The sequence below is a fragment of the Trichosurus vulpecula genome, chromosome 2 (assembly GCF_011100635.1).
Source record: "Trichosurus vulpecula isolate mTriVul1 chromosome 2, mTriVul1.pri, whole genome shotgun sequence".
In the NCBI taxonomy this organism is placed as follows: domain Eukaryota; kingdom Metazoa; phylum Chordata; class Mammalia; order Diprotodontia; family Phalangeridae; genus Trichosurus; species Trichosurus vulpecula.
Window position 1 is genome coordinate 178,034,726 of NC_050574.1, and position 62,949 is coordinate 178,097,674.

Sequence of the window (62,949 nt, forward strand, 5' to 3'; positions counted from 1 at the left end):
ACATGAAGGAAGCCAGGAGGTGGAGGTGAGGAGGGATAACATGGGAAGACTTGCATGAAATAATGAAGAGCTAAATGAGCAGAACCAAGAGAACATTGTATACAGTAACAGCAATATTGTTTTAAGAACAACTTTGAGCTAGTAAGTCATTTTGACTATTATAAATACTCAAATAAACCATAAAGGACATATGTAGAAAGACACCATCTGCATCCAGAGAAAGAACTGATAGAAGTATGTATAGTATACTTTTGCATATGTACCTCTTTGTGTCTAATAGTGGCCATCTCTAGGATGGGGGTGGAGGGGGAGAAAAAAAGAAATTTATCTGATAACTTTGTTGTATATTTAAAAGGAAGAGCAAATCATACATAGCAGATTTTCAGTTTCTTGTGCAATCGCCTTTTTTGTTATGCTGTGTTATAGAAATACTTGTTTTATTCCATAAATTATAAATAAAATAATTTTTATTAAAAGAAGAAAAAATGAGGAGAGAAAGCAGTCCAGGCATGAGGGACAATCAGTGAAAATGTCCAGAGCCTAGAAAGGAGTATCTTGTGTTACAAAAAGAAGGTTAGTGTCATTGGATCTCAGAGTAAGAAGAGGTGTGAGAAGACTGGAAAGGTATGAGTGGGTGAAGGTTTGGTTCTGAAGAGCTTTGAAAACAGAATTTGCTCCTAGAAGTGATAGGGAGCCACTAGAATTTAGTGAGTAGGGGAGTGATATGGTTAGACTTGCACCTTAGGAAGATCATTTCAATAGCTGGGGGAGGATGGACTAGAGTGGGGAGAGACTCATGGGAGGCAGACCAACCTGAGCAGCCCAGCTCAACAGTCCAGGTTTGAGGAAATGAAAACCTGCACCAAGGCGATGGCAGTATCAGAGGATAGAAGGAGACATATTTAAGAGATGTTATGAAGATAAAATTGACAGGCCTTGAGAACAGATTGGATATGGGGATGAGTAAGTGAGGCATTGATAGTGACACCTACATCGAGAGCCAGTAGGACTAGGAGGATGGTAGTAACCTCTATTAATAGGGAAGATTAGAAAGGAGGAGTTAGAGGAAAGATAATGAGCCCAGTTTTAGATATATTCAGTTAAAGATTTCTACAGGACATTCAGTTTGTGATGTCCAAGTGGCATTTGGAGATGTGAAACAAGAGGTCAGCAGAGCGGCTAGGGCTAGGTAAGTAGATCTGAGAACCATAACCATAAAAATAATAATTGAATCTATGTGAGTCAAGGAGATCCCCAAGAGAAATAGCATAAAGGGGAGAAAAGAGGACCCAGGACAAAGCCCTGTAGGACATTCATGATTCGCAGAGACCTGGATGAAGAAAAGAAGGCTGAAGAGGTAGAGCCAAGATGGAGGAGTAAAGGCAGGGACTCACTTGAGCTCTTCTCCAAACCCCTTAAAATGGCTTTAAATAATGACTCTGAATAAATTCTAGAGCAGCAGAATGCACCAAAATGATGGAGTGGAACGATTATCCAGCCCAAGACAACTTAGAAGGTCAGCAGGAAAGATCTGTTGCACCAGGGTGAGAGAGGAGAACAGTCTAGCACAGGCCTTGCCAATGCAGACCTGGCCCCAATAAACTTGGAGCAGGACTTAGGAGTGACTGAATCAGTAGCAGCAGCTGCTGCTGCTGCTTCCAGAATTCTCAGCCTACAGATAGTAAGAGGGTTGAAGAACTGATCAGAAAAAGATTACAGGGGTCTCTTTGCTGGCACTGAAGCAGAATTCTGTTGCTTTGTCCATACTCGGATCAGGGTCACAGTCCTGGTTGGCAGTCCCAGGACGGGGAGGGGCACTAGCATAGCAGAGCTTGTGGCCACAGTGGAGGGGAGCCACTCCAGGGCAGAAAAGAGTGTTTGTGGTAACTCACAGACCAGATCACAGGCCAGGAGAGGAGTAAACACCTCTCCTTAGATGATACCATCTTGGAAGAACTGAAAATGTGCAGGTCCCTAGAAGTATCTCTGATAACAGCTGCACAAAACCCCTAAAGCTTGAGACAGTACACTCTTCACCCCAGAAGCAGAGCTCTACTTTAACAAAGAGTTAAAAGTCAAGTAATAGTCTGGGAAAATAAGCAAACAACAGAAAACAAATTCTGACCATAGAAAATTACTATGGTGAGAAGGAAGAGCAAAACACACACTAAGAAGATAACATAATCAAAGCTCCTACATCAAAGCCTCCAAGAAAAATATGAATTTGTCTCAGGCCATGGAAGGGCTCAAAAAGGATTTTGAAAATCAAATAAGAGAGACAGAGGAAAAATTGGAAAGAGAAATGAGAGTGATGCAAGAAAATCGTGAAAAACAAGTTAACAGCTTGGTAAAGGAGACACACACATACACACACAAAAAAAAAACTGGAGAAAAATAACATCTTAAAAAACAGACTAAAAAAAAAAAACAGACTAGGCCAAATGGTAAAAAAGGTACAAAAAGCCAATGAGGAGAATGCCTTAAAAAGTACAGGGTGTTCCTAAAGTCTGGACACATAGGCAAAATGCATATTTTCAAGAAAAGAAATGAACGAAATTTTCAACAACATTTTGTTTAACTGGAATATTAGCAAATAACATCTTCAATATGATTTCCATCATTTGTGATGCAACGGTTGATGTGCTTTGCAAGATTCGCGTGAACTCGATGCAATAACTCCACACTGCCATCAGTTTTAGCACATCCACTCTTTATGTGTTCGATCAAGTGTGTTGCATCTGTGATTTTGATTGGGTCCTTCTCCTTATTATACCCCATAAAAAGAAGTCAAGGGGGCTAAGGTCTGTTAATATTCCAAATATTTCAAAATATGCATTTTTGCCTATGTGTCCAGATTTTAGGGATACCCTGTAGAACTGGCCAAGTGGAAAAAAGAGGCACAAAAATTCCCTGAAGAAAAGCCTCCTTAAAAAGTAGAATTGGCCAAATGGAAAAGGAGGTACAAAAGCTCACTAAAGAAAATAATTCCTTAAAAATTAGAATTGAGCAAATGGAAGCTTTATGAGAAATCAAGAAACAATAAAACAAAGCACAAAGAATGAAAAATAGAAGACAATGTGAAATAGCTCATTGGGAAAAATAGCTGACCTGGAAAATAGATCCAGGTGAGATCATTTAAAAATTTTTGGACCCCCTGAAAGCCATGATGAAAAAGAGCCTGGACATCATCTTTCAAGAAATGATCAAGGAAAATTGCTCTGACATTCTAGAACAGAAGGGTAAAATAGAAATTGAAAGAGTCCGCTGACCCTCTCTTGAAAGATATCCTAAAATGAAAACTGCCAGGAATATTACAGCCAAATTCCAGAGCTCCCAGATTGAGGAGAAAATACTGCAAATAGCCAGAAATAAACAATTCAAGTATCATGGAGCCACAGTCAGATAACATAAGATTTAGCAGCTTCTACATTAAAGGACTGGGGGACTTAGAATATGATATTCTGGAGGGCAAAGGAGCTAGGATTACAATCAGGAATCACCTACCCAGAAAAACTGAGTATAGTCCGTCAGGGGAGAAAATAAGTATTCAATGAGGTAGAGGACTTTCAAGCATTCTTGATGAAAATACTAGAGCTGAAGGGAAAAATTGACTTTCAGATACAATACTGAAGAGAAGCATAAAAAGGTAAACAGGAAAGGGGAATCATAAAGGACTTAATAAGGTTACAGTGTTTACATTCCAATATGGGAAGATGATACTTGTAACTCATAAGAACTTTCTCATTTTTAGGGCAGTTAGAAGGAGTATGTATAGACAGAGCGTACAGGTATGAGTTGAATATGAAGGGATGATATCTAAAAAAAAATTAAAGGGTGAGAAAGGCATGTACTGGGAGAAAGGGAAAGGTAGAGGAAGAATGGGATAAATTACCTCACATAAAACAGGCAAGAGAAAGCTTTTATAGTAGAGGGGAAGATGGGGGAGCTGGGGATGAGTGAGTTAACCTTACTTTCATCAGAATTGGCTCAGAGAGGGAATAATATACACACTCAATTGGGTATAGAAATCTATCTTACTCTACAAGAATATAGGGGGGAAGGGGAATAAGAGAAGGAGAGAAGAGTGATAGGAAGGCAGATTGGGGGGCGGTAGTTAGAAGGAAAACACTTTTGAGGAGGGACAGAGTGAAAGGAGGGAGAGAATAGAATAAAAGGAGGAGAGGGGAAATAGGATGGAGGAAAATACAGTTAGCAATAGTAACTGTGAAAAAAATTTTGATGGAAGTTTCTCTGATAAAGGTCTCATTTCTCAAACGTATAAGAACTGAGTCAAATTTATAAAAATGAGAGCCATTCCCCAACTGATAAATGAGCAAAAGATATGAACAGTTTTCAGATGAAGTAATCAAAACTATCTATGGCTATATGAAAAAAAAAATTGCTCTGATTCGCTATTGATTGGAGAAAAGCAAATTAAAACAATTCTGAAGTACTACCTCATACCTATTAGGTTGGCTAATAGCACATAAAGAAAGATGACAAATGGTGGAGATGTGGGGGAAATGGGGCCTTAATGCACTGTTGGTGGAATTGTGAAGTGATTCAACCATTCTGGAGAACAATTTTGAACTATGGCCAAAGGGTTATAAACCATGCATACCCTTTGATCATAGAAATACCCCTACTAGGTCTGTATCCCAAAAGACATTTACAAAAAATAAAAGGAAAAAGTCATATATGCACAAAAATATAGCAGCTCTCTTCTAGTGTGAAGAATTGGAAATTGAGGTGATGCCCATCAATTAGGGCATGGCTGAACTAGTTGTGGTATGTGATTGTGATGGAATACTATTTTGCTGTGGAAAATGATGAGAGGATGCTCTCAGAAAAGCCTGGAGATTATTGTATGAGCCGATGCAAAGTGAAATGTACTGTGTACAAAGTAACAGCAGTATCGTAAGATGATCAGCTATGAATGGTTTCACTATTCTCAGAAATACAATGATCTAAGACAACTCTGAAGGACTTCTAATGAAAAATGCTATCCATTGCCAGAGAAAGAAATGATGGTATCTGAAAATAGATTGAAGCATACTTTTTTCCTTTATTTTTCTTGAGGGTTTTTCATCTATTTTTTCTTTCACAACATGACTATTATGGAAATGTTTTGCATGACTACACACGTACAACCTATATCCAAGTACTTGCCTTCTTAATGAAGTAGGGGTAGGGAGGGAGGAAGGGAGAGAATTTGGAACTCAAAGTTTTTTAAATGAATGTTAAAAATTGTTTTTACATGTAACTGGGGAAAAAATAAAATACTGACAGATTTTTTTTTAATTTTTAAATAAAGAAAAGAAGGCTGAGAAGGAGCAGTAAGATAGAAGGAAAAACAAGAGAGAACAGTGTCTTGAAAACATAGAGAGAAGAGAGTGATTGCAAGTGCCTAAGGCTGCAGAGAGGTAAAGAAAGATAGGAACTAGTGTGGCGGAGGCCATTGGATTCATCAACTAAGGATAATTTGTAACTTAGGAGACAGGAGTTTTGATTGAATGATGAGGTTGGAAGCCAGACTATATAAAGTCAAGGAATGAGAGGAAAGATGTTGAGGCACCTATTTCTCAAGGAGCTTAGCCACAAAAGGCAACAGAGATATGGAATGATAGCTAGCAAGAATGGATGGATCAAGTGAGAGCTTTTTGAAGATGGGGGAGACATGGGCATGTTTATAGGCAACAGGGAACAGCCAATAGACAGGAAGAGATTGAAGATAAATAGGAGAGCAGGGATGATAGAGGGGGCAATCTGCTGGAGGAGACAGGATGGAATGGGATCATTTGTACTTTGGCAAGAAGAAGGACCACCTCTTCATGTGAGAAGGGTGAAGAAGGAGAAGGTGACAGAAGGCATCTGGGTGATGTGAAGATGAGGAAGAGGAGCAAAGAGGCTGCTCTTGGTAAATGGCCTCCTTTTTTCAGTACAATATGAGGTAAGGTTCTTAGTAAAGAAGATGGAGGGAGGGAGAGCATGGGACATTTGAGGAGGGATGAAAAAGTTTGGAAGAGCCACTATGGAAAGTGAAATAGTGAGTTAAATACAGAGATAAAAATTGCATTGTAGCAATAAGGGCTGAGTTGAGGTTCTATAACATAAATTTGTAGTAGACCTAGTCAGCCCAGTTTCATGATTTTCTACAGCTTCAGCAGCAATTGTGTAGGATCAAAGACAGAAAATGCTGGAGGTAATCCAAGGCTGAGGCTTGGTATGGTACAGTCAATGATATGATAAAAGGGCAAAGGGATCAAGAGACCAGTATAGAGTTGGATAGTTTTGCAAAGGCATCAAAATGGGAAAAGGAGGAGATTGTAGCTAGTATAATGCCAGGGTGATACCCTGACAGAGAACTGAGGGGTCAAGTGTTTGGAGGTCACAGTGTAAATAAACAGTGTTTAGAGTTACAAGGCAGGGGAAATGAAATACCAGATCAGATGATCTGGCAATGATCAGATAAGGGAATTTCAGAGTTTGTGAACATGGAACATTTCATAAGCATTTGTGGGTGATGGAAAGATCAAGGGTATAACCATTTTTGTATGTGACTGAGGTGAAACAGAGAAATAGGTCATGTGAAATGAATAAGTGGAAGAATTACGAGGTTAGAGTGTTTGACAGGGTATCAGTATCTACGTTGAAGTTTCCTAGTATGAGGTTAGGAGTTGGGGAACTCATTGAGGAAAGAAGAGGACTACCCTGGAGATGGATTGATTCTCCATCTTCTGGTGGGCAGGAGCTGTCCTCTGTTGAATTGTTCACGGGATCGAGTTTGCAAAGAGTTTGGTATATAATAGCTACCAGAATTTTCATTGGGTGGTAAATACTGATTGGGCGAACCTTGGAAGGAGCTTTCATCTACCTCTGCCCTTTCTAGCATCCCTTTATTACCATCCCCCATTAGAATGTAAGGAGGGGCAGGATTGTCATTTACTCTTTACACTCTGGCACTTAGTCAACACAATAAATTCTTTATCTATCTATCCTTCTATCCTAGTTAGTTTTCTGTTTGAACACCTCTAGCTATCCGTTGTGAAAATCATTTTCTGTGTCCTATTTTTTTATTTTTTTAAATTTATGGAATAAAACAAGCATTTCCATAATATAGTATAATAAAATGATGATTGCTCATGAAGCTGCAAATCTCTTAGGCATAACTTTCTATTTCTTTTAAATATACAACAAAGTTATCATGTAAATAAAATTTATCGTGTAAACAAAAAAAAATCTGGATGCAGATAGTGTCTTTCTTTATTAAGACCATACTTTCAGGGATCCTATTATCTCTCACCGGACTTGAAGTTTGCATCCTATTAGACAGTCGTTAGCTGTGTGACTCAGGGTAAGTCACTTAATTTCTCTGTCTTAGTTTCCTAATCTGTAAAATGGGGTTAAACATAGTACCTCCTTCACAGGCTTCTTATAAGGATCAAATAAGTTAATATATGTAAAGTACTTTGTAAACCTAGCTATTATTCTTTTTAAACAGCATCAGTTAGGACCACTAGCAGGAAAGGTCCTTTTCACAGATACTGATTTCTCCATAGTGAGCTTCTTCCAGCAAAATAGCCCCACATATTTGCCATTCTTGGGTATTTTAATATATAAAAGTCTTTCAGTAACAGTGTATGAAATCATATTCAGCTGAAGTCTTTTCACAATTTTTTTCAGGCTCAGGGAAGACCCACTCAATGGCAAGGCAGAAATGATTTAGTCATGACTTGAGGACGTAAGTGAGACACAGGTATTGAGAGGAATTATCCAAGGTGGGTCAGTGAGGCATCAGTGTGCTTAGTTGGAATATGAAGGGCAGATGAATCATAAATTGACTCAGATGTGGAACAGGAAGTAAAATGTTTCTCTCTCCATTCTTAGCCCAATTATTCTCTTCCCTGGAACCTAGCCACCGCCTCTCTCTAGTTTAGAATCATTTTTGGGTAAGGCATAATGCTCAATTCAGTATGAGACTGACTATCCCCTTTTCTACATAAGTGTTCTACAAAAGGTGGTTTCTAGGAATCCAGTAATCCAATATTCCTGGTTTCCAGGAATCCAGTGCCTTCTCTGCTCTACCTTTCTGAGATGGAGGACCTGAGAAGGGAAAAGCAAAAGGAAAAAATGGGCAATTATGATCTTAAGGGAGAAAAAAAAGAAACCGTACCTATCCTCTCCTGATCTCTTTTTCCTTTAAGCTCTTAGAGTATTTAGAGGCTCTTATCATACATTTTGTATTTCTATCTCCTGATCTCTTTTTCCTTTAAGCTCTTAGAATATTTAGAAGTTCTTATTATACATTTTGTATTTCTATCTCCTGATCTCTTTTTCCTTTAAGCTCTTAGAGTATTTAGAGGCTCTTTTTGTACATTTTGTATTTCTGCCTGTTGTTTTGTGTGTCAGTCTTGTCTCTCCACTTAGACTGCAAACTCTTTAAAGGCAATGATTATGCCTGATAGTTCTTCTATAACCACACAGCACTGAGAACAGCCCTGGGTAAAAAGGTGCACCATAACACTTGATTGATTAACTGAAAACTTTCCAAGAACAGCCTACACATTCTGGTGAGCAATGCAAAGTATTACACATATAATTATTGTGACACAATGGAAAGAGCGCAGCACCAAAGACCCGGGTTCAAATTCTGGCTCTGTCAGTGTCCATCTATACGTGACCATAGCAAGTCACTTACCCCCTCCAGGTCTTAGTTTCTTTATCTATAAAATGAAAGATTTGGACTAGAAGACCCCTACAGTCTTTGCAGTGGTCAATTATAATCCCATGTTCACATCTACTCAACTACCCGAATATGATCCCAGAACCATCCTTGAAGTGATCCCTATCTTGAACCCTTTCTCCAACAGGCTTCCATTTAAAGACATAAACTCGCTTAGTTAGATTAGGGTAAAGAGAAGGTCTTCATTCCACTGGGTGGCATAGTGGAGAGAGAGCTGGACCTGGATTCAGGAAGATCTGAGTTCAGATTTGACCTCAGACACTCCTAGCTATGTAACCCGGAGGATATGATCCTTTATCTCAGTTTCTTCAGCTGTAAAATGGTGATAGAGACAAACAAATGTGATATTTGTAAAGTGCTTAGCATAGTGTCTGGCTCTTAGTAAGTACTTAATAAATGTTTATTCTCTTTCCCCTTCCCTTCCCTCTTTCAGATTGCAGTCACAACTCCATTTCCTTAAATAATTCCCTAAAAAATAATTTTTAAGATTCTCTAAAAGATTCATTAGAGATAGGTGGAGTTCAGAAACCATTGCCCAAAACTGTATAGATGACTTCCCCCAGGGAAGGAGTTTCCCGAGAGGAAATCCACTCCATAGTTTTACAAGGTGGAGACTTCACCAGGTGCCAGCTATGTTGCTTGAGTTATGGCATCACAAACACCTGTTCACAGGGAAATTTAGAGAACTCATCATCTCCCTTGTACTGCAGGGCACTGTGGAATACCCAAAAGGTAAGGTAGGAGGACTTGTAAGAACAGAGGAATGAGCTTGGGAGAAAGGTACCATTTGTTCTCCCTGGGACATGTCAACACACACACCCCTCTGGGACACCTGAGAATCAGGTATCCAGAAGATGGCACATGGTCACCACAATGGTGACTGAACTTGGATCCCTGGAAAAGTTCAGGGTAAATGTCACCCAAAGGGACCTGTGGTACACAAAGGAGGATAGGAGCTGATGGTAGAAACATGTATGTCCAGTTAGGCAGAAATCCTTTTCTAAAATTAATGAAAAAGAGAATGACTAGGCATATTCTCCCATTGTCAGTTTTTAAATGGTATTCTTAAAATCTGTTACTCTCTTTCCTTCCCACCCCCCCCTCCCACCAAAAGCATATCAACAATTCAGGTTTTTACTTTCTTTGATGACCACATCTAGATCTGAGTTCAATGACATCAGCTTCTCTGTTCCGTGGTTTCTGAAGATAGTGATAGTGAGTGGAGTGGTGGATTATAAGCAGAAGTCAGGGGGGATTTTCCTCTGCAGTTGTTACTTGCTGTAAAGCCTGTGCTTTCTTTCCAACAACCGCCAGAAAGTGAGTTTTACACTCATAGCAAATTGCCTATCTTCTGACCTAGGGGAAATAGCAGTTACTTCTTATTTCAGAAACTTCATTTTAAAAAGAAAGCATCTTCCAAGCTGATGGCTCTTGGTTGAAAGCTTGTGCACATGAAAGTGTGTGTGTGTGTCTGTGTGTGTGTGTGTGTGTGAGTGACATTCCTTTAACAAGCAAATCTTAGATTTCATGTCAAGATACCAACACATGAAAAGATGAGTGTGTATGCCAGTAGAGACTTCAATCCCACTATTCGCAAAGAAAGGGAGGAGGTACCTTTCTTGGTACCTATGGGTTTTCCCTCGTAGGAGAAACAGGTTGGGGAGAAGAAAGAGAATTTATTAAAACATAAATTACAGAATTCTGTCAAGTAGAGCTTCCTATTTCTTCAAGGTCTTGCTGGCCCTTGAATTAGCCAGTGAATGAAACTCAGCCTGAGCATTTCATAGACTGCCCCCCTGCCTCGATCCCCAACAGCAATTCCCCTTCTCAGATGCTCCTGATACTGTTTTCAATTAAAGCTGGAGAATGGTGAGGTGTTTTTTTCTTGCTATTATTTATGTGGGGAGGTGAAAATTAAAGATTAGATTAAAAACGAGCTCCTTTCCTTTCTTTCTCCACCACCCCCCCGCCGCCCCGTCCCCTGCGCGCGGGACTGCCCCCAGATGCCCTGGTGTCTGGGCTCCAGATTCTGCAACCGTAGCCCAAGGGGTCCGCATACTTGTGTTATTATTCTCCCGCCTCCCCAGAGACTGTAGAGACCCGGTTAGACCAGCACTCAAAGGTGAGAGTGGGAGGGGCCCAGGTGTTGATTCAAAAGGAGGAGGGCATGGGCTCACTGCCCTACAGGGAGTAGTACACTGAACCTGTCAGGATGTCAGCGGAGGGAGAAGCCTGCAGCTAACATTGGATTTGCCGCTGGGACCCGGTAACTGTCCCACACCAATCTGTGAGCTCCTGTGACCTAATCGCTGGACTCCTGAGCTCTTCGGCTTTGCGGCTCAATTCCTTGAATTCTCCACTGCTCCCTCAGCCCAGGACCCCACCGCCTCACCCCAGCCTCGGACCTACGCCAAGCCATCAGCACTTATGGGCAAGGTGCGTGTTGAGTTGCGCCTCACCTCAAACCCTTATCGCTCATTCTTGGACTGGTCGGGGAGGAGGGACATTAGGTTGATGTGGCAAATTGGCACCCACACAGCTGTCTGCACCACTTTATGGTGCCTGCCTTTGCCTGGAGAGAACTGACCACCACCCTGACAGACCCCAGGGTTTGGGAAAGGCAGGAAGAAATGTGAGTTAGGGGAATTCTACGGAGTAGGTAGAAGGATTGAAATCTGTTCATTAGAATCTCTTTGTCCTCAGGTTTTATTAGTTTCTGCAGAGATGGAGTGGCATATCTCCACATCAGTTTCCCCAATCCAACTATCTACAACAAATTTCTAAAAACTTCAGATTCAATGCGAAGAATTGACCCCAGATCAGCTGTGGCCGGGAAAGAGAAAAAGAATAAACTTACTCAGGGACCTTGGGGATGGGGAAAAGCTAAAAGAAAACTGAGGAAACATGGTCCTAGGTAGCTGCCTTCTGTTTTAGTTTCTCCAACTCAAATCATTCGGACCTACATCCCCTTTCTCCAGAAAGCAGACTTACCCAGTTGGGTTTGATAGTGGAGGGCAAGTGAAGTCTTGGCTTCAAGCTTGGTGTTTATTGTAGCCGATGGAACGTTTCTGAGGGATCTGAGACTTCTTGATCAAAGGAGATATTTGTAAAGTGCTTTCATACAGTGCCTGGCACACAGTAGGTACTTAATAAATGTTTGCTTCACTGAAAAGTTCTGCTCTAGAGTCAAGGAAGAATGGGACATTTTCCCTTCTGGTCTACTCTGACATTGGATCACCCTGCCCCTACCTAATCATCCATTTAAGAAGAATGTTAAGCTGGCTTGTCTGTGTGTATCTTGCCTTTCTTAAAGACTAGCAAAGAAATCCTAAGGCTCTCCCATAAGGGAAGGGAAGAAAAGGGATTTTGTCCTTGGGGTTAATAGAAGGAAGATACGTTGTCCATGCATACTCCACTTATCTCGCCCTCTCTTTAAGGTTGTGGAGATGGGAAGTAGGGGAACAAGAAGAGACATTTGTGGGCCTATCATGATACATTCTCTTTTCTCACCTCCCTGACTTGAGATGACCTCAACCCACTTTCTCAAAAGACCAATCTTCAGCTGACAGTCTTTATTTCCATTTCAGAAAAAATCAGAAGTTTACTCTATTGAGGTCAATGGTATAAAAGACATCGAAACAATAGATGAAGAAGATGGCAAAGAAAAGTATGGGGGCTTGAAGAACCACTTGGGATATAAGAAGGACCACCAGAAAGAAGAACTAAAGAAAGAACTTGATCTGGTCAGTGATCTCAAGGAACATCCTATTGTTTTCATGGCTCATTTATTTTGCCAAGGGATCACATATTTTAGAGCTGAAATTGGCCTGAACAATCATCTAGTCCAACAATACCATTTCGCAGTTGAGGAAACTGAGGCACAAAGACTATTACAGTAGAGTCAGGATTAAATCTCTATCATCCAGATTCTATAACTCAATATTATTTTCATTAATCATACCATCCTGTCCATAGGACCCAAGGTCCCCTGAAGTCTGTCCCTTTAAGATACCTCTTACAGAAGAAAAATCCAATGTGTGAAGTTTAAAAAGAAAATGCACCCAAGAAATTTATTCCATGTTAAAATTAGGCTGATACAATCTTTGCCTGGAGGCCAGCTATACTAGATGGTACCTGTATTCTGCATAAAGGCACTGAGGTGTAGAGCTCAGAGTTAGTAATCCTAATCAGAAAGATCATTGGCACATAGTTGAGGCTTTCTCTTCTACTTGACTGCTTAAAGTGACATGGAACAAAATCATTTAAAATTTTTATAGTGGCATTAATGGGACAAGAGACTAATAGAGAAGCCTTGGATCTCTGTTTATCACACTTTAAAATGGGAACAGTTCCCAAGGGCTGGAGGAAGGATTATGTCTTTTCCTTCTGGGGAAAGGTGGACTGAAATCAGAGTAGGGAATTCCCACTGTAGAAATACATTACACTCTTTGCAGGCAATATCTACTGCTAACATATACTGTTAGCTGCCTGAGACACTGGGTGGTTAGGTAATATGCCCAAGATCAATTACACAGATTAATATTATATATGAGAAGCAAGAATTGAACCTAGGTCTTCCTGACTCCAAAGGCAGCTATCTATATACTCTCCTGTCATCTTGCCTCTCGATTACATGTCTGTATATACTCACTGTGTGTGTATATATGTGTGTGTATGTATATACCTCTATAGGGGTATGTGTGCATTTAAATGTGTACATATATACATATATGTAAATCCCACTTCTGACACCATGAGGCAGCTGGTGGCTCAATGGTGGATAGAACACTGGCCCTGGAATCAGGAAGCACTGAGTTCAAATCCAGCCTCAGGCATTTCCTAGCTATGTGATTCTGGGCAAGTCACTTAATCTCTGATTGCCTGACAAAGGATCCACTGGAGAAGAAAATGGCAAACCACTACACTATCTTTGCCAAGAAAACCCCACGGAAAGATATGGTCCACAAAGAGTAGGATATGACTGAACAACAAAATATACCGAGTATCAGGAAGAGTTGTCTAACAATGGAACTGCTCAACCATTTCAACAGTTCTGCCATGCAAAGTAGGAAGTTCCCTGTTACTGAAAGTGATCAAGTAAATAAGGTTCAAGACAGGTTTTGTGGAAGGGTTTACTGTATTTGCAAGGGTGGCTATTTATTTCAACATTAAAATCATGTTGATTTTATACTGATACATGTGGAGCATCTAAAATTAAGGTTGAAGAAATGCCTTTTTTCTCCATGAAATGATTACTTTTAATGGAGATATAATTCTAAATTTTATCTTGATTATTATGATAGTAACCTTCATTCTCTAGGTATTTCACACCTTTCTGAAAAGATAAATGTCTCTGAAGTAGTACAGTGGAAAGAGTAAGACACTGGCAGTCTGGAGATCTGAGTTCTGGTCATAGCTATGCCATAGGCCAGGAAGGTGTGTGATGTTAAGCAGTTATTCAGCTGTGTGAGCTTCAGTTTCCTCACCTGGAAAATGAAGAAGTTGCACTAAATGATCTCCAAAGTCCTTTCCAGTCCTAAAGGCTTGTAATCCAAGGATCCCTAGCATCATTGGCCAAAGTGTTCTCTTTCCTTTCCTGATACCAATAGGACCATGGGAAAGGTGGTGTTCTAAGGAATTCCTTCCCCTCTAACCAATCCATTTGTCCTATGGACCACTCTGGGGCCTTTTACCTTTTCACTTCTGCCCTGGGGGCTCTGGCTGAAGAGAACATGACTGGGCTTGAGGGTGGAGAGAGGGAAGGTCTCTTTACTGCCTAGTTAAGATGGTTTGCATTGTACTATTATTACACAACATCTAGGAGCAAGAGTCCAGGACCTTGTACCAGACTAGACTAGTTCATTATCAAAGCCACTTTTTAAAACAGTGGATAAGAACAACAGTAGGAGAAATTATTCTAAACAAAGCAGAACTGAAGTTGGGAGAGGAGGGCTATAATTCAAATTTAATTCTTTTCATTGGACATGGAGTATTTTCCTATCCAGGGCAAAGTAAAACCCTGAAAACTGAAGGCAAGGGCTGTTGTGGATAGAAGTTCTAATGCTAACCAACCTGAAGTTATGATACTTAGGCTCTGAAGAATAGGACCTCAGACCTACAGGACATTTAATCACTTAACCTCACATTTAGCTTGAATTTTCATGAGGATTTGCATCCATAGGGAACCTTGGAGTTTGTTTGCTTTAAGAGGAAGGTTATGAGGGGGTAGAATAAGTGATTATGAGCATCATTGCTAGTTTCACATAGGAGGAACATTTATGCCAAATAGTACACACAGTAGGAAAGCAAAAACCCTAACAGAAATAGGCTGATGAGACCAAGGTACAAACTGTGTGAGAAGATGAGGCATCACTTTTTCTTTGTTCAAAAACTAGTAGCTTTCTCTCAGGGCAATTCACAATGTCATGAAAAACACTTTATAATGTTTTTTCACAGCTACCTGTGAGTCCTAAGATGTCTATTTGGGGAACTAAGGAGATATTTAGCCTAGAGAAGAAGCTTAGTGAAAGATAGGATAGTTGTAAAAGGTAGAAGCTGAAGAGATGTGTATTTCTTTCAACATAAGTAAGAGCTTCCTGTCAATCAATGTTGCTCATAAATGGATTGAGGTGTGTTATGAGGTCATGAGCTCCCTGTCTCTAGAAGAACTTAAGCAGAAGCTGAACAACCACTTTCTAGGGATGCTGTAGACAAAATGCTTGTATTAAAGTAGAAGATTAATTCCGATGTCTTCCAAAACCCCTTCCAAATCTGAGATTCTCTAACCTGAAACCAGTTCTGTCCCCACCTTCCAATAGCTTTTCAGAAATATAACCACTTAATTTAATGACATCTCCTTTATTTGGCTCTCTTTCTTTTTTCTCTTGAATGTTAGGATGACCACAAACTCAACACTAAGGAATTAGAAGACAAGTATGGAACAAACATCATACGAGTAAGTCGCTGAGAAGATGAATGACCAATATCAGGGATTTGCTTTCTGTCAGGAATTGGGGAAAAGTGGGAAACAATTTTTACTGTCAGTAATTCATTGTAGCAAGGGAGAGGAAATGGCTACCATGCACACAAATAAATAAAACACAAGGCAGTATATATTAAGTGTAAGAATGGTACAACCAGAATTGTTTAGATTGGCCATGACAGAAACATATTTCTTAGAGGTCACATAATACTAGGATAACAGAGCAATATTTCATGGAGGAGGTGAAATGTGAGTGAGCCATTGAAGAATGGAGAAGATTTCATAATTGACGAATGATGTACTATCTTGGAAAGATATAGAAAAAAGGGCTGGATATAATGTCTACTATTGAAGCTCCAGAATAAAATTTTTTTCTGGGTAAGAACTGTTTTGATTTTAATTCTGGTTAGCATTGAAAGATCAAAGATCTAGAGTTACAAAGAATCTCAGAGACCTTCTAGTCCAACCCACTAATTTTATAGAAGAAAAAAACTGAGGACCATGGAGATTGTAACTTGTCCAAGGACACATAGATAATGTCAGAGGCAAGATTTGAACCCAGGTTCTCTGCCTCCAGAGCTACCATTGCCTTGTTTTTTGACTTTACCTCTACAAATCCTCATTCTGTGCCCAAGAAAAGATATTTCTTCCTTTTTTATATAGACATACTAGATAGCTCTTTAGGGAATTTGAATTGGTCTTTTCTTTGTTCAGACAACAACAACAAAAACCCAAATGTAAAAGTTAAAGGATGGCTAGGAGCTAGGTAAAGCCAGGATGTTCACTCCACACACAAGGACCCCTTCCAACCACCCTTTCCTCCCACCCAAAAAACCTGGAATTCCACATCTGCATGGCTAGGAATGTCCAGTCACTCTTTAACAACTACTTTTTCTTGGCTCTGTTCTCAAAGGGTCTCACTAGCACAAAAGCAGCAGAGATCTTGGCTCAAGATGGCCCCAATGCTCTTTCTCCACCCAAAGAAACTTCTGAAATAATAAAATTCCTCAAACAAATGGTGGGTGGATTCTCCATCCTCCTGTGGGCCGGAGCTGTCCTCTGTTGGATTGCTTATGGGATCCAGTTTTCAAAGGACAAGTCTGCTTCCATGGACAATGTAAGTACCTACCAGGCTTCTTACAATGGTTTTGTCATTGGCATCTCTATCATAAGAGGAATACCAGAGAATAAGGGATCTCATAACCAGTGTTGGACTGAGCATGAAGGGAAAAAAGGAATTCAATCCTATTTCTGCCACAGAATCACTCTTGAATGCTGGACCTCTCCAGGCTACAATTTGTACATCTAGAAAGGGGGTAGGGAGCTACAGATGGCTGCCATTACTGTACCACAGAGATAAAACAGAAAAGCATTGTGAATTCCTAAAGTACAAAAGTTCTGTAGCATTCTTGGACTCTAACCTATTTTCTCTCTTCTTAGTTTAGTAAGTAAAGCATTTAGGAAAGCCTTTAGGAAATTCATTGTGCCTGGCCACCAAAATGTATGAAATGACTCCCTGATGATCTATATAACAAAGACTCAGGCATCTGACTTGCTAGCAGGTAGAGATTCTCACCCTAAATTGTACCTGCTTCATTATGAGTATCTGCTTCTCTGACTTAGGTCTCCTTTCCCTTTCATGCAGGTATTTTTAGGTGTTGTGCTTGCCTTGGTGGTCATCTTCACTGGGATTTTTGCTTATTACCAAGAGGCAAAAAGCACCAACATCATTGCCAGCTTCAGTAAAATGATTCCTCGGGTAAGCAAACACTTCTTGTTGCTACTTCTAAGTTTTCTCATATGGTTCTGCATGATTTTTGTTATTCATTCATAAAGTGCCACCTGAGAGGTTCAGACAGTAACCTTTGATGAACTATTTACTAGTAGAGAGAGTGACCATATCTACCTGGGGCAATGAGCCTGGCACTTTCTGCCCCTTTTCATTCCTCAGCTCATTATCCAATGTATCCAACCACATTGCCACCAAAAGGATGGCAGAATGGCTTAACCCGATGGCCTTCCTATTGCATATTGAATGGTCTTCTATCACAGGTTTTCTGTAGTATGTTTGAAACTGACCATTTCCCTCCACAATGGTCAAATCAACCGCCAACCTTGGTAAAATAAAAAAAGGGGCAGAGGGGGGAGTGGGCTCCCTTCTTTACATAAAGAAGGGAAGAATAAAGCTCATCACTGGTACAGTTATGACGTATCACACAAAGACAGCATGCCTTCAGGGATAGGGTACTTGGACTTGGACTTGGAGTCAGGAAGACTTGGTTTGAGATCTTACCTCAGATAACTCCTAGCTGTGTGATCTTAGGCCAGTCACTTCTCTGAGCCTCTGGTCTCAGCTGCATAATGAGGGCATTTGACCTGGCCTCTGAGATTCTTTGTAGTTCTAAATCTAAGATCCTGGATTTTGGCTTCTGTCTTCACTGTTCAAGCTAAGATTCTTCCTAAACCATAGCTAGCTACAATTCCAGCAGGTCCCTGTAGTTCCCTCTCTTTGTCAAGCCTGCAACCCACCCCAAATCTTCTTCTATGGATGTTTTCTGGTCCCCCTGTGTACTGTTTTACTTAGAGGCCATCAAGGTATTGCCCTACTTACAGAGAGGTAACATAATGGATAGAATGTTGGACTTGAAGCCAGTTTAGTTGAGTAAGTAAAGCATTTAGGAAAGTCAAGTTGAAATTTTGCTTCAAACACTAGTTTGATGACCCAGATGTGCCACTTAACCTGTCTCAGCCTCAGTTTTTTTTATCTAGGAAATGGGAACAATAGTAGCACCTTCTTCTCAGGGTTGTTGTGCATATCAAATGAGATAGCATGAAGAATTTTGCTAATGTTAAAGCACTATTTAAACGCTAGCTTTTAGTTTTAACTACAATTTATAGCTACCATTCCCCCTCATCATGGATGTAGATGAAGAAAATGTCATGTCAGGTTCTAAAGTTTCTTTTACATTTTCACTTCCCAGCAAGCCCTTGTCATCAGAGATGGAGAAAAGAGAGAGATCCCTGCAGAGCAGCTGGTTGTAGGAGATATAGTAGAGATTAAAGGTGGAGACCAGATTCCTGCTGATATCAGGATCCTGGCCTCACATGGATGTAAGGTAAGCACTAATGTGGTGCCCTCGAAGGATCATGGATCTAGTCCTAGTTACTGTAACCTACAGCCTCATCTAATACTCTTTCCTGGCTACACCAAATGGAGAAGAGAGCCAAAGTACCTAACTCTAGACTTTTCTCAGATTTATTTTCATGCAATTACTTTAGATTATTTAGTATATGTTTTGTATTTATTAAACTGTGTGTATGTTGTTTCTTTTATCCCTCATTATAAAGTAAGGTCTTTGAGGGTTGACACTGTATTTTTTGTCTTTATAATCTCAGTACCTACCCTGTGCCTTACACATAGTAGGTACTTAACAAATGTTTCTTAAATTGAATCGAATCCATTCACAGGTAGATAACTCATCTCTTACTGGGGAATCAGAGCCTCAATCTCGATCTTGTGATTTTACCCATGAGAATCCCTTGGAGACAAAGAACATTGGCTTTTACTCTACAACCTGCCTGGAAGGTAAGTCTGGTGAGATATATGTAGTAAACATTCCCTCTGGTCAGTCTCTACTTTTTGGTCTCCTTCCCAACTACTTCATACAAAATTTTTTCCAAAGGGAATAAAAAGAAAACATAGTTGTACCCAATCAGCAAACACTTGATCTAATACTAAGCAGTTCTTCAGATCAGGGCAATGCCAACTTGACAGGTTATGTCAGGCCAGAGTATGAAGACAGAAGCCCAAGACCTCCTGGAACATCATCCATATACTTTCCTTGCAGGAACAGCAACTGGCATGGTCATCAACACAGGTGACCGTACCATCATTGGAAGAATTGCCTCACTGGCTTCCGGTGTTGGGAATGAGAAGACACCAATTGCCATTGAAATTGAGCACTTTGTCCATATTGTGGCAGGGGTGGCTGTTTCTATTGGTGTCTTCTTCTTCATCATTGCAGTATCCATGAAATACCCAGTCCTAGAATCCGTCATCTTCCTCATTGGCATCATTGTGGCCAATGTGCCAGAAGGTCTTCTGGCTGCTGTCACTGTAAGTCTGTGATCTATGTGATCTGACAGGATCCCTCTGCTCTGTATGTCATGGATCTATATGTTACACATTATCTCTAGGTTTTAAAGTGGGATTGTGGGCTTTGAGGATCAAATAGGTTTAATTAGGATAGTTTCAACATTGGAAATGCAGGATTATGAGGTATTAGTCTTCCTTTTTAGGAGAGCTGTTAAAGTAAGCTTATGTATTCGTTTTTCTGCTGCATTTTCTCCTAGAAACAAGGCAGAAGATGTAAAGAAATTGTAAATCAGTCTCTGTGGTGATCTCTTACCTGGGCTCAATTTGTAAACTGAGGTGTAAATTGAGTGTCTTTGAGATTTGAGTTCAACAGAAACCAAAAGATTTCGAGATGTCAATTATTAAGATGGTACATGATCACTCCTTGAAGACCCAGAGTATGAGATGAGTGCTTTAGGATGTCCACTTTGACACACATCTGTCTAGGAGCTTTCTTATAGTCTTTCTGGAGAGGTGCATAGTTGCTGAAATTGGCCCATGATCAAAATGGTGGTTTGCTTCCATATGGTACAAACTTAATCACCTTGCCTTAAATACTACATCACTGGAGATCACTTTATTCAAAGGAGGAAAGAACCAAATTTGGGCTTTTGTTTACCTTTAAAAAAACTCCCTTGGCATCATTCAACCAATAATTCACCAAAATTTTCTACTAACAACCATTACTATTTATTTTCCCAAAAATTCATCCAGCCACAAATGTTGAGCATGGTTATATATCAAAGATAGGTCAAAGTGTGGTCTCTACAGTAATGGTTAAGCAAAAGTCTTCTATTATTCTGACTCAATAGTATTCATATCTCTTTCCTTCTTTCTTTCTAGGTTAGTCTGTCCCTGACAGCAAAACGGATGGCCAAGAAGAACTGTCTGGTGAAGAACCTGGAAGCAGTGGAAACTCTGGGCTCCACCTCCATCATCTGTTCTGACAAGACTGGGACCTTAACACAAAACAGAATGACCGTGGCCCATCTGTGGTTTGACAACCAAGTCTATCAGGCTGATACAAGTGAAGATCAGAAAGGTGAGGCTTTGGAAGCAATCTCAAGGCTTTGGGACTGAGCGAGAGAAGTTAATGCTAACCCTGATAGGGTGAGCAGGCTGTTTCTGAGATTTGTTTGGACCCTGTGGATATGCAAACTCACTCTCCTCTCCCACAGCAGTCTTCTAGGTGCTACGTCATTCTTTCTCTTGCTTTCCAGGCCAGGTCTTTGACCAAAGTTCTGCAACCTGGGCCTCCTTATCCAAGATTATAACACTGTGCAACCGAGCTGAATTCAGACCAGGACAGGAAAGTGTCCCCATCATGAAGGTAGGACTTTTGTTCATTGAAGTGTGACATCAAAGCCAATCTCCAGGTCATCTTGATTTCTTCTATCCCCTTCAGACGTGGTGCCACTTAGTGAGATGAGAAGAAGTTAGTATATGTAAGAGCAAGTTGAATTGCCAACACGTTATCTAGTCAAGTAACAAATTAGTACTTTGGCTACATTCTACTTTGCTTTGTAGAATCATAGGAAAAACCAAAAGAGCTCTCAAAATACTTACCTTGAGATTTTGTGTTGTAGTATTTTGAACAAGGCAGCTAGGTAGTGCACTGGATAGAGCCCTAAACTTGGAGTCAAGAAGACCTGAGTTCAAATCCTGCCTCAGAAACTTCCTAGCTGTGTGACTTCAGGCAAGTCACTTAACTTCTGTTTACCGCTGAAGAAGGAAATGGCAAGCCACTCCAGCCAGTATCTTTGCTAAGAAACCCCCGTGTGGACTTCCACAGGGTTGTGTTGAGTCAGAACTGCCTAAAACAACTAAAAAATGCTACAGTTCCTTATAGCTCTTGCTGAGTAGGACCCAGAATACTGGCTGAATGTTTTGTTAAATATTTCATTTTATTTATATATGCATATAATATTATATTATATTTTGTATATAATATATTGTATATTATATATTTATACAACAAATATTTAAATATTTGTTAAATATTTTGTTGAAGAAGAATTATGATCTTACTCTCCAATGTCGAAACTATGTAAACTAATCCTATTTATTCCTCAAAGACCCAACTCATGTAAAACATTGAATTCAGCACTTACTAAGCATTTACTCCATTCAGCACTAAAAGAACAAGTGGAGCTTACTTTCTACTAAGGGAAAATTACATGTGAAAAGATAAATATAAAAAATTAAATGAGAAGCACTAGCAACAGGGGGGGGGAATAGAAAAAGATCTCTTCTAACGAGGGCACTAAGGCTGAAAATTGTAGAAAACAAAAGGTAATAGGAGGCAGAATTGAAGAGAGTGTGGGTCTCAGACCTGAGAGACAGCGTGTCAAAAACAAGAATATGAGAGATAGAATGCTGTTTAAGGGGACCAGTAAAGGTCCACTTTGGTCACAATGATTGCTAAAAATAGGTGATGTGAAATCAGCCAGAAAGGACAGGTAGGATAAAGAGTCAGGTTAAGAACCACTTTAAATGCCAAATAGCAAAGTTTGTAGTATATACTAGAATACAATAGGGATCCAATGAAGGTTCTTGAGCAGAAGAATGATAGTCACAAATGAATGTGGCTTTATATAACATTTTATTTCCTTGACTTCTGTTTGTCTAAGTTGGTGTGATACAGAACGTGCTTCTCTATTATATCATTCAGAAATGTCTGAGATCCTAAATTTAATGGAATGCCCCAGGTAATTCTCTAAGACTGTAGTTTTACAGCAGGTTTGCCTAAAAGACTATTTTATAGAGAACTCACACAAGGCAGGTGCTCACATGATAGTCAAAATAACCAATACAAGGACACTCTCAAGGTCTCTCTGAAGAGCTTTGGAATTGATTATGAGACATGGGAGACACTGGCACAGGACTACCCAGCATGATGTGCCCTCATCTGAGAAGGTACTGTGCACTATAAGCAAGCAGAATTGCAGTAGCTCAAAAGAAACATGAGATGAGCAAATTTAGAGACATCTCCGCTCCAAATGTTCATGTGGATATTTGTGCCCAACCAGTGTTAGAGCCTTCCAAGTTTGTTTTGGTCTGATCAGTCACAGTCAGACACACTGTGTGTACATCGACCCTGACATAGTAATGTCATTTTAGTCCTCTTTGAATATGAAGGACAACCACCATAACAGGTGCTAATCTTCATTAATAGATAGAATTGCTTACTTCAATAGAATCACAGGTCTAGTTTTTTTTTTTTGAGGTATCAATCAGATTAAATCTAGAGCTATTCTTCTCATCCAGGATATCCAGCTGTGAACACTGGCATGTTAGAGTGTACTTCATTGTCTCTACTTCTCTCCAGAGTTTCTGCCTTAGTTTCTCTCCTTACTTCCTCTCCTGTTCTGCTCTGTTACCTTCTAATGTGCATCCCCCTTTTGCCCCTCACTATGGGTATTTTTTCCAAAGCTTAGTCCCCAGGCCTTTGTGCTCACCTAAAACTTAATGTCCAGTCTTATCTAACCTAAGCTTCAGTCCCATATCTATACTCCAAATAATTAATAGATATTGCCACCTAGCCAACCTACTGTCACCTGCCCTGACGGCAACATATCTAAAAACCAGGATTAAGTTCTTCCACTTCTCAATGAAGATACGAGAAAAATGAATTAGAAAAGATAATGTGATTAAGCATTGAATTATGTTTTCTAGACAGTAAGTTTAAGGAGACATCCACAAGAACAGAGTGGGTGAGGTGGGAAAAGTTTTCTTTCATAGTGAATTCATATCTCCACTTCTCAACTTTAAAGACAGAGATCACTTAGTTCAACCCACTTATATTTTGAAAGGAAATTTAGGCTCATAAAGGTTAAAACTTGCCCAATGATACAGAACAGATACAGATACAAGTGTCCCTGTCTAAATTTCCTTTGTGTTTTTCAACACCACATTCTTTCTGTCACCCAAGCCCTAACTTTGGAGTCGCTCTCTCCTTCATTTCCCATACCAGCAGGGTGATTGTAAATACGATTTTTTCCCTGTAAAATGTCATTCACCTCTTACTGCTGGAGTTCTGCCCTCATCACCTTTTACCCAGACTACTAAAACAATCACCTAATTGGACCTTAGGTTCCTGCTTCTCTAATCCTTCCTACATCCCACTGCCAGACTTATACTCCTTAAACAATATTTTTCATCCTGTTCTTCCTTCTATTCATTCTTCAATGGCTCATTGGTCTATTATGTTATCTAAATTCTGCCTGGATTTCAAACCCCTCTGTAACATGGCCCCACCTTGCCCTATCCAAACTTGTTTCTCCACTATTTTACAGCTTTAGTCAAGTCTGTTTCATTACTGTCTTGAATGGCAGTGTGCCAACCTTGTTTCTTTCTTCCGAACTCCCTTTTTTTTCCTTTTTTTCTCTACTGGATTTCTTCTTCCTGGCATTTCTAGGCCTACCTTAAATTTGCCATGAAAGAAAACCTTTCCTACCTCAACTACTCCAGCCTTTTTTGATCTCCCCTTTCTCTAAACTTATCGTCTAGAAAACACAATTCAATACTTAATCATATTATCTTGTCTCATTTATTTTTCTTTTATCTTCAATAAGATTAGAGGCTTTGAAGGCAAGGATCATCTTTTCCCCTCTCCTTTATTACCTCCAATACTTAAGCATACGGCAGGCACAGGACCTCTCAGCATGACATGCCCACATCAGAGAAGGTGCTGTGCTCTATGAGCAAACAGAATTGAAATAGCTCAAAGGAAATGCAGGAAGCACAAATCTAGAGAATCGACCCCAAATGTTCACACAGACTTTGTGCCTGACCTGTGGTAGAGCATTCCAAGCTTGTATTGGTCTGATCAGTCACAGTCAGACACACTGAAACTTGACTCTAGTATAGTGATGTCATTTTGGTCCTCTTCAAGAACTAAGGGCAACAACCAACCAATCATATGGCAGGCAGTCAGTAAATACATAGGTTAATTTTAAATGCCATGGAAGAGCCAGAATGTGCTTATAATGGTTTATTTGTTTTAACCTTTTCTTTAAATCTAGAAAATTGTGGTGGGAGATGCTTCAGAAACTGCCCTCCTGAAGTTCTCAGAAGTCACCATGGGTGATGTGATGGAAAGAAGAAAAAGAAACAGAAAATTGGCTGAAATCCCTTTTAATTCCACCAACAAATTCCAGGTGGGTTTTTCCTCCTGACCAGGGATCTTATTTCTTAGCCCAGTGGTATCATCTACAATTACTAAACGCCCTCACAGATCTAGAGCCTGAGGAATATGGGATGGTAATCTCTGATAAAGGCTATTTTGACTAGTATTTTCCCAGAAGCATAGTAGATAAAGAAGGATGAGTCTGGAGAAACTGGAGTGTGGGTCTCCCTGTAATTATCCGTTCATATATAGTGACTGTCTTAGTTTCTGGGGCTAAGGAATTGAACAGAGGGAGTCTAGGTTTTTACTGCAGTATTGTTTTAGGAACAACTTTAAGTGAATAAGTCATTTTGACTATTATAAATGCCCAAATTAACTACAAAGGATTTGTGAAGGAAGACATCCAGGGAAAGAACTGATAAATAGAAGCATATATAGAATGATTTCACACATAGGTATATGTGTATGTATACACACACACACATATTTGTGTTTAATGGTAGCCATCTCAAGGGAGGAGGGAAGGAAAAAAAGAAATACATAAGTTAACTTTATTATATATTTAAAAGGTATAGCAAATTGTACATAATAGATTTGCAGTTTCATGTAGAACCTTTTTCTATCCTACTATGTTATAGAAATTTTTTTATTCCATAAATTAAAAATAAAATAAATAGGTTTTTTTTTAAATCTCCAAAGACAGTGAAGCAGTTAAGACTCCGCATTAGGTAGAGATAAATAAATACCCTTTCTGATTGTATGTAAATAGTCTGTGGGCAAAGCAGGATGGTTCTAAATTTCTTCCCATGCCATGCAGTTGAGCTTCTAGGAATCTGTGGGGTCTTTTTGCCAATATCTCAGGAAATCAGCCTAGTAGCAATTGGTGCTTTTACTTCAGGAGTGTCCAAAGGCTGACTGCCTCTATCTCCTTCATGTTGAAATTGGAATTAAAATCACTCTTCAGAGCCCAAAGTGTTGGGGCAGCTGGTAGTGTGAGAAAAGTCTAGTTAATGTTAGAAATTCCACTGCTGGCTTTCTTGCTCAGTCTGGAACAAAGTGGAATTGAACAGCAAAGTAAAAATTCCTTCCCCTTTTACAGCCCTCCCCTCATGCAAACATACACTTCTTTTCCAACCTCCTAGAATACACATAATTAAATGAGTTTAGGTTGATGTTTACCTTGGTGGTACTTAATTAAATGAGTTTAGGTTGATGTTTACCTTGTAGGTACCATTCACCCAGGTGTTGGTCAGAGAGAATACATATATGTAAGATTCTCTTCATTGATAGTGGGCTGAAAAGAAAGAGCCCCAGGTGAGTTTAACTAGACTAAAAACTAATGGAATTTAAGTCTACGGGTTCCCAGAATTTCTTTTTCTTTTCTTTCTTTAATGTTACTTCTCTTGACAGGACCTTGTATTTCCCCACTATTTTGGTTAATGTTTAGGAGGCCCTGATGGAATATAATGAGACCAGTGCAAATATATCAGCATACAGGTCATTTCATGATGGAAATAAGCAGAAGGAATCTTTGCTGGTCTCAGTTTTCTGTGCTACAAAGAAACAATGTTGGGACCGTGGGCCTAATGCCCAATTTCTTTAAGAACATCCTGAAACCTGGAATAGAGGAAGGGATCACATCTGCTGCCACTGCTATGAAAACTGCAATAGATAATCCATCCCTGGGTATGAAATTCAGTGGAATTTGTGCCATCTAAAAGGACCTTGCTTTGTCTTTTAAAAAATTTTTAATTATTATTTATTATAAATATTCTTTTTTTAAATTTTGAGTTCCAAATTCTCTCCCTCTCTTCTACCATTCCACCACCCACTAAAAAGGCAAGCAAAATGATATCAATTATACATGTGAAATCAGGCAGAACACATATCTATATTAGCCATATCACAAAAACAAAACAAAAAATAGAGCTAAAAAATTATACCTCAATTTATACTCAAAGTTTATCAGTTCTCTCTCTCTCTCTCTCAATAGCATTTTTTCATCATGAATCCTTTGGAATTGTCTTGGGTCACTGTATTGATCAGAGTAGTCAAGTTTTTCCCAGTTGATCATCGTTATAACATTGCTTTTACAGTACACAATGATCTCTCAGTTCTTACTTCACTTTGTTTTAGAAGTTCATATAGATCTCGCCATGTTATTTTTTCTGAAACCACCCCACCCTTCATTTCTTATAGCACAGTAGTACTCCATCACAATCATATGCCACAACTTGATCAGTCATTCCTCAATTCATAAGCATCACCTCAATTTCTAATTCTTTGTCATCACAAAAGAGCTGGTATAAATATTTTTGTACATTTAGGCCCTTTTCTTTCGGTATCTTTGGGGTATAGATCAAGTAGTGGTATTGCTAGGTCAAAAAGTATGTACAGTTTTATAGCCCTTTGGACATAGTTCCAAATTGTTCTCCAGAATGATTGGACCAGTTTACAACTCAACCAACAGTTTATTATTCTACCTATTTTCACTCAACCTTTCAGCATTTGTCATTTCTGATAGTTGTGAGGTGGTACCAATTCGCATTTCTCTAATCGGTAGAGTATTTCTTCATATGACTATAGATAGCTTCGATTTCTTCTTCTGAAAACTACCTTGTCATATCTATTGACCATTTATCAACTGGGAAATGGCTCTTATTTTTATAAATTTTATTCAGCCTTTATCAGAGAAACCCACTGTAAAAAATTTTTATTGCTTCACTGTCTACTATATCTTTTAGAAAGTATCGTTTCCCAGGTTATCTCTTTTAAGTCGGCCTATTTTTGCTTTTGCTTTGTCTGAGATCATGATTGCTACCCCTGCCTTTTTCACTTTTGTTGAAGCATAACAGGTTCTGCTCCAGCCCTTTATTTTAACTCTGTGTGTGTGTGTGTATGTGTCTTTCTGTTTCAAGTGTGTGTGTGGTAAACAATATATTGTTGGATTCTGGTTTCTAATCCATTCTGCTATTCACTTCTGTTTTATGAGTGAGCTCATCCCATTCTTACTCAGAGTTGTGATTACTGTTAATTCCATCCTATTTTCTGTCTCTCTCCTCTCTCTTCTCTCTCCTCTCTCTCACTCTCTCTCACTCTCTCTCTCTCTCTCTATGTCTCTGTCTGTCTCTCTCTCCTCTCTCTCTCCTCTCTCTCTCCTCTCTCTCTCTCTCTCCTCTCTCTTTCTCTCTCTCTCGCTCTCACTCTCTGTCTCACTGTCTGTCTCTATCTCTGTCCATCTGTCTCGCTGTCTGTGTGTGCATGTGTGTCTCTCTCTTCCTCTCTCTTTCTCTTCCTCTCTTCCTCTCTCTCCTCTCTCTCCTCTCTCTCTCTTCTCTTCTCTTCTCTCTCTCTCTCTCTCTCTCTCTCTCTCTCTCTCTCTCTCTCTCTCTCTTTCTCTCTGTCTCTGTCTCTCTCTCTCTCTCTTTATGCTATCCCTCCTGAAAAGTCTGATTCTGACCATTGCCTCCCTTGATCCATTCTCCCTTCCTATTTCCCTATTGGGCAAGGTGGATTTCTATACCCAACAGAGTGTGTGTGTGTATTCTTCCCTCTTTGAACCAATTTTGATGAAAGTGATATCCAAGCATTGCCCACCCTCCTCCCTCCATTTTCCCCTTTACTATAAAAGCCCTTCCTTGCATGCCTCCTTTATTTGGGGAAATTTTTCCCCGTTCTACCTCTCCTTTGCTCCTGTTCCCAGTGCATCCCTCTTTCTCACCCCTTCACTTTTTCAGGGCCGGGGGGAAGAGATCACCCCAACATAATCAATTCACACTCAAGCCCTTTGTCTATGTAGTCTTTTGCTAATTGCCTTAATGATAAAGTTCTTAGGGGTTACATATATCATCTACCCATATATCAAAATAAACAGTATAATTTTGTTGAGTCAATTATGATTACTCTTTCATGTTTACCTTTTTATGTTTCTCTCAAGTCTCCTGTTTCTGAATGTTAAATTTTCTGCTCAGCTCTGACGTTTTCATCAGGAATGTTCAAAAGTCCTCTATTTCATTAAATATTCATTTTTCCCCTGAAGGATTATACTCAGTTTTACTGGGTAGCTTATTCTTGGTTATAATCCTGGATCCTTTGGTTTCATCATATGCCAAGCCCTCTTCTCCTTTAAAATGGAAACTGCTAAATCTTGTGTGTTCCTGACTGTGGCTCCATGACATTTGAATTGTTTCTTTCTGGCTGCTTACAACATGTTCTCTTTGACCTAAGAGCTCTGGAATTTGGCTATAATATTCCTAGGAGTTTTCATTTTGAGATCTCTTCCAGGAGGTGATTGGTGGATTCTTTCCACTTGCATTCTACCCTCTGGATCTGAGATATCAGGGCAGTTTTCTTTTATAATTTCTTGAAATATGATGTCCAGGCTCTTTTTTATCATGATTTTCAGGTAGTCCAATAATTCTTAAATTGAGATTTCACATGTTCTTTTTTTCTTTCGACTTTAATTGTTTCTTGATATTTCATGGAGTCATTAGCTTCTACTTGCCCAATTCTAATTTTTAATGATTTTCTTCAGTGAATTTTTGCATCTCCTTTTTCATTTGGCCTATTCTGCTTTTTAAGTTCTTTTTTTCAGTGATTTTTTGTGCCTCTTTTACCAAGCTGTTAATTCTCTCTTCAGAATTTTCTTGCATGGCTATAATTTCTTTTCTTATTTTTTTCTTCTACCACTCATCTTTTTTTAGCTATTCTAGGAATTCTTATTGGCCTTGGGTCCAATTAGCATTTTTCTTTAAATGCTTTAATTTTGAGTTTGTGTTTTGGTCTTCCCTAGCATGGTAATAGCTTTTTATGGTCATTGTTATTTCATTTTTCCAGTCTCTTTTTTGACTTTGAACTTCATGTTAAGGTTGGGCTCTGCTCACCTAGGGTGGGAAGACAATGTCTCAAACTATAGGTTTTTTCATGCTCCTGTTTTAGAGCTAGTTCTGGAGGTCTACACACTTTCAGTGCTTCCAAGGTAGTGTGATCCAAGGAAAGGTATGGTTACTGCTCTCCTGCTCTTCATTTGGTCTTTACCCAGGAAGTGCCCCTGCTCCCCTACAACCACAAGCACTGGTGCTCCTTCCTGCCTTGGAACTGTGACCAAGCCCACTGCTCTCTTGTGACCAGCCACAAACACTCCTCTCCTCCCTTGAACTGCAACCCAGCATTGTGCATGAGCAGCATAGTTGCCAAATCAGCACCAACTGTCCCCAGTGCCAACAGAAGGTTCCTAATTTTTTTTGACCAGTGATCCAACCTCCTTACCATCTCTGGGCTGAGAGCTCCCAAAGTTGCTGCCACTGCCACTGGTGCGACTGCCTCCAAGGCCTACTGCTGGTGTTCCTGCCATACTCTAGGCTGGCCCCCATCCTGATGTCACAACTTCTTCTGCTGACCTCCTAAGTTGTCTTAGACTGGAAAAACATCTCACTCTATCCTATTGTTGATTCTATTGCTCCAAAATTTGATTTGAGGTGTTATTTTAAAGGTGATTGGAAGGAAATGTTGGGAAAGATCAGCTGGTTGCTGCCTGTAGTCTGCCATCTTGCCTCTACTCACCCATATTGGCTCTGCCCTCCCTCATTTCCTCTTTAGAGAGAGAAACTACTTCAGTTTGGGTCTATTGATTTCTCATATGAAAGCCCATCTGCAGCTTTAGGTGGGGACCAAGTATGAGTCTCCTTTTCTAATGAAGGCACTAAGGGATCTTAGAGATTACCATGGGCTTAAATGGCATGTCACAAGGAGTGCTGACTGTGGAGTGAAAAGTCTTGGATTCATAGCTATAAAATGAGATCCCTCTTAACTCTAGCTCCTTGATTCCATCAGTATAGGAGGCTTCAAGACACACCAAGGACATCAATATTCCTCCTGTTTCCACTGCAAGGAGGTTGCTTGTACAAAGAGTAAGAGAAGATTTTCCTTCTCCTGGAGTGTGGCTAGTTGTGGAGGAGCTCTCCAGGCCTCTTAGAAGTGTCAGTAACAGTGATGTGCCCCATTTAACACATTCCCTTAATTCCTTCCTCCCAGCTCTCCATCCATGAGACAGATGACCCCAATGACAAGCGCTTCCTCTTGGTGATGAAGGGAGCCCCTGAGAGGATCCTGGAGAAATGCAGCACCATCATGATCAATGGCCAGGAGCAACCTCTGGATGAGAGCACTGCAGAGGCCTTCCAAACTGCTTACATGGAGCTGGGAGGCTTAGGAGAGAGAGTGCTGGGTGAGTTGGCCTGGGAAGGTGACAGAGAAGAAGGGGCCCCTGACCACTGCAGCTGCAGCATAAAAATTTTAAGCTGAAAAAATGAATGATATGCTTATTAAAAATAGTGGAAGGTGATTCCAAGGGAATTAAATTAATCTGAATGGATGAAGTTTGTATTTCTAAAGGACATTGGAGTTCATGAGGTGTGAGTGTGTAGGAAGAAAGAAAGGACATGGTTGGTGCTTAAACATATTCTTAAAAATGCGTCAAAGATCCTTGATTTTATTAATGATCCACCATTTTCTAAAGCAGGAACTATCAATGAACTCATGGATCCTTGAATGAATGCTCTATGCTTTTTATTTTTTAATCTTTTTTTAATGGTTGGGAACCAATTTTATTTGTATGGGTAGTTTCTAACACAAAGACTTCTGACAAAATTTTATCACTATGTAATCTCCTTTAGTCAGTCAATAAACATTAATAAGCACCTACTTTGTGCTAGGCATTGTGCTTAGCACTAAGGATACAAATAAAAACAAAGATAGTTTCTGACCTCAAGGAGCTTAAAATCTAAAGTCTAACAGAGAAGACAACACAAAAGGAAGGTGCAAAGGGAGGGGGGCACTCAGGGGCATAATGGAAAGTTCTAAAGAAGTCCAAAAATAATATAGCTGGTTGGGAAATGGGGAGAAAAACTCTTCTGAGTCCTTTCCTTAAACAGAGGCCCTGGAGCCCATAGCCCTACCCTCCAGTCATAGGGTCCACTCAGAAAAGCTGAGGGCATTGATGAGACATACCAGGCAGATTTAATCTTGTAGTATAATGAGATTTCCCAGTGATGAGACTGGAGAAGGATGATATGCCAGAGAGTTCTTAAGTTCAAAAGCATCACAGCTACTGGGAAATGGGGAGATTTTTAAACTTCACTCCTGTTTAACCCAATGAGGATGGCTTTTAGGAGCTTTCCTACCTTAAGTTTCAAGTCCAGGACTCAGTTTCCTTATGTGTAAAACTGAGAAGGTTGGACTAGTTGGCATATAAGATCTCTTTCAGCTTAAATATCCGTGATTCTTTGACCTAATTTTCAACCTCATTCAGGAATGGTTTTTTACAACATCCTAGAACTTTATAGATACTCCTTATGATAATCAGAGGACTCTATCCTATCCCTAATAAGATTCTTTTCCCACAAATATCTACTACATCTTTGCTAAGGAAGGTGCAGGGAAGGCATTCAAGTTTCCATTCAAGAAAAAAAAAAAAACTTTGATACTGTAATTTACTTATGTGGTATGGAAGCACAATCTCTCTTCATTTCTTATCTTCTTCCTGTTCTTACTGATACCTTCCCTACTTGTTCCCCACATGTATCTGTTCCAGGTTTCTGTCATCTCTACCTGCCAGAAGATGAGTTTCCAGATACCTATCCCTTTGATATAGAGACCATGAACTTTCCCACCTCTGACCTCTGCTTTGTGGGGCTGCTGTCGTTGATTGATCCCCCTCGATCCACTGTCCCTGACGCAGTGACCAAGTGCCGCAGTGCTGGCATCAAGGTAGAGTTACCTTTCCTTTGAGGAAGTTTAATTTTATAATAAAGTCCTCTCTGCCAATCCCGTGTATTTTTCTTTTCTCTTTTACATTTGAGAAGCGTCATGACAGAATGGTTAGAGAGCAGGCCTTAAAGCCAGAAATACCTGGGTTCCAGTAGCTCCTCAGATGCAATAGATTCAAGTCCTACATTGATATATGCTGGCTAAGTCACCCTGGGCAAGATACTAATAACCTCTCAGTCCTGTAGACAACCCTCTTAAGACCATAAAATGCAGAGAATGGCACCAATCTACTATGGTAGAGGACATTTCCTTTTTGATGAAATTACAGGTCCAACCCCAATCCCTATTCCCTTGAAGGTGACTATGTCAGGTTTTTAGAATTGGTTCCTTTCAAGATTCCACAGGGAATTCTGTAGAGAAGTTTCTTCTCACAGCAGTTATTGTGTAGCTAACACCTTGATACCCTGCTCTGTTGGAGTGGAGTCAGCCACAGGAATGTTGAGTAATAATAGCTTACGTGTATCACATACTTTTGTGGTTTGCAAAGTGCTTTACATAGATTATCTTATTGAGTCCCATTATATTTTCCCCATGAACCATGACAAACAGTGAAAAGACAAAGGAAAGACTATTTTTTTAAATCAATGGTTGCTTTTGGCTGTCTGACATAGGACTCTATTCCCAAATTCACATTTATTAGCTGTCTGATTTGGGGCAAATCACTTAACCTCCCTGAAATTCTGTTTCCTCATCTAAAAAGAGGATTAAATGCTTTACAAACCATGAAGTATCATATAATTATAAGCTATTGTGATTAATATATTTATACCAATAGATACAAAATAGCCTTTTAAGCTCTAATGTACTATATAAATCCAAGGTAATAGCAGCTTTCGCATTTTCTTAATTCTATTTCTGTGATCCTTTAGAATATTTAATTCCACATTTATATATGGTTTTAAAAAAATAATCAGAGACTGTCCCATGATTTTTTTTCCTAGAAGAACAAATAAGAATTGTACTAGAGATAAAGGTTTCCTCTTATGAAGGAGGAAAAGAATCACCAAACACTGGAGCAAGCAGATGTATGGAAAATGTACTGGTGCTGGTCTTTTCCAGGGGGAGGAAAAATACACACCACAACTGAAGGTCCCCCAAAGGAAAAATCTATCATTAGCACTGATTATACCCTACTAGCTCTTGGTTCAGACAAGAGCAGTCGTGCTCACTTTTCCCTCTGCTTTTACTGGGCCTGCTTCTCGTTGGTTATATCTGTTCCTCACCCACTTCAGGTTATTATGGTGACAGGTGATCATCCCATCACAGCCAAAGCCATTGCCAGAAGTGTGGGCATCATTTCAGCCAATAGTGAGACTATAGAAGACATTGCAAAACGTCTTAATGTTCCCGTTGAGCAGGTTAACAAAAGGTAAGAGAAGTGGTAATATGACTCTGCAGGTGAGCCAGGCCCCTTTGATTCCAAAGAGCTGAGATATTTTGGGGCTCACTGCTTTGGGGTCTGTAGCCTCTTAGGCTTCCATTGAGGGGTTGTTTACATACACATACAAGCACACAATTACTTTTCCTCTAAAGAGCTCAGGAAAGCCACCAAAATGGTATTTTCATCCAATATTGGGTTTACCATAGGATTTTAAAAGTATTCTCAACATGGGGTTCATGAACTTTTTCAAAAAATTAATAGCTACATCTCAATATAACTGGTTTTCTTTGTGATCTGTTTCTTTTATGCAATTAAAACCGTCATTCTGAGAGGATCTATGGGCTTTGTTGTTCAGTCATTTTCAGTCATCTCCAACTCTTTGTGACCTTATTTGGGGTTTTCTTGGCAAAGAAACTAGAGTGGTTTGCCATTTCCTTCTCCAGCTCATTTTACAGATGAGGAAACTGAGACAAACATTTTACAGATAAGGAAACTGAGACAAAGCCTATTACTGATTTCTCCAGGGTCACCCAGCTAGTAAGTGTCTGAGGCCAGATTTGAACTCAGGAAGATGAGTCGTCCTGACTCTAGGCCTGGAGTTCTACCCACTGCACCACCTAATTGCCCCATATGCTTTTGCCAGACTGTTAAAGAGGTCCATGACACAAAAAGAGTCAAGAACCTCCTTGTAGAGATCATCTCCCCTACCTAAAATGTACTTACTTCTCGCCTATACCTCTAAAACTTCCCAATTTTGTTCAAGATTTATCTCCGATGCCACCTCTAAGAATCCTTTCCTGTTCTCCTTAGTTGCCTATGTTCTCACCCTCCTGAAATGACTTTTGCCTTTGTGTCCTTGGTGCCAAGCATACTACCTTACATTTAATTGGAACTTAATAAACATTTGTTGAATTGAATACAGAATAATACATAGATGAATGAATACATAAGCAATATGCTAGGAAGTCCAAGAAGGGAAATAGTCACCACCAGCTGGGAAAAACAGGGAAGACTTCATCGAAGAGACAAAATATTGCATTGGGATTTTGAAGATGAGTAGGAATTCAACAGGTGGGAAGGGAGGGCATTCCAGTCACTGGGAATAGCCAGACATTGTCGCTGCCAGCTCTTTTGGGGTCCCCTCTATAAGAGAAAGATTTGATAGTCTTCATTGCAAAGGCTCCAGTGGGAGTCCCCTGCTAGCCTCTGTTTCCCTATCATGAATGGAAGATGGCAAAGCCTATTACTGAACTAGGCTTCTCTACTTTGCAGCAGTGTTGGGAGCATTAGTGAAGAAGTGAGTCACTAATCACCTTGGAGTTATTGTTACCTACTGGACTTCTCAATGCAGAACAGTTTCTCAGCTTTAGTCCTTTTTGCTAAGTGGGCATTGTTTTGGTCCTTCTAGGGAAGCAAAGGCAGCTGTGGTCAATGGAATGGAGCTGAAGGAAATGAGCCCAGAGCAGCTGGATGAGGTCTTGATCAACCACACCGAAATCGTCTTTGCAAGGACATCTCCCCAACAGAAGTTGATCATTGTGGAGGGCTGTCAGAGACAGGTGAGTGATAAAGGGGGTGGTACTTACCAAGGTACCTAACACATAGCAGATGCTTCTCAAATGTTTATTGACTGACTGACAGGCACCCAGGTGAGTCCAAGTCAGATGCCTTCAGACTGCCATTTAGTATGGCTTTGTTAGAACAGAAAGCTCTTTCCTAAAATACAACTGAGGCTCCTTCACAAGCATCAGGAAAAGAAATGGCTGATTCTTTCAAGGATATTCAACTGAATTCCACAAGCATTCATTAAGAATTTACCATGTCCCAGGCCCCGTGCCAAGCATTGGAAATATAAAGAAAAAAAGAACAATAGTTATAGTTAGCATTTCTGTAGTGCTTTCCATATGCCAGGCATTGTGCAAAGAGCTTGAAAAATATTATTTCATTCGATCCTTATAAAGACCCCATGAATTAGGGTTATTCTCTAATTTTTCAGCCCCAATTTTGTAGTTGAGGAAATTGAAGCAAACATGTTAAGTGACTTGCCCAGGTCACACAGCTAGTAATAATTTGAGGCTGGATTTATATTGACATCTTCCTGACTCCAAGCCCAACACTCTAGCCACTGTGCCACCAAGTTCTTGAAGCATATATACATATATATATATATATATATATATATATATATATATATATATATATATATATATTTGGTTTCATGGAAAAGAAAGTTCTCTATATTCCATTTCAACATCCTATCCTTAACTTTTAAATTAAAATTATATTTAATTTTTCAACTCACAAAAAACTATTTCTCTTCTTCCGCATTGGTGAAAAAAAAGAGTCAAAAATTAAAAACTAATTTTTTTTTTGTAATAAACAAGCATGTTTAACCAAAGCAAATTCCCTCCTTGGCCACCTACGTCCAAAAAAAATTAGTCTCATTCTATCTTGTTGACTCCACCTGTCAGGTGTGGAGCATGCTTCATCATCAGTCTGCTGGAATAGTGGTGGATCATTGTATTGACTGAGTATTTCAAAATCTTTTGTCTTTGCAATGTTGTTATTATATAAATTATTTTAGTTTTGCTCTCTTTACTCTGTAACAGTTCATACAAGTTTTTCCAGGTTTTTCTGAAATGGTCCCTTTCATTATTGCCACTCCATTCCATTATATGCCATTACATTCATATACCATCACCTTGACTTGGAACAAGTTTTCCTTTCTTGCTGTTTGAAGAAGATGGTGGCCTATCGAATGATCATTCGTTAATTTATGAATTCTCTTTTGAGTGAATTCATTTGGCTGGGCTCAGATGCAGAGACAACTAAAGGAAAAATAAGACCCTGTGTTCAGTATTTTATCACTAGAGCTGGAGATGTCCATCTCTGTCCTCTATCACATTATTATCTGCATTAGTTTAACAGAATCTTGCTGAATGCTTATTTTATATCTCATAGAAACATGACCCTTTTCCCAAACATAGGGTCGTCCTATCTTCAGGAGAAGATGGAGGATATTATTTTTATCAATACTCTAATCATTTTGCATTCCTCGAAGTTACTGGATTTAAATTCTGAATCCCATGTTGTTCTTCTAGGGTGCTGTTGTTGCAGTGACAGGGGATGGTGTTAATGATTCCCCAGCCCTAAAGAAGGCTGATATTGGGATTGCCATGGGAATTGCAGGTTCTGATGCAGCAAAAAATGCAGCAGACATGGTTTTACTAGATGACAACTTTGCCTCTATAGTGACAGGTGTAGAGGAAGGTAAGTAAGGTCCCTTCCATACAAGGGGCAACTTACAGATGCCTTTACAGAAAGCTCATTTAACCTTGTGGACCAAGAACAGTTTTTCTAAAGGGAACATTCTCCTCACAGGTCGCCTAATCTTTGATAATTTGAAGAAAACCATTGCTTTCACCCTGACCAAAAACATTGCTGAACTTTGTCCTTTCCTGATCTTCATTATTGCTGGGGTCCCCCTACCCATCGGTACTATCACCATCTTGTTCATTGACTTGGGCACTGATATTGTAAGTAGATTTCTGGGGTAACAAGGAACAAAATAAATATAGCATCAATTGCCATAAACTTTTGGGACCATTTTTCCTTTCTGTATTTCCTTTCTTCTGAAGAGACTTATATGTCTTGTCAAGAGATTGATATTATTATCCTATCCTGGGATACCGGGGAATAAAATACAGTACCAGGTGTCATAAACTGTTGAGACCATTTTCCCTTCTGAGTTTTCTTTCCCCTGAAGAGACTTAAATAACTTATCAAGAAATTGTTAATAAAATTAATTCTCTCCTGAATGGAGCTTTCCAAACCATTTCGTTTACTTGATCCTCAAAAAATATGTATGGTCCGTTATCTCAGCTTTCTTATCCCTGAATTAGGGATAATTATCAAGGACCGTGAGTGAAATTATTACCAAAAAAGTCTGCCCAAAGCTTAGGGGCCTATAAATGTTTAAGAGGCCCAAGAAATATAGTAAGCTATAGCCCCCAAACTAATACAAGGCTCTCTTAATTCAATAAAAGAATATTCTCAGACATCTTAAAACTCTTAAGATGAAAATACTGCCTTTACATATGACAGTTCAACTAAGTCTTCCCTACTTCAAAGAGAAGTATAGACTTGCTAAAGGTCTGTACAATGGAAAACTAATGAGTGGAGTGATAAATGGACTGAAATGGGGAAAGATGGCATTATTCACATTTTCAGTAATCCTTTGTTCTAATGAGAAAATGCTGAAAATAAGTCCGTGTAATTCCCTTAGTCATCTTTCCATCTAGGATTAGCCAAATTAATTCATAGAATCATGGATCTAAAGCTGAGAGATTAGAGGTCTAGTTCAATGTCTTCATTTTCTAGATAAAGAAACTGAAGCCTAATAATTCATACTAGGACACATCAAGTACACATTTTTAGGCTGACATTCTCTAAATCTACAACAGACAATAATTAGAGAATAGTGGAAGAATAACAACATTGTTGAGGGTAAATTATTCATATAGCTTTGGAATAGGTGAATAAAGATCGAGTAGATGATAGAGAGCAAAGTGGAGACAAAGCGAGGGAAATGGCCTTCATCAGCCTTCCTTCCTTTCTTCTCTACAGGCAGCAATATATTGGGTTGCTCATGTATTGTTGCATGGTTAGAGATCTGTTTGTTTTGAAACTAATAGTAGATGACTTGTTGCTTGGAGGCTTGAAAGTTTTCTGGCCAAACTACTTCCAGAGCCTTGGGGTTCATTTATTTTCTCTATTTTATTTTCTATCTAAATATTAACTGGCTGTGTTCTAGCTACACGATACTGGTAAGTGACAGGGTTTCATTACCTTCTTTCCCTTTTATAGATTCCTTCCATTGCCTTAGCCTATGAGAAAGCTGAGAGTGATATCATGAACCGGAAGCCACGCCACAAGAAGAAGGACAGATTGGTGAATCAACAACTGGCTTTGTATTCTTATCTACATATAGGTATGCTGAAATCTCTCTCCTGGGTTATTTTGGTATCAAAGGTCTTTCCTAGGTCCCTGTCCCCTAATGAGTTCAGAGAATGACTTTTTTTTAATAGGTGGGGAAAACTGGAAAGAGAATACCTTGAATTCATGATTCTTAGCATGTCTTATATGTCCCATAGGAATCCTGCAGTCTTTGGGAGCCTTCCTTGCCTATTTCATTGTCTATGCAGAGCAAGGATTCAAACCTATCCAGCTCATTTTCTTACGGTCAGAATGGGAAAATGATAATATAAATGACCTTGAAGACAGCTATGGACAAGAATGGGTAAGAAAGCTCAAAATTCTAACCCTGTTTATTCTCCATTCTATTGTCCATTTGACCTGATTGATCCTGAAATGCCATCTTCTGGGCTACCCTAGTAAGACTACCTTATTAGAATCAATGAGTGAAGGAAAAAGTCAACAGGTATTTACTAATTACTATGCACCAGACACTACTAAGTACATAAAATACAAATTTGATGAATTAAAACATTTATTATGACTAAAGTCAGCCCTTGTTCTCAGAGATCATACATTCTAATGGTGGGAAAAACACTGGAAAAATTTGTTGGCTCATAGCCCAGGAGGGCAGAGTGGTGGTACAGTGGTTAGAGTACTGGATCTGAAGTCAGGAAGACTTAGCTTCCTGAGTTCCAATCCAGCCTCAGACACTTACTATCTGTGTGACCCTGGGCAAGTCACTTAACCCTGTTGGCCTCAGTTTTAGCATCTGTAAAATGAGCTAGAGAAGGAAATAGCAAACCACTCCAGTACCTTTGCCAAGGAAACCCCAGATGGAGTCGTGAAGACTCAGGTACAACTGAAAAACAAGAAAGCCTAGGAAAAAGCACTTTGGTCCTTTTCCTCTCCCAGAGAGGAAGTTGTAAGGGAGTAAGCTGACACACATACCCAAGAACAACCCAGTTGATTCTATCATAATTCTAGAACTAGAAGAAAGCTGACAGGGAGGAGAAAAGGAGAAAAGGTTACTCTCATGGCAGCAAGCTCTGACAATGAAAAGATTGAAACCTCCAGGTCATGGGCTCTGCTCATGCAATGTTTCTTCTTGATTGAGAGGTGGTGAACAACAGATGGGGAATGCCATATGGTCAATATACTGATTTTCTCCTTTTAACTGTTTCTCTTTATTACAAATGAGGGGTGATGAAGTGAAGCAGTTGCTGGGAGGTGACTAATGGGAGAAAAAAAGTATGAAGAAAATATTTTTTCAAACAAAATGTAGAATATAATGTGAAAATAGAATGAAAATATGCATACTGGCCTTCAACTATATAAATGAAGACTACATTAAACAACATCAGATCTCAGGTTAACTGTAGTGGACAGTGTTAGTCACTGCCTCATTAGCTGGTTTTGGAGTTTTGGATAGCACGGTGGCTAGAGCTGCAGACTTGAAGGCAGGAAGACCTAAAATCAAATCCTGCCTGAGACACTTGCTAGCTGGGCTACCCTCGGCAAGTCATTTACGTTCTGTGAACCTTAGTTTCCTCATCTGTGAAAGGGGAATAAAAATAGTCCTAAATTCACAGAACCAAATGAGATAAAATTTAAAATGCTAAGTAAATGCTAGTTATTATTATTAAATGGATATATGTGTGTGTGTATAAGTGTGTATCTTTTGTTAAAAACAAAATTTATTAGTTCAAAAATAAGAAAATAACAATGGGAGGAGGGTCTCGTGGAGGAAAACTTGGTTTCTGATAAAAATTATCCTTTGGGTAATGCATTTCATCATAAGAAAGAAACGTCACTTGGCTCAGCCTAGATTGTTGCAGTTATCCATAGTTTAAGGTGGTAAGAAACCAGAAAATGAGAATTGTGCCTACTGAAACTGTAACTGATTTTTCAGAATGGAAATGACAGAGAGGTGCAAAATATTTGAATAACTCTGACCTTTCTCGGGACTTGTCCCGGCCTTTGATAATAGTTTGCTAGAGGCAACTAGATGGTTCAGTAGATAGAGTGCTGTGCTTGGAATCAGGAAGACCTGAATCCAGTCCATCTTCAGAGACTCATTGGCTGTGTGACCCTGGACAAGTCACTTAACCTCTGTTTGCCTTAATCTATTGGAGAAGGAACTGGCAAACCACTCCTCTCTCTGCCAAGAGAACCCCATGGATAGTGTTGGCATGATATTGTCCACAGGATGACAAAGAGTCAGACACAAGTGAACAACAGAGCTGACGCACATCAGCTTTGTAACAGGTACGGAAGAACAATTAGGCTGCAAGGTACCGTATGTGGGGATAGGTAGAAGAAATGGCATCATCCTTTCTTTCCTACTCAACTGTTAGCCTTTCTGGACGACTGAGTGACCAGTTGTTTGCACACCTAGGAATGAGCCCTTATGAAGCTTCCATTAACATTCCCAAAAGCTTTCTCTGCTGGGTCTCAAAGCTTTTTCCTCTCCTGATCATTTGCAGACAAGATATCAGCGGAAGTATTTGGAATGGACTGGATATACTGCTTTCTTTGTTGCAATCATGGTCCAGCAAATAGCAGATTTAATCATCAGAAAGACTCGGAGAAATTCTATTTTCCAGCAAGGTCTCTTCAGGTATCAACTATACGACATATCAAAGGTTTATGATGTAAAGAAAGTGAAGTTCTGTTGGCTCAGCCAAGGAACTAATATTATGATACCTACTATGGTAAAAGATATTCTAATATTACTCTGGATCATATTAGCCTGATGGACATCTGTTAGTCAATAAACTTTAAGTACCCTACAATGTGCTGGCATGCCATTGTGCCAAAGACACAAAGAGAAGCAAAAGGGCATTCACAATCTGATGGGGGATATAACAGTATTCAAATAGCTATATGCAAACAAAATATATACAGGAGAAACTGGAGATTATTAGCAAAAGGAGGGCGTTAAAATTAAGAGGGTTTGGGAAAGTCTTCCTGTAGGAGGGAGAATTTTAACTGAGATGTGAAGAAACCCCGGGGAAGCCAGGAGGCAAAGAAGAGGAGGGAAGGCATTAGAGAACAGAGAACAAACAGTTAAAATGCCCAGAATTGGAAGATGGAGTGTCTTGTGTGAGGAACAGCAAAGAGGCCAGGGTCACTGGATCATGGAATTTGGCAGGGGGTGGGGAGCAGATGACAAAGGGTTTTGAATGCCAAGTAGGATTTTATATTTGGTCCTGGGTGTGATTGGGAACCACTGGAGTTTATTGAATGTGGGGGCTAAGGGGATTGACATGTTCAGACCTGAAATCTGGAAGTTGAGTGGAGGAGGGACTGAGAGCATGAGAGACTTGTGGCAGGGAGACCCATTAGTGGGCTATTACAACAGGCAAAGCATAAAGTGATGAGAGTCTGCACCACGATGATGGCAGTGTCAGAGAGAGGAAGTATATACAAGAGATGTCACACAGGTGAAATCAACATGCTTTGACAGTTGATTGATTATGGAGGGTAGAAGATGGTAAAGAGACCAGGATGATTCCTAAGTTGGGAACCTGCAGGACTGGGTGGTACCCTCTACATTAATAGGGAAAGTAAGAAAGGAGGAATAACTAAATGGATTCAAAATCTGTTCATGTTTGTATTTCTTACAGAAATAAAGTCATCTGGGTAGGGATTATATCTCAAATTATCATAGCATTAATCCTCTCCTGTGGCCTTGGAAGTGTTCCAGTCCTGAATTTCACCACACTTCGGTGAGTTATTTGCCCTAGTGTTGTAAGGGAAAGCACTGGCCTCCATGCTGAGGAGAGTCTTAAGTTAGGGGACCAGGCTGAGCTAGGATGAGGAGGTAGCAGGGAATGGGGACCCAATATTCCCTCCTGGAAAAAAAAATGGTTAGGCCTGGTCGAGCCATTGAGGGAAATGAGATCGAATTCAAAATCACATTTCCTTTGGAAAGATTTGAAGGGGGGAAAAAGGCACACTTTGTGTTCTTATCTTTGAGTATTCCTTGCTTTCTAATGTACCTCAAAAGAAAACTGTTTTGGGTCAGTTTAGAAAAAGCCTTCCCTCCTTCGTATCCACTTGAAATTATTGAAGTTGCCAAGAAGGCAGGGAAGTTAAGAGCCCCACCACCATTTACAGGAGAAGCTGGTTCTTGTCTTCTGATAGACTTTGACTCTTGCATTTGGCTCCATTTCATTTCCAGGGTTCAGTATTGGTTTGTGGCAGTACCGTATGCCATTGTCATCTGGCTATATGACGAGTTAAGGAAACTCCTAATTAGGCGCTATCCAGGAAGTAAGTAACATCAAAGGAGGATTTGGGTCCTGATTTGGGAGACCCTGCTGGCGTTTATTGAGTATTTGCCCTTTTACATCTCCCACAGGCTTCATAGTTCTTATCAACTCTCTTTCTCCCCCTACAGGCTGGTGGGATAAGAACATGTATTACTGAAATTGCTTTTGGTTCCCAAGACACTTCCTGTTTTCTTCCTGGTGATGTTCAGTGTTCTCCAGTCACCTCTGCTGGCAAATCTCCTGTGCAATATGGGCATCATCAAAATCCACACTAGAAGAAATTGTATGAAAGCGTCTCAGTTAATGTACTGTAAAAATGAGATTTGGCTTTTTGTATAGGCTGTTTTTCTTCTGCACCTTGGCCTCTGTCCCTCTTATTTGTTTAAAATGTATAAATTTTAAAAGAGGTAGAGAAGAAAAATAACCTGTTGGATATGTACACAATACTTAATTCTATTGCACTTGCACTGGGTATGATACTGTTGAGTTTTATGAATTCAACCTGGGTATGATCGTGCATAGCACAAACCATAGTAGATTAGCCTGAGAGAGGCCACATTTTAAAGTAAAAGGTATTTTATAAAATAAGGTTGTGACTGTGTTATTCTTAGATTCCCTGAGAAGGTGCTCTATTTCAACTAGGAAGGCAGTTGAAAACTTAAGGTAGCAGGGTGGTCCAGTAGACAGAACACTGAGCCTGGAGCCAGGAAAACTGGAAATCAACACTTAACAGTGTCTCACCAGACACTTACCGTGACCCTAGTCAAGGGTCTTAACATCTCTTGACCTCAGTTTACTCATCTGTAAAATAGGGATGATAATAGCCCCTATTTCACAGGATTATGAAAGTCAAATGAGATAAAACACCCAGTACTTTGTGAACCTTAAAACACTATCTAAAAGCTACCTATTGTTGTTATTACAACTAAAGAAAAACTCCTTTGAGAATAAGAAAGTTTTGGGGAAAAAGCTAAAAGACACACATTGACTTTTTTGGCTATTCTGTCTCTGCTGTCAATACTCTAAGGCTGTAAAAATCTCCCCTTTTTTGGCATGCTTTCAAGCTCTTATTCTTCCTGTACCCCATGTTTCTTTTGTCTTCTGATAACCATGGTTCTCATGGACTCCATGTGGAAGACGATAAATGAAAGGTTCTTATCTGGGGTCTGTAAACTTTTTTTTTAACTGCTTCAATCTGCATTCAGGCTCCATAGTTGTCTCTCTGGATGTGGATAGCACTTTCCATCATGAGTCATTTGAAGTTGTCTTATATCCTTGCGTTGCTGAGCAGAGAGAAGTCTATCAAAGTTGGCCATTGCACAGTGTTGCTGTTACTGTGTAAAAAATTCTTCTGGTTCTGCTCACTTCACTCAGCATCAGTTCATATATGTCTTTCAAGGTTTTTCTGAAGTCCGTCTGCTCCTTATTTCTTGCAGCACAATAGTATTCCATTACATTCATATACCACAACTTGTGCAGCCATTCCCCAATAGATGGACATCCCCTCAATTTCCAATTCTTGACCACCACAAAAAGAGCTATTATAAATATTTTTGTACATATGGGTCCTTCTCCTGTTTTTATGATCTCTTTGGGATACAAACCTAGAAGTGGTATTGCTGGATCAAAGGGTATGCACAGTTTTATAGCCCTTTGTGGATAGTTCCAAATTGCTCTCCAGAATGATTGGATCAGTTCACAACTGCACCAACAATTCATTAGTGTTCCAATTTTCCCATATCTTCTCCAACATTTATCATTTTCCTGTTTCGTGATGTTAGCCAATATGATAGGTGTGATGTGGCACGGGAATCTATGAACTTTTAAAAATATTTTGATAAATAAACATTTCTATATAATTTATTTCTCTCTTAAACCTATGCATTTTACTTTTATGTATTTAAAAACATTCTTCTTAGGAGGCTTCACAAGACTGCCCAAGAGGGTCTTTACATGGAAAGGGTTAAGGTTAAGAACCTCTGCTAGAGAAAATCTAGATTTCTTCATGCCATAGGGGTAATGGAAGGAAAAGGATATCAATAAATGTGTGTTTAGGTGGTTCATCATTGCCTCTCCCTCCTCCATTCAAAAACTTTTCCATGTTTTCTTTTAAAAGTATATGACAGGAATGGAGTTGCAAAGCCAGAAAAAAATTGATAGACTGACTTAATTTTTTTAGTTGAAATGGAAAAACTCAAAGCAGGACATGATTGGGTTAGAGTTCAATCAGAAAAGTCCAACTGCTTCCAAATTAGACTGGAAACTTTCCTAAGATTGGAGTTTCTGGTACCTCATTATAGGGATCAAAAATAGAGTGGAGAACCCCTTCTAGGATTTCAAGCCACTGAATAATGAACCTAATCCAAATATGGCATAACCTAAAAAGAACCTCTGATTTAAATTTTTCCTTTAAGCAACTTGCCCTGTTACTTGTCCCATCCTTTATCTCATAACTGTCATTTAGAACATTTTTAGGCTTCTTGGATTGATTCCTCAGGGAATAAGGGTCAGGAAATTTAGCATATAATGGTATGGTACATTGAAACCCCAAGGCCCATATCTAGATATAGGATAAGAAGACTTTTCTCCTTCCATCTATTTTACTCACATGCTTAGACTGTATATGCTAATTCCTGGCATATTTTAATCTAAAGTATTAGCCCTATAACTAAACCAGTGGGCTTATTTGTGTAGGACCCCTATGTATAAGAAGATGACTAAAAATACTGTAAATGCAAGTCTCATAGTTATATTTGCATTTGGTTTACATCTTGTCTACTAAATTATGAACTAGGAGTTTATAGTACATTTAAAAATATAGGTTATACTATATACTATTATAACATAATATAGATTATACATTGCTTGTACAACTTTAATTTCCGCACAGGGTCTTATATGTAAAAAGCAAGGCTGAATACCAGGATGCCACAAAACTTCATTTAACCATGTCCACTATAAATTTATGTTGTCTAATTTCATCTGGGCAGCTAGGTGGTGCAGTGGATAGAGAGCCCCAGGCCTTGAGTCAGGAAGACCTGGGTTCAAATCCATCCTCAGACACTAGCAGTGTGACCCTGGCCAAGACACTTAACCACCATTTGTCTCAGTTCCTCATCCATAAAATGAGCTGGAGAAGGAAACGGCAAACCTCTCCCGTGTCTTTGCCAAGCAAACCCCAAATGGGGTCATGAAGAGTCAGACATGACGGAAAGGACTGAACAATAAATAACAGCAACAACACCACAGAGATCCTACTCCTCCCTGGTTGTCTGTCACGTCCCCAGAGCTTCTATTCCAAACCTCTCTTCTCAGGCAACACATACCACCCCATCCAGGACAGCAGATAATCTAGCCTCATAATTTACTGATAAAATTAAGACCATCCATCTTGAATTCCCTCTCCTCCCCAGCACTATACTTCAGATCTCCTCAATATCATCCCAAATCTCCCCTCCTTTGCTCCAAGAAAGAAGTGGCCCTCCTTCTTGAACAGGACCACCCCTCTACTGGTGCCTTTGTTCCTCCTTTCTCCTCCAGGTGACTGACCTTTCGATCTTCCCCTCTTCTAACATTCATTCTCTCTTTACCCACTGGCTCCTTCCCTTCTGCCTACAAACATGCCCTAATCTCTCCAAGCCTTAAAAAAGGGTCCATTTCATCCCCTCAAGATATTATTTACATCTCCTTTTCACAAATGGACTCTTGGGGAGGGGAGGGGAAATCTACACTCATTACTTCCACTTCCTCACCTTCCTCTCAGTCCTCAGCCTATTACAATTGGCATAAGGACCCACAAGTCAACTGAGACTGCTCTCACCAAGGTCACCGGTGATTCCTATTGCCAAAGTCACTGGCCTTTTCTCAGTGCTTGTCCTTCTCAAACTCCCTGCAATTTTGATGCTGTGGACCGTCCCCTCCTCCTAGACCCTTTTCCCTCAGTTTTCCTAGCAATACTTTCTCCTAATTCTCCCCGCCTCACTGACCAATCCTTAGTATCTGGATCATCATCTATGATCTGCCCTCTTTGTGCAGGATCCATCAGGTCTCTGTCCTGTGCCCTCTTTTCTCTCTAGAGTTTCATTGGGCATCTCAGCTCTTTATAAGAGTCAGTTATTATCTCAAAGAAAAAAGAAGAGTCAGTTATTATCTCTATGTATATGACTACCTAATCACTGTATCCAGCTCTCCTCTTTCTCCTGAACTCCAGTCCTGTATTAGCAGGTGTATCTCTACCTCCGCATTCCATAAGCATTTTAAACTCATGTCTAAAACTTATCTTGACATCCCTCCCCAAAACCTTTCCTCTTTCTAATTTCACTATTTCTTCTGAGGGTACCACGATCATCTTGATGTTCCCTCTCTCCAGGATCTTCTCCTAACTCTGCCGATTTCCTCAACCATACCACAGTAGCGTCTTGTTAATTTACTCTGTCTCTAGACACTTCTCACACTAGAAGTACACTCCCCTCTCTGGCCCCTTCCTCTGATTGGTCGGTTTTTCCCAGCACCTCCATTTCAAGGAAAGTTCCCAGGACAACCATTTCTTCATTCCTCTCTAGACTTCAAACTTTATCCATCTCTCCTTGAGCAGACGCCTTCTCCCTACTGCCAAGCTGTCTTTTCAGCTTCCTTTTATGTGTCGTCTTCTCTCATTAGAACGTAAGCCTTTTGAGGGCTTTCTTTCTTGTACTTCTTGTCTTTCTTTTTGCACTTTTATTCCCAGCACTTATCACAATGGCTGGAACATAATAAGGGCTTCCTAACTTGAGTAAGAGGAGAGATAAGGGTGAAATCTAAGTCTGAGGAATAGTAGTTTGGCAGCAACATGGAGAATGGATGGGAAAGGGGAGACAGTAGAAGACAGACCAATTAGGAGCCTAGTACAGTAGTTGAGGAATGACTTGAAGAGATCCTGAACTGGGTGATAGCCATGTGAGTAGAGAAAGGACCGATGGGAAGAGATTGTGAAAGTAGAATCGACAAAGAAATAGCAACTAATTGGATATGGGGGATGTGGGAGAGGGACATTTCCTCATCCCCAGAGTAGTTAACTCTTCCACCCTGAAATTATTTGCTTATATTTCTTACCTATATACATGTTGTTCCCCTCAAGTAGAATATAAGCTCCTTGAGGGCAAAGACTTTTCATTTTTTTCTTTGTATTTATTCCCTGCTCCTGGCACAGTGCCTGGTACATGGAAAGTGCTTAATAAGTGCTTGATGAAGTGAATTAAATGCTCATTTGCAAACTAAATGGACCGCAAGTTACTGGGGCTGTACTTAATTAATTTAGCAGTCATATTTTGATCTTGTAACTTGGAAATTTGTACTAGGAATTAGTTGGCCTAAAAAGAAAAAGAAACGTTTTTAGAAAGAATGAAGCCAAGAAAATCTAAACCCATTTGTTGTAGCTGAAAAAATCAGGTGTCAACTAGACCTGCGATTAAAATATAGTGAGATAACTAGGTTTCTTTAAAGGTGACCATTTGGGGCAGCCATGATGCCAGATGGTACTGGTTCCTCTGAACCTAGCCTGTCTTCTGGAAGAAGATTCTGCAAATGAGGAAAAATGCTTGACAGTTGCATAATACTGTTGGATTTTAGAAGGCCTAACTATATGTAGGTATAGATGCATCCATGTGCACATATACACGTTTTCACCTGGACAAATAAATTTCATTAAGTGATTTTCTTTTAAGAGAGATTCTCCTAGCAACAATTTGCACACAAAATCAAAGTCGAGAGAATGCCCAGATGTTGATGCCTTAATTTTCTATAGCTTTTTAAATGATGAAGGGAGGAATAAAAACCCAAAACCCTGAAAGGGAAAAAAATGTGTTAGGAAGAAAATAGGAATATTGCTGAAGATCTAAATGGGAAGAAAAGTCAACAGGTTATGAGCTACATTCAACAAAGGCCAGGCAAATTCCCAAGATGCCAGACAAGAAGGCTTTTAATATAAAATTCCACATGTTCCTATGTTAAAAATGGCTATGGAAAGTGAGGTAGGTACTTTTGACTCACAATATTTACAAACCTGAAAGTAATACTCATCTTTTGCAATTCTGCCATTGGTCTGCTCATGTGTATCCAAAACTCTGAAGAGTATATGCAATAAGATGTGGGGGGTGGGTGAGATAACCTCTAAGGGTCCTTTCAGCTCTCAAGCCTATGAACCTCAGCCTTGGATTATTTCAAATCCAGATATGAAGCATTTTTCATTTCAAATTAATCTAGAGGAGAGCAAGGGAGATAGAGGCAGTGAAGGAAAACATTAGCCATCCTCATGGGGAGGGCCTATTCCTCGCTACAAGAATTCCCTGTTTTGAAGAATGTGGAAATGTTTAACGTGATTGTGCATGTATAACCTATATCAGATTGCTTCTGTCTTGGGAAGGGGGAAGGGTAAGGAAGAAGGAAAGAAGGGAGCAAGGGAAGGAGGGAGAAAAATTTGCAACTCAAAATCTTATTTTAAAAAATGAATGTTGGAAACTATCTTTACATGTAATTGGAAAAATAAATAAATACTATTTACAAAAAAAGATTCTGTTTGATACCCCACCAGCTGAAGTCTGTCCCTGTGTGGAATTACACTGTCTTGCTCTGGTCTCAGCTAAACCAGCAGAGCCAGTTGGTCTCAGTGCTTTAGAATTCCTTGAGACAAACTCCATTTCCTAGTCTTTGTCCTTATGTAACCTTATTCTTGTCACGCTTTCTTCTACTTCAAACTAGCTCTCCGGCAGACTCCTTGGCTGTCCCACCCCACCCCCTTATTCCCTGTGCCCTCACCTCTGTCTTACTGTAACTGCTTTTTAGAAAGTTTTATCTTCTTGGTCCATGGGTTTCAAGATAAATTTTTAATGTGTACTGAGGTGAAACCTACAGTGATTTTAAAGGGACCGAAGTGCTTTCTCATCAGGGATACTGGTTCTTTCCAGAATGAGCCTTTTTTTCCCCTCTTGCTTTTGTTAATGTCCTGGGGAATAGACCCTACTTTAGTCCTAGTCAGGTGTTTTTCACACTATCCAGAGCTGAATCTATACCACAGATTTTTCCCAAGGATTATAATTATTCAAAAATACCTGAAATAAATTACAATTATATTATGGTACTTGTATATCAGCTCAATTCATCTAAATGTTTTAAAAACTAATCTCATGCAATTTCAGAATTAAGCCTGGATTCTGCATTCTCTGTATATATGTGTCTTTTTTCCTTTTCTCCCCTCTTCTTCTAACTCATCTCCTCTCACTGACATACCTCAAAGATAGTATAGGGTAGATTCCAGGATACCCAGTAGATGCCAGAGAAAGCAAATATTCAGGGAAGAGGAGATGGTAAGGGATCCTCCCAAATCCTAGTCAGGTCATTAATGCTTCCTAAATCTCAATTTGTACAAGGTTGTCTTAGAGCAACTTTGGGAGTATGTTCACTCTTATTGCCCAGGATTTAATGGCTAGAATTCCCATGGAGTACCAGACATTCCAGCATTTCCATTAGCCAGAAACAAGTCAGAACAGCTGTTATCTAGGCATACTTCAACTGTAAACATATTATTGGCAAAAATTGAATAACTGAATTTGGTGTAAAATATAAAAGTAATATATTCTCTGCTCTCTTTTTGCAGCATTAATTTATTCATTCAACAAAAGTCGATTGAGTTGATATCACGTATGCTAAGGGGCAAAATGTGTGGGGTGTGTGTGTGTGTGTGTGTGTGTGTGTGTGAGTGAGTGTGTGACACAAGTTTCAGGAAGAACAAAAGGGACATTATAAGAGAAGCCTAGGAATCATGATAATTTGGTTTCAAGTGCCCCTCTGACACATGCTGCCTTTATGACGCAGTACAAGCTGTTTAACCTCTTATAACCCCCAGGCAGTTTACAATCTACTTACAATCTAATTATGATGTAATATTGTAGATTATAAAGTCTACTATAGTTGCCAAATTAGTAAGAGGGTTTTTCCTTACCTGAAGCTTTTAAGTAAAACTAGAAGTCTAGACTGGACTGGTACCTTCAGTAGTCTGTGTATTCCTTTTTAGCTTTTATTTTGATATTTCTCCAGGCCCAGTTTTATTTCTTTCAGGCCCCAGGTCACTTGGTCTATGCTAATTTCTATGGTGGTGAATTGTCCCCTGCCATCAAATTAACTACTGCCCATCCATTCAGCTGAGAGGCAGGACAATTCATTCTTTTTTTGTTTGTTTGTTTCTGTTTTTTGGCAGGGCAATTGGGGTTAAGTGACTTGCCCAAGGTGACACAGCTAGTAAGTGTATCGAGTGTCTGAGGCCTCATTTGAACTCAGGTCCTCCTGATTCCAGGGCCAGTGCTCTATTCACTGTGCCACTTAGCTGCCCTTAGGACAACTCATTCTGAGCTGTCACCTTTACCACAGAGTGGGGTGGGGTAGGAGCCCAGCCTGGCCTCTTACTAGTTCTCCTTTGTAAGGATGTTATCTTTACCTGGCAATGTAGCTACCTCTGGACTAGAGCGAGTCAGCTAAGTGTTCTACCAGGGAAGGTTGCTCTTCTATGAGACTCTGAGGAAGAGAAGATGACTGAGGCTACCCCGCTGACCTGCCACAGTGACCAGGGGGCCAGACAGAAGAGTCACCCTCTTCCGCGAGGCCCAATGTGTCTTGGAAAGTGAAGGTTCCTTGGAAACATGGAAGTGGTGATTATGTCCTTTGATAAAGAAAGAAGGGAAAACAACAAAATAAATCATTAATAATAACTAGCATTTATATGGTCCTTTAAGGTTTGCAAAGTGCGTTTTAATTCATTTTTGTCCTCACAACAACCCTGTGAGATAAGATGAGGCTGGAGAGTAAAAATCAGTAAAGGACAAAGAGAAGAGAAAGAAATGAAAGGGAACAGTTTGATTCCTAAGTCTCATTGCATTTAGGGTTGAGATTCATTTGTTGAGTGCTTAGTGTATGTAAGATGCTTGATTTTCTGATTCATTATTTAAAAACCAGAGTCGAGACAGGGAAGAAAGATGTGTCCAAGTAGCAACAAAGGCAAGAAGGGGTAAGGGAGCCCGGGTACTATGAGCTTGAGGAATCTGGGAGGATCATGCTTCCCCTAAAAAAGATGCATCCATCGCTTACTAGAGACATCCATTCATAGAAAAGGCAAATTACTACATTGCTTATGAATTCAAATTGGAAATGTTTACTGCGTTATTAACTAACTCACCAACATGGGACAAGATGCATTCCCAGGAAAAGGACTTTAGCATCCACCATGTTATCTAAGACTGCTTGAATTTACAGCTAACAGGGACAGCTAGGTGGCACAGTAGCTAGAGCACCAGCACTGAAGTCAGGAAGATTCATCTTTGGGAGTTCAAATCCATCCTCTATTACTCACTGGCTACGTGACCCTGGGCAAGTCATTTAACCCCTGTTCTCAGTTTCCTGAGCTAGAGGAGGAAATGGTAAACCACTCCAGTATCTTTGCCAAGAAAACCCCAAATGGGATCACAAAGAATCAGATATTTATAAGCAGCAACAACAGGTACCTTAGAGGTGATTAAAAGAGTTCAATCACCTCATTTTACGGATGAGGAAACTGAGTCACAGAGAGATGTGACTCATCCAAAGTCATATCGCTAGCTAGTTGCAGAGTTTTAATTTGAACCTAGATCCTCTGGCTTCAGATCCAGGGATACTTTCTACCATACCACAATGTTTGGTCTCAGATCAGAGCTGTCCAAAATGCGGCCTGCAGGGCTGCCCGCAGTCCGCAGTGCAATGCCCGCCTACAAGCATAGAAATTTATGTAAATGCAAAGCTGAGCTACCGCAGAGCTCTCACTAAGATGGCAAATCAAAATATATTGTCTATTATTTCAATAAAAACCTGAGGTTGGACAGCCCTGGTCTCAGATGACCATCAAAGGACCATTCTAGCCCTGGGGGTTCCTTGTATTTATTAAGTGAGGTTGAAAAGGTTGAAGGAAGGAAGGAATAAGACAACAGAAGTTCACAAAAGTGACTTGTGAAGGGGTGGGTTAATTGGAACAATGAATGATGGAGTAGGACTATGGAGGTAGAAGAACAGTAGCAGAGGAAGGTCAGGATGGAGAATTAAGGCGGGGGTGAGGGGGGGCAGGGAGACATAGCTTGGTGGTAAGTAGTTGTTGGTACATTGTCCCCTCCATTAGATTGTGAGCTCCTGGAGGGTAGGAACCGTCTTTTGCCTTTCTTTATATTCCCAGTGCTTAGCACTGTACTTGGCACACAGAAGATATTTAATAAATGCTTATTAATTGATTGATTAATCCTAGAAGCAATAAGGAGCTGGTGAAAGAGTGATAGCAGAGAGTTTAAAGAGATTCTTGTATATATCAGCGGGACAGTAGGCATGTGCTGGACACAACCTGGGCTCTTTTGCACCCTGTTCTGGGGAGTGGAACCCTGGAAGGCAAGGTAGGCAGCTGGCTGAGCCTTGGTTTGGCTGGTATGGCCCTGGGATGCATGGAGCAGGATGAGCTGCTGCTGACTGGCAGAAATGACCCAGGAGAGCAAACCGAGGCTGTGCAGCCCTTGAGGCCTTGTTTAAAGAGATGGAAGGAGGGAGTAAGGTTACAGTAAATGAGCAGAGTGAAGGAACCACAGGCAGAGCTTGAGACCTCAGGGAAGGGGGAGCAATTGGGTATTGGCCGGGTGAGGGAAGTTATTATTTAGAAACAAGTACGCTTTCAGTCATGTTCAGGCAAAGTCATACAAACATGACACATAGGTTGGGGCAGCTAGGTGGTATTGGGAAGAGAGTGCTGAACTTGGAGTCAGGAAGGCCTGAGTTCAAATCCTGCATTAACCCCTCTCATTAACCTTTCCATATATATATATATATATGTACTTGCGATAATGATAGCCCCTACCTCTCAGGATTGTTTTGAAATAACACGTTATCAAATGAGATAATATAAGTAATGACCTTTGTAAACCTTAAAGTGTCACATAAATTCTAGGTATTATCATTGTTATCGAATGAGGGCATTTTAATCTTAATGTTTCTCAGTGGAGGGCTCAAGGTTTTTTTGTTTGCTGCTTTGGGTTGTTGTGAGCTCCTGGGCTGCCAAATATGGCCCCTGGAGGCAGAATTCTCTCTCTCTCTCTCCCTCCTCTCAGGAAAGTGGGTGGTGGTACCTGAGGGCGCTGGATATCTGTGGAACTGAAGTCAGAGGGGCAATAGAATCCAGCTGCACAGGGTCCCATTAGGAAGTGGAGGCCGAGAGTGGTACACAGGAACCTGGCTGGGCAACTGCCTCCAGAGGAGTCACCTGGGCAGTGCTAAAAGGACATCTTGACTGGGGCTACCTTTGGGGTGTGAACTGACCCAAGTTAGCCAATAACACTGAGCATCTAATTGGAGGGCTCTGTGCTGAGATAGAGAGGAAGGAGGGAACATGGTCAAAGAGCAATAGATGAGGACTTCGAGATTCTCTAATTCAGTCTCCCCCTTTTATAGCTGAGGAATCTGGGTCCCACAGAGCCAAGAGGTGAACTCAAGTCTTCCTGAGTTCCTGATTCCAAGTCTAGCATTCTATCCATTATGCCATGCTTTCTTGGGTAAAGAAGGACAGACATAGCTGTGTGACCCTGGGCAAATCACTTAACCCTGTTTGCCTCAGCTTCATCATCTGTGAAATGAGCTGGAGAAGTAAATGGAAAACCACTGCAGTATCTTTGCCAAGAGAAATGTGATAATAAATACATTCATATACATACACACACACACACACACACACACACACACACACACGGGAAGATTTGGACAATTTAAGCTCTATATGTACAATCACATGTTAAAGGAGGTACGGGGATGGGATAAATTCAGAAAGCTTTCTGAAAAAGGTATTGAGCAGCATTGGAAAGGGTAGGGGCATAGTCATGTTTCTTAGAGTCCCTGTAGGGGGATTAAAAGCCCTCTCTGGGCAGTAGTGCCCTTTGTGGCAGGGTCCATTGGCAGGGAAAGCCGTGGTTCTCTGGGGGATGGGCCAGGCAGCTGCTGCCTCACAGTAATAGCTGTGGAGAGCAAAGACCTGGGGAAATAAAGAAGAATCAGAGAATTTCAGAATAAGAACTAAATATTCGCAGACTTCAATCTAGGGCCTATGGCAGTTCTGTACTTCTAGAATCTATGACCGCCCTCCACACACTTGGACCCTCAACTCTGGCCAGAGGAGATTTTAAACTGTTTTGTGTACGATAATCCTTGCCTTCTTTGCTGAACTTGGTCATAGAAGCCATACCCATTGCTCTCCTGGATATATCTAGCTTTCAGAATTGAGGTACAAAGGAGATGTACCCATATGATTCGATTGGGATGGGAGGTAGAGGAGGTTAAATGGATGCTGGAGGCCAGAGCCTCTGAACCAGTTTTCTTTTGCCATCTCAGAACTCTGCCCCTGGCTTCTAACCAGGGAGTTAGAGCCAAAGTGGCTGCCCTTCTCTTTGCTTGCAGAGATTTTCCAAGGATAGCAAGCTGACAAGTCCCTTGAGAGGCTGAATAAAAACCAGTTAACAGTAGTTTCTGTGAGGGCATGAGTAGGGGCCAATGAAAACTTGAAAGGAGAGGATTCAGTATAAATAGTGAACATGATTCCAGAATACCCTTGTCCTGGGATCCCCTTCACCACAGGGAGGGCCTTTGTTCACTTTTCCAGATAGGGAAAGGATAACAGATGCTGAGCTGGATGCTTGGGGGGCCCACAATCCCTATACCTTGGAGGTTTGACTGGTTCAGCTGGTGTGAGGAAGTTTCCCCATCTCCTTTCCTTCCTCCATCTTTCTGGTGTCCAGATCCTTTGCCTGAAGAACCATCAGGAGTGTCAGCGCTTACCCCTAGGATGCCAACTGACTTCCTTGGGCAGTACCTCTCTACTGGGCACGATTGGCAGGCATTAAGAGAGAGAAAATGCCCCTTCTAGGAGGTTCAGTGTCTCTTCCAGGCAGGGCAGAGCTAAAGTCAAAAGAGCTGGACAGTAGTGACCTACAGATGAGAAAGCTGGAATACTGTCCTAGAGTACTACACAGTGCTACACATGGGTCATCCCTGTGTGGTCCCTATACCATATCACTTTTATGCCAATAGCATCAGGCAAAGGTGAACATTGAGAAGCAGTGTGACTAGTGCAAAATGAGAACTGTGCTGAGTTCTCTCTTTAAATTAAGGTGGGGGAGGAGGAGACGGAAGGCAGAGTCAAGATGTTGGAGTAGAGGTAGCAGCCCAACTGAGCTCTCCCAACGTTCCCCTCCAAACAATTTTAAAATCATGTGTCAAGTTGAAATCTGGAGCACAGAGCCAACAAAAGGTTGGGGCGAACCTAAGACAACTTAAGAGGTCAGAGAGGTTTGTAACATTGAGGTGGGGGGCAGCCTGAACATGGCAGGAACAGCAATGGTGGGCCTTGGAGGCAGCTGGGACAGCAGCAGCAGTAGCTTTGGGAGCTCTCAGCCCAGAGACGGTAAGGAGATTGGACAACTGGTAAGAAAGAGATTACAGGGGACTCTGCTGAAACCAGGCACCAGACCAGGTCCTGTTGGTAACTCCACTGACCATATGCAGATCTGAGTCACAATTCCAGGGCAGAAAGGATCACTTGCAATTGCAAGGGAGCAGGGGTTCTGGTCACAGTTCCAGAGCCTAGAGGAGCTCTAGTACTTGTGACCACAGAGAAGCTGAGGCCCTTCCTGGGGAAAGACTAGAATGCAAACCAGGAGAGCAGTGACCACACATGTCCTGGGATCACAGCATCTTGGAAGCACTGAAAACTTACCAACTCCTAATACTAGTTGTGAAAACAGCAGCAAGAAAAAGCCTGAAATTTGGAACCGTGTCCCCACACCCCAGGTGAGCAGAGCTCAACTTTAATAGAAATTTCATTGTCAAGGAATAGGCTAGGAAAACAAGCAAACTACAGCAACAAAAAAGAGCATAACCATAAAAAGCTACCATAATGACAGGAAAGATCAAGATACAAATTCAGAAGACACTAATGTGGGAGGGGGGAAGCTACAAACAAAGCCTCAAAGAAAAATGCAAATTGAACGTAAGCCTAAAAAGAATTCTTGGAAGAGCTAAAGAAAGAGATAAGTGTGGTAGAGGAAAGATTAGAAAATAAATGAGATCAATGGAAGAAAATTATTAAAAAATAATTAGCAGCTTGGTAAAAGAGGCACAAAAAATATTGAAGAAAATAACACCTTAAAAAGCAGAATTGGCCAAATGATAAAAGAGATACAAAAACTCACTGAAGAAAATAATTCCTTAAAAATTAGAATTGAGCAAGTGGAAGCTAATGACTCCAGGAGATATCTAGAAGCAATCAAAGTCAAAAGAATGACAAAAGAGAAGAAAATGTGAAAGATTTCATTAGAAAAACAACTGACCTGGAAAATAGATTGAGAAAGAGATAATTTAAGAATTATTGGACTACCTGAAAGTCATGATCAACAAAAGAATCTAGACATCATATTTCAAGAAATTATAAAGGAAAACTGTGCTAATATCTTAGATCCATGGAGCAAAATATAAATGGAAAGAATCACCTCTTGAAAGAGATCCCAAGGCTAAACAAATTGTGGTATATGAATGTAATAGAATACTATTATGCTATAAGAAATGAGGAGCAGACAGACTTCGTTACAACCTGGAAAGACTTACATGAACTGATGCTGAGTGAGGGGAACAGAACCAGGAGATCATTATACATGATTACAGACACACAGTTTCTGTAAGGACTAACTTTGATAGACTTGGCTCCTCTCATCAATGCAAGGTTCAAAGACAGCTCCAAAAGATTCATGATGGAAAAAGCTATGCACAGCCAGAGAAAGAATTATGGAGTCTGAATGCAGATTGAGGCAAACTGTTTGCTCTCTTTTTTTCTTCATTTTTGGTTTCCTTTCTTCTTTCTCATGATTCATTCCATTGGTTATAATTCTTCTTTACAACAGGACTATTATGTAAATAAGTTCGTTGTGAAGGTATATGTAGAAACTACATTGGATTACATACTGTCTTGGGGGGTAGAGGAGAGGAGAGGGAGGGAGAGAAAATTTGGAACCCAAAAAATTATGGAACTGAGTGTTTTAAACTAAAAATAAAAAATAAATTTAGAACTTAAAAAAAGGGATCCCAAAATGAAAACTCTCAGGAACATTATACCCAAATTTCAGAGCTCCTAGGTCAAGGAGAAAATATTGCAAGCAGCCAGAAAGAAAGAATTCAAATATTGTGGAGCCAGTCAGGAGGAGAAGGAAGATCTAGCAGATCTAGCACACAAGATCTAGCAGCTTCCAAGTTAAAGGAGCAGAGACATTAGAATATGAAATACTGGAATTTATCATAATATTTTTGGAAAATTATCCTCCAAATTATTCTTGAAATATGCCAGAAGGCGAAGGAGCTAAGATTATAACCAAGAACAACCTACACAGCAAAACTGGGTACAATTTTTCAGGTAAAAAAAAAAAAAAGAACATTTAATGAAATAGGGAACTTTCCAGCATTCCTGATGAAAAGACCAGAACTGGATAGGAAATTTTGACATTCAAACACAAGACTCAAGAAAAGCACAAAAATGTAAATATGAAAGAGAAATCCTACGAGGCTTAATAAGATTAAATTGTTTATATTCCTATATAGGAAAATGATACATATAACTACCAAGAATTTTGTCATTATTAGGGCAGTTAGAGTCTACATAGACAGAGGGCACAGGTGTGAATCAATCATGTTGGTGTGATCTAAAAAAAATGGAGAGGTGAAAAAGAGAGATGGATTGGGAGAAGGAAGAAAGGAGAGAAAGAATAGGGAAAATTATCTCACATAAAAGAGGCTTGCAAGGAAGAGCTTTTGCAGTAGAAAGGAGAATAGGAGAGGATGGCAGGCAACACTTGAACCTCACTCTCATCAGAATTGGTTCAAAGAGAGAAATACATGCACATACACACATAAAATCGGTTGAGTATAGAAATCTCTCTTACCCAACAATAAGTAGGAGCCGAAAAAAGATAACAGAAGAGGAGGGGATCAAAGGGAGGGCAGATACAGGAAGGCAGTGGTCAGGAGGAGGGAGATGGTGGGAGTGAAGCAAGACTAAGGTTTGTTCAAAGAGCAGTGTTAAGGACAAGAGGACAAAAGACTCGAGCAGAGGACAGAGGAGAGTATGGGCCTGAGAAGGTACTAAGGGGTGGATGGAATACAGATATAGTTCACTCAAACTTAGTAAACAGAATTTTTGAACTTACAAAACTGAGCAATTGAGAGCTGATCTGTTTTGCAACATCAGAAATCATGAACTTTTGAAAATTGTGTCTGAGGCTCATTTTGTATAAGGTAGTGACATCTACTGACAAAGTAAGATTTTGCAGCTCAGCTCCATAAGATATAGTGTGTGTGTGTGTGTGTGTGTGAAAGAACAGTGGATTTAGAGCTAAATCTTGGCTCCAGAACTTACTGTGTAAGCTGTATATCCATGGTCAAGTTACTTAACCTCCTTGAGCCTGTCTCATCCATAAAATGAAGATAGCATGAGAAAAGTAGCTTTATAAACAAATTTTATTATCATAAGCCAAAAAAAGTTCCATGGAGCAAATCTACATGACCTGGAGAATCCATTGATTCACTGGAGATGCTAGACCAGAGGTGGGGAACTTGCGGCCTCGAGGCCACATGTGGCCTTGTAGGTCCTCAAGTGTGGCCCTTTGACTGAATCCAAACTTCACAGAACAAATCCACTTAATAAAAGGATTTGTTCCGTAGAACTTGGACTCAGTCAAAAGGCCTCACCCAAGGACCTTTAAGGTCACATGAGGCCTCAAGGCTGCAAGTTCCCCACCCAGTACTAGAGTTTTGGTTAAAAGGAGAAGTCAAAGAATTGAAGACCAGAGTTCTAGTCTAAATTCTACCAGTAACAGTTTCTGACTGTGAGCTAAACTTTCTTAGTTTCTCTTATAAAGAGAAGGGAATTATACCAAAATATCTGTAGGTCCTTCCATCTCTGAAATATTATGGGTGTATCATTTTCCAAATATGCTTAGGTCTTTCTTTTTTTCCCATTCCAGACTTGTGATTTTATCAGGGTAGGGCAGAGGTATCAAACTCATGGCCCACATGTGGCCAGGAAAAGTCTCAATTGCAGCCCAAACCAGACTAAAATGTATTTGACAGGGACCTGTTTCTATTTCAGTTGACACCACTAGTACAGGGAATATTAAAAAAAAATACAATCAATAAGCATGTATTAAGCAGCTACTTAGCAATAGGCATGGGAATAAAAACACAAAGAATTTTAAAAATCCCTGCTCTCAAGGAGTTTACATTCTAATGGGGAGACAAGCACATATATAAATATTAACGAAATGAATATAAAAAGAACACAATATCCTGAGAAACAAGTTGGTTTGGGAGGAAAGACACTAGCAGCTGGAGAGGATCAGAAAAAGATTTATGTAAGTAGTGACTGAGAAAAAAAGAAGAGAGAGAATCTGTGATGGTGAGTAAGGAGTGAGAGCATTCCAGGCCTGAAAATGAAAGAAATGGAGGTGAAAGATAGCAAGGTGTGGGATCAAAGAGAGAAGGCCAGTTTGGATGGTAACATGGAGGGGGTGGGAGGGGAATACTGTTCAAATGAACATTCAAATGAACAAGTTACAAGGGCTTTAAAAGCTAAACAGAGGAGTTCGTATTTGATCTTAGAGGCAATAGAGAACTGCCGGAATTTAAAGAGTAGGGAGCCACATGGTTAAATCTGGACTTTAAGGAAAATCATTGGCAGCAGTGTGGAGGATGCACTGGAACAGGGGAGAGACTTAAAGCAAGAAAACCAATTAAGACACTGATACAATCCACCTCAAGACAAGAAGTGATGAGGGCTTCAACTAAGTTAGTAACTGTGTGAATAGAAAGAAGGGGTTGGATATTTGAGATGCTGTGGAGGTAGAAACGGAAATACTTGACAACTGATTGGAAATGTGAAGTGAGCAGCTCAGGATAACATCAAAGGTACAAACCAAGGAAAGTGAAAGATTGGTGATGCCTTTGGCAGAAATGAAGAATTTTGCAAGAAAGGCAAAGTTTTGAGGAAAAGATGATGACATGTTGAATTTAAGATGTACCCAGGATAGCCAATTTGAAATGTCCAAAAGACAATGTGACTGAGGGAATTGTGGGAAATGAATGAAACCACACTGACACTCTCTTATGATTCACTTCTGGATCTAGCTCAATTTCATTTATATTTAATTATGGGTCTAATCCAATTTCTGTCTTATGAGAAGACTTTTTTCAGTTATAGAAATTGTGAGAAAACTTTATTGCATTATTGTTGGAACCTAGACCTGCATGGATGGGGAGTTGGACCACCTCAACTTGTTGCTTAGAAAACCTTAACTAGGGGCGGAGCCAAGATGGCAGCTGGAAAGCAGGGACTAGCGTGAGCTCTGTACCGAGTCCCTCCAAAAACCTATAAAAAATGGCTCTGAACCAATTCTAGAACTGCAGAACCCACAAAACAGCAGAGGGTATCAGGGCTTCAGCCCAGGACAGCCTGGATGGTCTCTGGGTGAGGTCTATACCACACAGAGCTGGGAGCTGGGAGCTGGGAGCTGGGAGCTGGGAACGGAGTGGAGCGGCATGGACCATCCAGATCAGAAACCGGGCGGAGGGGGCCCTAGTGCCCTGAATCAGCCCTGAGCTGCGGCAGTTATCAAACTCCTCAACCCACAAACACCAAAGACTGCGGAGAAGGTTAGTGGGAAAAGCTGCGGGAGTGGAAGGAGTTCGCAGTTCGGCTTCCAGCCCCAGGGGCGGCGGAGGTGGGGCAGCTACAGTTGCTGTTGCTTCTGGCCCCAGGCCCACCCAGTGGGAGGAATTAAGTGGCAGATCAGAGCAGGAGGGCACAGCCTGCTGAAGATCTAAGTCCAGTCTGGGTTGGGGGTTCTTGGGGAAGGAGGAGTGCTGGTGTGACAGAGCTGGCACCTCCCCCCCAAACGTGGAACATAGAACTCGTTAGTCTACAAGCAGTCATACCCCACTGAAAAACTCAAGGGTCAAGTTAGTTGGTTAGGAATATGGCCAGGCAGCGAAAACACACCCAGATTCAGTCTCAGACTTTGGATTCTTTCTTTGGTGACAAAGACCAAAACATACAGCCTAAAGAAGACAACAAAGTCATAGAGCCTACAACAAAAGCCTCCAAGAAAAATATGAACTGGTCCCAGGCCATGGAAGAGCTCAAAAAGGATTTGGAAAACCAAGTTAGAGAAGTAGAGGAAAAATTGGGAAGAGAAATGAGAAGGATGCGAGAAAACCATGAAAAACAAGTCAATGACTTGCTAAAGGAGACCCAAAATAATACTGAAAAATATGCTGAAGAAAACAACACCTTAAAAAATAGATTAACTCAAATGGCAAAAGAGCTCCAAAAAGCCATTGAGGAGAAGAATGCCTTGAAAGGCAGAATTAGCCAAATGGAAAAAGGA

At 40.2% G+C, this 62,949-nt stretch overlaps 1 protein-coding gene across 1 annotated transcript; it reads left to right on the forward strand.

The window, feature by feature from the left end:
• The first annotated feature begins 11,170 nt into the window (after nt 1-11,170).
• On the forward strand, nt 11,171-43,604 carry LOC118837896 (potassium-transporting ATPase alpha chain 2). The gene is made up of 23 exons (XM_036745035.1): nt 11,171-11,179; nt 12,331-12,486; nt 15,639-15,698; nt 16,639-16,842; nt 17,371-17,484; nt 18,707-18,841; nt 19,194-19,311; nt 19,574-19,842; nt 20,704-20,902; nt 21,081-21,190; nt 24,885-25,019; nt 31,022-31,214; nt 32,580-32,755; nt 34,048-34,184; nt 35,605-35,755; nt 37,298-37,466; nt 37,578-37,732; nt 39,063-39,186; nt 39,350-39,495; nt 41,657-41,790; nt 42,800-42,901; nt 43,357-43,448; nt 43,576-43,604. The coding sequence occupies exons 1-23, from the start codon at nt 11,171-11,173 to the stop codon at nt 43,602-43,604; spliced, it is 3,117 nt and encodes a 1,038-aa protein (XP_036600930.1).
• The last annotated feature ends 19,345 nt before the right edge of the window (nt 43,605-62,949 follow it).

Bases quoted from the DNA above. Each gene is read 5' to 3' on its own strand.
- LOC118837896 (XM_036745035.1), top strand. The intron at 17,485-18,706 runs GTAAGCAAACAC...TTCACTTCCCAG, and splicing joins TCAGTAAAATGATTCCTCGG to CAAGCCCTTGTCATCAGAGA. The intron at 32,756-34,047 runs GTAGAGTTACCT...CACCCACTTCAG, and splicing joins GCCGCAGTGCTGGCATCAAG to GTTATTATGGTGACAGGTGA.